The sequence below is a fragment of the Gossypium hirsutum genome, chromosome A04 (assembly GCF_007990345.1).
Source record: "Gossypium hirsutum isolate 1008001.06 chromosome A04, Gossypium_hirsutum_v2.1, whole genome shotgun sequence".
In the NCBI taxonomy this organism is placed as follows: domain Eukaryota; kingdom Viridiplantae; phylum Streptophyta; class Magnoliopsida; order Malvales; family Malvaceae; genus Gossypium; species Gossypium hirsutum.
The window spans coordinates 53,760,378-53,832,466 of NC_053427.1; the positions used below are offsets into that span (position 1 = coordinate 53,760,378).

The following is a 72,089-nucleotide window of genomic DNA, read 5'->3' on the forward strand; positions in this document are numbered from 1 at the left end:
TAATTGTCTCTGGTTAATTTATGGTGAATTTCCAAAATCAGAACAGGGGATCCAGAAAATGCTCTGGCCCTGTTTCACGAAAACTTAAACATCTCATAAAATACGGCTTATATGGTCATTTCGTTTCTTTCATATTAAAATAGACTCATCAAGATTCGATTACATAATTTATTCACTATTTAATTCCATTCCTACTATTTTTAATGATTTTTTAAATTCACATCACTGTTGCTGTCAGCATCTATTCTAAGGTAAATTTTACCTATTTCATAATTTTCCATGAATCAATTAGTAAATTGACATACATTATTTTCAAGTATAATCACGATTAGCCATGACGTACGTAGCACCAATAGGACCATGATTGGCCATTCCAATGGCTAATCATTACCAACATTTCCACACCACTTAATAACCATATCATAAGACCATATATACAAAATGACCATAATGTTATACTCAAAATATACAAGCCATTTTCGCATGGCTATACGAATATACATTACCAAAAGATACTTAATTAACAACAAGGGTCAACCCTATACATGCCATTATCAAAGTTCAACTAAAGATATACCAAAAGGGCTTAGATAGTGTGGACGACTTCGACTTTGACACTCCCGAGTCCGATAGCTGACGAACAAAATCTATAAAACAGAGAATTAAAGCAACAGAATAAGCATTTTGATGCTTAGTAAGTTTTAAGTAATGAAATTATTTACAACTAAGGTATAGCGTTCGTATGACTAAATGAAAAATTGCATATACGCATATTCCCAAAATTATGTTTACTTCACGCTTCAACCATTATATTCATACACTCAGGATCAAACTTGACTAAAGGCCGGAAGCTTGTTAATCAATTGAGCGAATACTATTTAAAAGGAATCAACCTTTCCAATGCATATACGAAACATACCTTATCGTTTGGATTTATGAGCGTATTAATTGAAGTTATTACAGCAAGATCGCTCATTTCCAAACCCAAGTACCTTCAGGATTTAGCCGGATATAGCAACTCGCACAAATGCCTTCGAGACTTAGCCCGGATATAATCACTAGCACAAATGCCTTCGGGACTTAGCCCGGATATAGTAACTAGCACAAATGCCTTCGGGACTTAGCCCGGATATAGTCACTAGCACAAATGCCTTCGGATCTTAGTCCGGTTATCATCCGAATAATCATGCACATATATCAATAAATCATAACACATTTATATTTCATTTTCATTACTAGAACTCAAACACAAGACACTTATCAACCTTTACCATTTTCGGCTCAATAGCCACATACAAAGAGCATGATTTTGGTTGGCTTTGTAACATGATCTCTATACAAATTCGGCTACCAGTCATAAGTATAACTAATTACCTCGATAAATAATTCAAGTAGAATCATTATATCACCGTTTATTTATTATGCTTATATGTCATGACTTAATCAAATCATAAACTAAGTTCCATTACTCAAAGACTTACCTCGGATGTTGTCGAACGACTTCAACAGCTATTCGATTACTTTTTCCTTTCCCCTATCCAACTTTGATCCTCTAAGCTCTTGAGCTAAATCAAACAATTTACCTCTCAATCGAACACAATCGTATGGCATTCATATACATTTTAGAACCAATTCATTTGAATCAATTTACCACTTAAGTCTATCACCATTTCGCTTTCAAATTTGTGTACTTGGTAAGTCACATTAAACTACTACAAATATAACTTTAATACATATTTATTTTCGAAGGTCTCAATGACACAAGGTGTATACATAAGGCACTAACATAGATATAAGTATATATATATACTTATGTGGTGTTCATATTTTAGTCGATTACTTAAGTTATGCACAACCACGTATTTATATACACTCTCATATTCATTATTATGAATATTGCCGAATACTTAACACAACTAAGCTAAAAATTTACCCAATATCATCTTAATTAACTTCTATTTATACATCAAAATTTCCAATACAAAGTATTTAGCACCTATGCACTTAAACCGGATTAGCAAACACCCATAGACCATGACCGAATGCCATTTAAACACAAGTCAACAAGATCTCATGATTTCAAATGAAACTCTTAACAAGAATGCACAATGTCGAACCCTTAGATGATTAAACATCTAATTTAGACAATTTTAGAACATCTAAACGGCACTTGTTCAAAACATTAAACAACTACATGTTCGACTATTACCATAGGTGCATTAGAAATTTATACTATCAATAAGCTCAACTTCTTGCAACAACAATTTCTTCCTCAAAGTTTAAAGGCTAAAATCAAATTATCTCCTCATTAACCATAACCGAATGTGCCATACATCCATCAAGATTCAAGATTTTTGGCATGGGCTAAGTAAGAAACAAGATGATTAACCTAAAACAAGCTTGAATTTCAAAACAAATCTAACACCTTTCACTAACCTTTCTTCTCCTTCCATGACCGAAAGTCTCCCCCCCTTCTCTTCTTTTCAATTCGGCAAGGAAGAACAAAGATGAACTTTGTTTTCTTCACCCCCCAATTTTTATTTCTTTATTACTAACCCTTTTATTTTATTATTTTTAACACAAAATATTAACACAAAATATTTATAATATGTTTTAACCCATAGCATGGCCGGCCACTATCTAAAATTTGGGTAATTTGACATGCAAGTACAAGCATTTTCTAACATGCATTAATAGGCCACTTTGACATTTGCCTAGCACAATCCTAAATTTTCTCACACAAGTCCTATTTGATAAATTTCACATACTCTATACAAAATTTAAGCATGAAATTTTCACATGTGCATGTTCATATATAATAAGCATTAAATATGACTGTTAATTATTTTCTTATGGCTCGGTTTCGTGGTCCCGAAACCACTTCCCGACTAGGGTCAATTTAGGGTTGTCACAGCCCACATATTTCATTTATTTCACATTTTAACCCTTCAATTTCTCATTTTCACAAATTAGCCCAAAATACTCAAATTCACCAAAAATCCAAAGACAAAACATATTAATACAACACATATCTTTCATTTTTCATCTACTATCATCACAAAGTTCTCAAAAAAATCAATGGCATAAGTCAAAATCATCATCAAATTTTGAAATTTAAGCATGGGCTTGATAAAACACAGAGCAACAATCACAAAAACGTAAAAAATCATTAAAAACAGAAGAAAAACGAACCTTGAATCAAGGTTAGACCATGGCTGAATATTCAAAGCTCAAGAACCCTATTTATTTTCTAATTTTCGATGAGAAGATCATGAATAATGGCTTTCATTTCTTTTGTTTTAATTAATAATAACATATTAATCAATTTCCAATTTTACCCTTAATGCTAGTTCATGGAAACTCATTAATACATGCCCATAATGGTCCACTCATTCTGAAAATGGTCTATTCACAGCATAAGGACCTCACAATTAAAAACCCATAGCAAATAGGCACTTTAAACAAATAACAAGTCACTTTTGCACTTTACGCGATTAGGTCCTTTTTCTAAATTAAGCACACAAATGATCAAATTTTTATATGAAACTTTCACACATATTAATTCACATATTATAAGCACAGAAAATAATATTAAAATATTTTTGCCTCGAACTTGTGGTCCTAAAACCACTATTCTGACTAGGGTCTAAGTCGGGCTGTTACAACTCTCCCTCTTAGGAATTTTCCTCTCTAAAAATCTTACCATTGAACAGAGTAGGATATTGCCGTCTCATAACATATTTGGGCTCCCACGTAGCCTCTTGAACATCGTGTCGATGCCACATTACTTTTACTAATAGAATTTTCTTATTTCTCAATTCTTTAATCTTGCGAGCTAAGATACGGATCGGTTCTTCTTTATATGGCAGATGTGTAACAGCCCGATTTAGACCCTAATCGGAACGGTGATTTCGGGACCACGAATACTAATCAGAAAAATATTTAAAAATTATTTTCTATTTTTATTTTGTCTGAATTTATATCTGTTAAATTTTCGTGATTTAATTTTGTCGTTTAGGTGTCCGATTAAATAAAAGGACTTAATCGCGTAAATTGAAAAGTGGGTAGTTTATTTTGTAAAGGGCTTATTTTTTAATAGCTTTCTAAGTGGGGGTATTTATGGTGAAATTATCCCATTATATATATGATGTTGGACGGTAGTGGATGATTTTATAATATATTAACAAAAGTTAAAAAGAAAGAAAGAAAAAAAAAAGGTAACATAATAATAAGTTAATGTATGTTATGATATTATAAAATAAAAAGCCATATCCATGTTATTTCTTCATCCTTGCACCGAAACTAAAAAAAAGAAAAAAGAAAGAAAACAAAGTAGGGTTCGGCCTTGTTCAAGCTAGATTAAGGTAAGTGTTCAGCTCAGTTTTTGATAATTTTTACGTTTTTGAGATCGTTGCTTCAGTACTACAAAACCCATGCTTAAATTTTTTATTTTGATGAATATTTTGAGTTGTGCCATTGTTGATAGCTTGTGATTTTTGTGGTTTGATGATGAAAAATGAAAGATATGTTTTACCTTAACATATTTTGTATTGGAATTTTTTATAATTTTGAGTAATTAGGACTTAATTGCAAAAATAATAATTTGAGGGACTAAAATGTGAAATTAATGAAATATATGGACTCGTATAGTATTGGGTAAGATTTGGCTAAACATAGGTAATTGGAAATTTTGTGTATTTTGTGTTTTGTGCAATAAGGACTAAATTGTAAAAATTATGAATGTTAGGGGTAAAATGGTAATTTGCCTATTTATGTGTTTTTGCACTAAATTGAATGAAAATATGTGATATAACTGCATAAACATGAGATGTGAAATGTTTTCAAATTTTAAGAGTTGTGTTAGTTTATGAAATAAATTTGACCAATCTTCAGAATTTATTCATGTATATATATAACTGTTCGGAATTGTGTTATCATTCTGTAATGTTTTATGACCCTATTCCGGTGACGGATACAGGTTAGGAGTGATACAAGATGAGACTAAATTTCTATTTCAGATGGAGAAATCACATGCGAGGGATCGGATCTGTATTGTCAAAGCATTGATATGTGAAATATATTATGAATCTTTTCTAACTCAGGTGGTAATAGCAATCTATAAGCAACCGGTCCGACACACTCTATGATTTCATACGGTTCGATGAACCTTTGACTCAATTTACCTTTTCTGTCAAATCGAAGTATTTTCTTCCAAGGAGATACTTTTAAAAACACTTTGTCACCAATCTCAAATTAAATATCTTTTCGTTTCAAATCTGCATGTGATTTTTGACTATCAGAAGTTGCTTTCAGACTATCTCGGATTGCTTTTACTTTCTATTCAGTCTCTTTAATCAAATCAACCCCGTGAATCTTATTTTCACTGAGCTCAGTCCAATACAAAGGTGTACGACATTTTCTATCATATAAGGCTTCGTACGATGCCACTTTAATGCTCGATTGAAAACTATTATTATACGCAAATTCAATCAACAGCAAATACTATTTCCACATACCTTCAAACTCAAGAATACAACATCTTAACATATCCTCAAGAATCTAAATAATCTGCTCGGATTGACCATCCGTCTGCGGGTGAAAAGCAGTACTGAAGTGCAATTTCGTACATAAAGCTTCTTGCAGTTCCTTCCAAAAGCACGAAGTGAATCTCGGATCTCTATCTGACACTATAGATAATGGCACCCCATGCAATCTCACAATATCGAAAATGTATAACTCAGCTAATTTATCAAGCGAGTAGTCAGATCGTACCGGAATAAAATGAGCTGATTTCGTCAATCGGTCAACCATAACCAAAATTGCATCTTTCTTTTTCAGAGATAGGGGCAAACCCGAAACAAAATCCATTGTTACTCTATCCCAATTCCACTCGGGAATTATAATCGGTTGTAGCAAACCGGATGGCACTTGATGTTCAGCTTTAACTTGCTCACAGATCAAACATTTCAAAACAAAGTCAAAGATATCTCTTTTCATCCAGACCACCAGTAATGATGTTTCAGATCATTATACATTTTCGTACTACCCGGATGTACAGATAAACGACTATTGTGAGCTTCGTTCAAAATCATCTGAATTAACTCTGAATTTCTCGAAGCACAAATCTAACCTCGGAATCTCAAACAATCATCATTATCAATTCGATATTCAGAATCAAAATTCAAATCACACTGAGCTCGTTTCGCTATTATCTCATTATTAACTTTCTAAGCATCAATAATCTATTGTAAAAACAACAGTCTTACTTTCAATTTGGCTAAAATTGAACCATCATTCAATAGAACTAAATGAGTATTCATCGTACGCAATGCAAACAATGATTTCTGACTAAAATCATTAGCAACAACATTTTCTTTTCCTGGATGATAATCAATAACAAGCTCGTAATCTTTTAGCAGTTCTAGCCATCTTCTTTGTCTCAGGTTCAAATCTTTCTGAGTCATCAGATCTTTCCAACTTTTATGATCAGAATAAACTTGACATTTTTCACCAAACAGATACTGGCGCCAAATCTTCAAAGAAAACACAATAGCCACCAATTCCAGATCATCTGTGAGATAATTCTTTTCGTGCGGTTTTAACTGTCTTGAAGCATAAGCTATGACTTTTCCTTCCTACATCAAAACGCAGCCCAGACCATTCAATGATGCATCACTATATATTTCAAATTCTTTACCCAATTCTAGTTGTACTAACACCGAAGCTTCTGTCAATAGGGCTTTCAACTGATCAAAACTTTTCTGACACTTTTTAGACCATTCAAATTTCACAACATTCTGAAACAATTTTTTCAATGGAGTAGAAATCATAGAAAAGCCTTTTACAAATTCTCTATAATAACCGGCAAGTCCCAAAAAATTGTGGACTTCAAAAACATTTCTCGGTGGCTTCCAATCTAAGATAGCTGAAATTTTGCTCAGATCAACTCGAATACTTGATGTTGACACAATATGTCCTAGAAAACTAGCTTCGCATAACCAGAATTCACATTTACTGAACTTCGCAAATAACTGCTTATTACGCAAAGTCTGTAATACTATTCTCAAATGCTCAGCATGTTTAGTTTCATCACATGAATATATCAATATGTCATCAATGAATACAACAACAAATCGATCTAAATACGGTCTGAAATTTCTGTTCATCAAATCCTTAAAAACAGCAGGTGCATTCGTTAATCTGAAAGGCATAACTAAAAACTCATAGTGTCCGTACCTCATTCTAAATGCAATTTTTTGGAATGTCTGAATCTTTTACTCTCAACTAATAATAACCCGATCTGAGATCTATCTTTGAAAACACAGTGGCTCCTTTCAACTAATCAAACAAATCGTCAATTCTGGGGAGAGGATATTTATTCTTGATAGTCACTTTGTTCAACTAACGATAATCAATCCATATTCTCATCATACCATCTTTCTGTTTCACAAACAGAACAGTAGCACCCCAAGCTAAAAAAACTCGGTCTTGCGAATCCTCTATCAGTCAACTCTTGCAACTGAGACTTTAATTCTTTTAATTCTGTTGAAGCCATTCTATACGGAGCTATCGAAATTGAAGTAGTTCCTGACACTAATTCAATATCAAACTCAACTTCTCGTATTGGAGGTAATCCAGGTAATTCTGCAAGAAACACGTTAGGAAACTCACAAACAACAGACACTAATTAAATTTTCTTTTCTGTCACTTTCGAATCAATCACATAAGCAAAGTAGGCTTCACAACCCTTTCTCACATATTTCTAAGCTAACATCGAAGAAATCACTGCCGGTAAACCATTCAGATCATTAGACTCAATCCAAATAATCTCATCATTCTGACAAAGGATATACATAGAATTTATCTGCTTTGTTTGGTGTTATTGTGTGCTTATTTTTCTGCTTTAATAATTTTTTTTTCAAAAAATGCAAAATTTTTTGTTTGATTGTATGGTGCTCGAGCTTGTAATTTTGGATGTGATTAGTTATTGGTATGAAAAAATTTTTGAATTCTTTTGAGCATATAAATTTTGTATGATATTAGAAGAATTTTATACTTTTAGAGTTAGACTAGTTATTTTATTTTATTACAATAACAATAGGTGAGGGACAATCATTGTAGGTTGAAATTCATGACATGTGATAACTAATTGTATTGACGAATGTGATATACATGTTTGGAACTTTAGGTTATTCATGGAATCATTAGAAAAGCATGTGTTGAATTCATAAGTGTTGAAATGTGTAGGGATGACCTAAGGCTTTATTTGAATAGCCAGTGCTTAAATGAACTTACCTTTATGCTACGTTACCCCTAACACCTTGTTTTGAGACTCATTATACCTATTTTGTTGAACCTTCATCTTAGAGACCTTGAGTCGAAAATGTGAGTCGTTACTTAAACTTATTTCTCTATCCCATCTTTTATATGAACTAAATTGGATGTCGAGCCCTGAATATTGGGGTTAGGGAGAAACATATTGGTGGTCTTAAAAGAATTATTTTAGGGAGAATTAGTAGAGAGTCAATTCAATACCATAAGTAGAAATCCTTGTCTTTAATGTGCATAATGGAAAATGTTGAGGAAATAAAAGTAGAGAAGAGGATAAAAGCATAGTGTAAACTTGATATTATATAGGATTTTTCTAGCAATTTTTACCACCTTCTAACTTAATAATTATATTAATATTGAGTAATTGTTAATAAATTAAGTGGATTTTGTTTAAATGTTAATTTTGACATGAAATTATAAAATATGTGAAATTCTGCATTATTACATGATTTTTGGGCATAAATTATATTATTTTCATGTTAATTATTAATATGTTAATTTTTATTATGTAGTGGGTCCATGGAAGATGAGATTACCATAAGGATTCATGGACACGAACACATCCACCTTACTTGGACAGTAATACCATGCAAAATTGGGTCATAAGGATGCTAATTTGACCCAATTAAAGTTTGTTACAAAGTGGACATGTCTGATTAAATTTTGGATCATGAAACCATCCAACAAGGGGGAGTTAAGCCCAATTTCAACACAAGCATATGACTGCCCAAGAATCAGCCTCGGGATATTTCATTAGAAGTCCCTGTAGTTGCAATTTTATCAGTAATTAGCACACAAACTACGCTTTTGAAAATTTCCACTCTATGCTAATTATAACATGATTTTATGTTTGAAATAATCAACCAAACCACCTCATTTTCCATAATTTGTGGCCGACCATGAAATGGAGAAGATGGGGGGATTTTAAACTCTATTTTTAGTAAACTTCACCCTCACCTTCACTTATAAATACCACACTACTCATCCCTCATCCAATGTCCCTTCATTCATAATACATCTCTCATTCTACATTCTTTTCTCTCATTCCATTCCTCTTTCCTTTTTCCCCATGCCTAGCCACTCCATTTTCCCTTCCATTCTTGTAACGACCCAAAAATACATGTTTATGTTTTTATTATTATTTGAAAAATCTGTATCTAGTTCAATGGTTAAGTGTTTTGGGTGTATGTGTGAGGCCCCAAGTTCAAGCATTGACTTGGGAAAAATTTGAAATTTTTAAATGATTGAAGCCTTATCCTTGCTTAAAGGGTTTAAGTAGATTTGTTTGTAAAATAATGTCAGAATGGGCCTACTGGTCTAATGGCTAAGTGGAGTATTGGTGTGAGGGAGGCCTTGTGTTCGAGTCTGTACTTGGGCATTATTTTTGCTGCTAATGCCGTGTGGGTGTTTAACAGGGACTGGAATACAGAAGTAGTTGAAATGGATGTGCTTTAGTAGGAGCAAGATAGGGGATTTGGTAGTTACCTAGTTAATTTTTCTTCTCTCCTCCAAAAATTCTCTACCATTTCCCTCTCTATTTTTTTCATTTGCTGCTGAATTCTACTCTCCCTTTTGCTGAATCCACCTTTTTCCTTCCTTTCCCTTTCCAACTTTGTTTTCAATTAGTCATATTGCGCAACATAAGGTCACACTCGCTCGGCAAGTGATGATGTGCTTTAAAATTTTGGTTTTTAAGTTATGAATGAGGGAACCTTTGTTTAACTGTGTTGACAGCCGAAATTCAGGTGTGAGGGGCATGTTGGTGCCGAGTTATAGAGGGAAGTGTCCGTAGTCGTAAGGTAAGGGCTTTTTCGCTTGGAAGAGGATTTTTCTGTTTTAGGGTTAAGTTTAATTAGAGTGTTTAAGTGACTAATTGAGCAAAATGTTTGTCAATAATAGGTTCTGGAGTGCTCGTGGTGGCTTTAGCTTCGAATCGAAACCAGATGTGTACTCGATTGCACAAAAAATGAGGTTTCGATGAAAGTCAAAAACCTTACTGTTGATGCCACACGGGCGTGTGGTCGCCCGTGTGGTAGGTAGTGTGCCCTAACAAGGCGTGTGATCAACAAGGCCAAGCCGTGCACACTAGACACAGCCGTGTGATGGCTAGGTAGGTCGTGTGCGACACATGGGCTCGACCAATTTGGACCGTATGGGCCATATGGGTGTGTGGGCCCACACGGGCATATGTGATTCTGGGCCAAGCCACGTGATCCACACGACCAAGGACAAATTGGGTCTTGTGGGCCACACGGGCACGTGAGCCCATTTTCATTGCTTTGTTGGTAAGGTTGCACGGGTCGCCTAAGACAACTGTGAACCTACTGTAGGGTCGGTAAGCTTACCTAGACTCCCAATTGAATAAAATGACTGTATGACTGATTTATATGTATACATGTTATCGAGCATGATGATGTTTCATTAAACTAATATTGTATGTACTGTTACCATGTTATAGCATGTCATAACTATATATTGCATTGCATTAGGTTAGGGGTTGATTTTGTTCAAAGGATGTGTACTGAAAGGCGTTGAGCCTAATTTACTGGCAGCTCAACTGTAAATTACTATCTAGTGCCGTACTTGATACTTCTTGGAGTGTAGGGATGGTTGGGTTCATTATATCCCTACATGGAGTGTAGGGTTGGACGGAGATGGCGTGTAGAGGCTGGCTGGGTAGGATTTTGTGATTGCATACCTATTACTGCTACTGATACATTGATGGGCTAAGGCCCAACTGTATGAATGATTCTATGTTAAGATGGGCAAAGGCCAAACTGAAAGAGATACGGTTATTGATAAGGCTTAGGCCCAGATTGTGATCATGTGCATACTCTCTGTTTGTTTATAAGAGGATTACACACTGAGTTACGTAAACTCAACCCTTCGGTTTAATTTGTACAGGTAATCCCCAGACCTGATGGATTGGTGCAGCAGAGGACTCGATAGTGGCCACACGACCCCTTTGGCACTGTTCCATACTTATTTATGATTTTAAAATTTTATTTGGGTATTTCATTGTAAATATGGCCTCTATGGAGTTTTATTTTAGTTTGGGATTTTTATTGGTTATGTTTTTTAACTGTTAGTATTAGGATAACCTGGGTTTTCAAAAGAAGCAAAAATTTTAACAAAATACTCACAAATGTGCAAATCATTTTAAAATCTTTCGGATTGAATAAACGCTTTAAAAACTTTCGACTAAATAAATAATACGATTTTAGAATTAATAAGTAATAATAAAAAGTTTCTAAACGAAAATTGTTTTAAGTAAATTTATGGTTCTCAAACACAGTACCATGTGACATCTCCCCATCCGACTATAGTGTCCAGGTTAGGTTTGGCGTGTTACGTTTAGTGGTATCAGAGTCAGGTTGCAAAACTCAGCTATGGATGTGGGTTTTTAAGATGTGATTTTTCAGGAATTGATTTCTAAATGTTTTTACTGAAAGTGTGGTACACCGAGTCTCTAGCGTCGATCCAGTAAGTTTTCTAAAACTGCAAATTGATATGAAATTGTTTTGATAATATATCCTAAAACTGTTATAGGTAGTATGTACTGAGACTGCTATATATAGGATATACTGAAAACACCCAAAATAGGGTATACTATGATTGTAGTAAAACTGATAGACATTGATTGACACTGCAATGTAAGAAACAAACTTTACACCTCTAACACTATTTTCATAAAATATCTGTTAATAAACACTGGAACTGTAAACTGATGCATAAAATTGTTAAAACAGATAGAACGCAATTAGACTGTAACACTTTTAACCCATATCCGTTGCCGGACTAGGATAAAGTGGTATTACTGAACATATCTAAACATTTCGCATTCATTTTACAATCATCATAACAACAAAGTCACACATCATTATAGAGTCCCTTACGAAGACCAACGAGACCTTAATCATGCTTTAGAAAGAGGTTGGGACTAAACCAAACTCATACAAAATGTTTTGAAACTTAAACATTTTTCAAAGTTATATAGGTCACACGCCCGTGTGAACAGGCCATGTGCCTCACACGGCATTAGACACACCCGTGTGTCTAAGCTGTCGTAAAACAGGGCATACATACTCACTTCACCACACGGGCATAAGACACACTCATGTGACTTGGCCGTGGTCGAAACTGACTTAGGTCACATGGCCAACCAGACGCACGTGTGTCTAGCCCTTGTACCATTCAAAATGGCCACACATGCCCATGTGCCAAGGCTGTGTGCCTCACACGGCCACCAGACACACCCTTGTGTCTAGGCAGTGCTAAAGACTGACTTGAATAATTAAATTACAATAGACACACGATCGAAACACACTCTTGTGTGCTTAACTGTGTGGGGTGAAATTAGGCTTTGTTTAAGCCTCATTTCCCACCTATCTCAAGCACACCACATCTGCAACATTTTTCCATCATTTCCATACATTTATAGGCAACTAAATCAACCAAATCATACATATTCCATGCCATTCAAATATCATCCAATTCATTACCGAATTTCACAACCAAAACATACCTAATCAATGTACCAAAATATCACAACTACATAAGTTTCAAATACATAAACTCATCATTTTATCACATACTTTATACCACAAAACTTTCCAATTCAACATTCCATATTCTAACAATCACATGAACATTATATACATCAAATGATTTACCTATCAAGCACATTATTTAAGCTAACTTAAAAGGCCATACATACCAACATTTATAAGCCAAATCTCGTGGCTAATAATCACAACACAAAACATACCAAAATGACACTAGCCTATACATGGCATATACCAGGTATACAACTCTCAAAATAGTACCAAAATAGATGTCCGATAGTGTGATTGATGTCGTTGACTATCCCCAGATCCGAGCTAGCTTTATAACACTGTAAAACAGAGAGCATTTCACACAATAAGCTTTAAAGGTTAGTAAGTTTGTACCATAAATAATCTGCAGTTTATATTATACGAAACATTAACTAATAAACACTTAGTACTTCACAATTCATCCATAAATTCTATTCTATCTCATTTAATAAGTTCATACAAATTCATCAAGCTTCATACACACAGTATCATCTACCAAATAGTATTGAACATACCTGAACTTTCCCGTATTTATTCATTTCATTCTCACCTCTCATTCAAATACATAAATCCATTCGTAAGTCTTTCCATGCTTTAAGATTTTGCACACTTAGTGCATCAGTGATTTGCCGAAGTCGTAACAATCTCACACACTTAGTGCCAATTCAATAAACTGCAGCTATCTTGGTATTGCACACTTAGTGCCTCATATAGCCAAAGCTATTCCAACTCGCACACTTAGTGCCATTTATAGCCAAAGCTATTTCGAACCGCTCACTTAGTGCCAAACATAGTCAATTATCATCATGCTCAAACCGTAGTCAATGTTTATACAATTTATGCATTATCAGAGCATTTAAACATAACTATAACATCATTTATCACGTACGAACTTACCTCGTACATAGAATTGACGATTCGGACCGTTTACTCAATAACCTTTGACTTCCCTCGGTCTAAATCTAAATTCCTCTTTTATTGATCTATATATATTCAAAATTAACCTTTTTATTCAACAAACCATTCAATTTAATTCATAAACACATATTTAGGGCATTTTACAAATTATCCCTCACATTTTCACATTTTAACATTTTAGTCCCTATTTCAAAAAAACACAAAATACACATAATTTCAATGAACCCATGCATAGTCGAATATCATAAGGACCTCTAGGAGCCCAAGACTTTCATTTATTTTACAATTCAACCCCTCAATATACACTTTTCATAATTTAGTCCAAAATACTCAAATTCTACAAAAATCGCAATACAAAACATAGTAATCTAACACATATCTTCCAATACTATCATCAAACTTCATAAAACTCACATTATCAAGAATGACTCAACTTAAAATCATCAACAATTTCCAAAATTCGTACATGGGCATGATAGTATACAGAGCAACAATCACAAAAACGTAGAAATTATCAAAAATTAAACAAAACTCATACCTTAATTGATGCTTTAACTAATCAAACCCTAACTATATCTTTTTATTTTCTTTTTCTTTGATTTTCAGCAAATGATGAACACAAATGGCCTTATTTTCATGTTTATTTTGTTATAACACATTTAACTACGAAATACCAATTTTGCGATTTGTTTAAAATATTATAATTCATCCATTTTAAGGTCATTTATGACCAATCCAACTAATTATGGTCAAATTACAACATAAGGACCTCACAATAATAAAGACATAACAATTATGGTCAAATTAGGCACTTTAACAAATAGAAGGCCACTTTTACATTTTATACGATTAGGTCTTTTTATCAAATTAAGCATACAAAAAATTAGTTTTTTATATGAAACTTTCACACATGCTTAACCACACACTGTAAACAAGGAAAATAACATTAAAAAACAATTTCTAACTTGAATTTGTGGTCCCGAAACCACTATTCTGAGTAGGGTGTAAACCAAGCTATTACATATATATTAAGCGCCAGAGATACTCACAGACGGGGTACAAGAGGCAGTGGTAGAGGCCGTAAGGGTGCTCGAGTTGGGTCTTCATCATCTGGCAATCTGCCTAATGTAGATACTAGTGAGAAACCAACTTCACTTGTGACTGAGACTAGGTTTCATGATTAAGCGGATGGGGACGACGTACTGTCCCAGGTCATATTGAGGATTTTAGAGAGGGTCACTAGTCCCAATACTGGAGTTGGAGGTCGAGTGTTTGTTACGGAACGACTCTGGTCTAACAAAGCTGAGCTTTTCAGGGGTATTGTTGGAGTTGCCCCTAATGTGGTTGAGTATTGGATAGATGCCATCGAGAGGATTATGGACGATATAGACTGCACCCCCGAACAGAAATTAAAGGGTGCTGTGTCGCTACTACATGATGAGGCATATCAGTAGTGGCTCACTGTTAAGGAGGGCACTCAGCCTGAACGACTGACCTGAGAGTTCTTTAAAACCGCTTTCTAAGGGAAGTGTAACGCCCTCACGCCCGAGACCGTCGCCAGAGTCGAGCTTGAGGTGTTACTAAACTTAATTTATCACTTAAAGAATTTTAAATCATTTATTCCAACTTTCGCAATAAACTATCAATCTGCGGCACAGTAGCTTAAAAATTCATATCTCGAGTTCCGAAACTTGAAATTAAGATCCTTAATTTTTCCCTGAAACTAGACTCATATATCTAACTACTAATTTTTTCTATAATTTTTGGTTGGGCCAATTAGTACAGTTTATTAGTTAAAGTTTACCCTGTTTCAGCATTTCACTACTTTAACCCCTGTTCACTACGAACCACTTTTCTCTTGGTACAGAGCTCAAAAGAATATGACGTTTGTTTTTATTAAAACTAGACTCAGTAAAGAATTTGTACATATACAGAATAACTTATAATTATTTTTGTACAATATTTGGTGAATTTACAAAGTCAAATCAGGGGATTCAGAAATCGCTCTGGCCCTGTTTTGCAAAAAGTTAAATATCTTATAAAATATAACTCATTTACCTATTTCATTTCATCCATATGAAAATAGACTCATCAAGCTTCAATTCCATAACTATTCATCATTTAATTCTGTTTCTAATATTTTTAGTGATTTTTCAAATTCACATCATTGTTGCGGCAATATTCTATTTTATAGCAAATTTTACTTTACTATAGATTTTCATGGACTAAATAGCATTTTAAACATACATGACATCAAATATGATTTAGATTGGCCATTTCAATGGATAGTCGTTTACAAACCCTTTTCTTACCAATCCATAACCATATCATAAGATCATTTACACAAAGTGAGTATAGTGCTATACATGCCACACTCAAAATATACAAGCCATTTTACCAATTTAGGTCCTCGGATAGTGTGAACGAGCCTTCGACCTATCTCGATTCTCAAGCTGGCTTTCAAAACTACATTGAATGAAAAGTAAGCATTAATGCTTAGTAAGTTCACGTGCAAATAATAAGTAACATGATCATGTAATCCAACATAAACATCATTACGACACTCATATCATAAGAATACTTACTATCTTACCAAAATATTTGTCTTACCAAATTCTCAACCAAGGATTATATTCATACCTGTCCATTTTCACTTCTTCAACACATTCATCGTCGAATCACTTTCGGTTTAAGTACTCTCCCTATTCTCTTATGATTCTTCCGTTGAACACATCGAAATATAATTTCGGATACGCGGATAGTGTGCACGTAAGTGCTATACTCATAGCTAAACAAGCTCAATAGCTTTTGAAATCTATGTAGTCAAGCTACCATGTAACCCGCCCATAAATGAACTCAGACTCAACTCAACGAGCTCGGGCGTTCGCATCCATAATGAACTCGGACTCAACTCAACAAGCTCGGATGACTAGTTACATCTCACAAACTCGGACTTAACTCAATGAACTCGAAACTCAACCATCCTAGTGACATGTCACTTGTACCCTAATCTATTCCCAAGTTTCAAACAGGATTCTTCTCAATTACACATTTTGATCACCTTCTTCGAAATATAGAAACCGATACTTGCTAGCATCTCATACTTATCAAGTTGTTCACATAATTTGCATATTACCAAACAATAATTCACAAAGCATAATATTTCATAATAATAAGTATCATATCATATATATAACATTAAATCACTTAAAATAAAAATTATGTTACTTTATTTACACATGAACTTACCTCGATACAAAATTTTAGCAATCGAGCCTATTCCTCGTAAACTTTATTTTTCCCTCGATCACGACTTGAATCTTGTTTCTCTTGATCTATAATACCAAATTAATTTATTTAATACATACATTCATCGAAACAGCCCCTAGTACGTGTGACAGCCCTAAATTGACCCTAGTCGGAGAGTAGTTTCGGGACCACGAAACCGAGTCTTATAAATAATTAAAGATTATATTCTGTGTTTATGATGTGCGTAAATGCTTGTGTGATAGTTCCATACTTTAATTTGGTCAGTGTATGTGAAATTTATTAGTAGGGACTTATGTGAGACAATTTAGAAATATGCTAGGCAAGTGTTCAAGTGGCCTATTAATATATGTGGGAAAGTGATTGTCCTTGCATGTCAAATTAGCCAAATTAAAGCATAGTGGCCGGCCATGCTATGGGTGGAAACATGTCACAAACATGTTAAGTTAGTGATGTATGTTAGGAAAAGTAAAATAATGAGCATGGTAATTAAATAATGAAAGGGAGGAGTGATGAAAAAAAAGTGGTCTCATCCATGCCCCCCCCTTTGCCGTGAATGGAAGAAAGAAAACAAAGAAAAAAAAATGTGTGTTCATCCTTGAACATCTTTGACCGAAATTCAAAAGGAAAGAAAGGAGGAAATGCTGAAGAGGTTCGGCCATGCATGTAACTAGGCTAAGGTATGTTCGAGGTTGCTCCATGAGATTCATGTATATTTTAGTAGTTAGCTTGAGTTCTAACTAGCCCATGGTTCAAATCTTTACTATGTCATGGTGATGATATTCGGCTAAGGTGGATTTGTGTTGATATCATTTGCATGCTAAAAGTGAAGCTTTGTAATGGTGCATGTGATGGTGGATTGATGATTCTTGAATCTTCTTTTTAGCATTTTTGAGTGAGACATTAAGTTCTTTGTTTAACCATAACCAAAAATTGAAATGGTATGGTGTTGTGATGCATTCGGCCATGGTAGGAAGTAGAAGGGAAAATATGGTTGTTGTTAGATGAAGTAGAGTCTAACAAATGAGCACATATGTGCATTAGTTGCTAGATGGAGAAGAATCGGCTAGCAAGTTGTGGGCTAAGGCCGAATATAATTTTTGTATATTAATGAGTAATGCATGTGTTGAATTGATGGAAATGGAGAGGATGCTTTACTAGTGTATATATGTGTATGGGCCAAGTTTTGAACTTGAAACAAAATGGTGTTTAGTCAATACAAGTGACCATACTTGTAGAATGTATTGAGTGTTGCAATCGGCCTCAACATAGACATGTATGTTCGGCCACATGAATGAGTACATAAGTTGATGTGTATGTTCGGCCATAGGTAAGCATATTGATGGCATTATCTTGACTTAGAAAATTCGGCTAAGGGGAATATTAGCTAATATGTTGAATTCGATTCGTGATTTCGTACATATGTGACTCTAATGTCTAATGTATATATGGACTAAGTACCTTGAGGTTCTCTTTTGATGTTCAAATGAATTGTGTTAAATTGCTTAATGTGATTAAAAATGCGCATGACCATTGTGTATTTGAGCTAAAGGGTGGCCATATGACCTATTAAACTCCTTGTCATATTCGGCCATAAGCTAGCATAATGAGACTTTAATAAGTTAAATTTGTTTGAATTAGCTCAAGAGCTTAGAGGACCACAGTTGGATAAGGGGAAGGAAAAAGTTATCGAATAGCCGCCAAAATCGTTCGACCACATCCGAGGTAAGTTTTCGAGTAATGGAACTTAGATTATGATTTGATTAGATCATGTTTTAAGCAAATCAAAATCATGCTCTTTGTATGTGGCTATTGAGCCGAAATTGCAAGTGTGATAAGTGTCTTGTGTTTGAGCTTTGGTAATGAAAATGAAATACGGATGTGTCATGATTTATTGATAAATGTGCATGGTTATTCGAATGATGTCCAGGCTAAGTCCAGAAGGCTTTGTGCTAAGTGACTATATCCGGACTAAGATCCGAAGGCATTTGTGCGAGTTACTAATTCCGGGCTAAGCCCGAAGGCATTGGTGCGAGTCACTAAATCCGGGTTAAGTCCCGAAGGCATTTGTGCGAGTTACTATAACCGGGCTATGTCCCGAAGGCATTTGAACGAGTAGCTATATCCGGTTAAATTCCGAAGGTACGTGATTCGGGAACGAGCGATCTTGCTATAAAAATTTCAGTTAATACGCTTGTAAAATCCCAACAATGAGATATGTTTCGTATGTGCATTAGAATAGTTGATTCCCTTCGAATAATATTCGCTCAGTCGAGTAATGAGCTTCCGGTATTTGGCTAAGATGATCCCTTATGTATGAATATAGGGGTTGGAATGTGAAGTAGGAATGATTTGAGAAAATGTATATATGGAATTATCCGTTTAGTATATGAATGCTATACTTCTGATGTGCTTAAATTCTTTGCTCAAAACTTACTAAGCATTTAATGCTTACTCCGTTTATTTAATTCTCTGTTTTATAGATTTTGGTTCTTCAGCTATCGGACTCGGGATTTTTGAAGTCGAAGTCGCCCACATTATCAAAGCTCCTTTTGGTATACTTTTGGTTGAACTTTGAAATGGCATGTATAGGACTACCCTTTTGTTGTTGGTCATGAACCCTTCGGTTTTGTGTAAATTTGGATAGCCATGCGAAAATGACTTAAATATACTTTGATCATAGCATTATAATCGTTTTGTATGTTGTCCGTCGAGAGGTATGGAAATGTTGGTAACGGTTAGCCATGGGAATGGTTATTCATGATCACTTTTGGAATATGTATGACAAACTCTAGTTGATCCATGGAGGATCATGAAATAGGTAAAGTTTACCTTAAAAATAGATGCTGGCAGCAGCAGTGATGTGGATGTGAAAATCACTAAAAATAGTAGGAATGGAATTAAATAGTGAATAAATTATGTAATCGAACCTTGATGAATCTATTTTCATAAGAAAGTAACAAAACGTTCATTTGAACAGTATATTATGAGATGTTAAAGTTTTCGTGATATAGGGCCAGAACGGTTTCTGGATCCCCTGATCTGAGTTTGGAAATTCATTATAAATTAAACAGAGATAATTAGAAGTAATGCCTTATATGTATAGGTTTCGTTTTGAGTCTAGTTTCATTAGAAACAAACGGCATCAGTGTTGAAGCCCTGTACAGGGAGATATCCAAGTCGTAATGCATGAAGGTCAGTGTAGTCGCACCCTGTAACAGGAGAGAATTTAACTAATAAACTGTACTAATTGGCTCGACCAAAAATTCTAGAAAAAAATCTGTAGATGGACATATGAGTCTAGTTTTAGGGAAAAATTACGAAACTGATTTTTGAGTTTTGGAACTCAAGATATGATTTTTAAGGTGACAGTGACGCAGTTAGACAACTGCCTGGAAATTTTTAAAATGGACTGTGAAAGTAAATGAATTAAGTCAGTTAGCACCTCGTGTTCGACTCCGGCAACGGTCTCGGGTACGGGGTGTTACAGTACGACTTTGGAAAAATTACCATTTTGCCCCTAATCTTTCACATATTTACACTTTTTCCCCAAGGCTCGTAAATTAAACCTCATCCTATTTTCCTATGTTTTATGACATTCTGATCATTTTTCCCTTCTATAGCAACATCAAATTCACACTCTAACATGTACTTATGAATATTAGGTATTTTTACCGATTAAGCCCTTTTACTCGTTTTCACTTAAAACTGAGTAACACAAGTTGTCTAGCATAATTTAAAACCTTATATTCTATCATAAAACACCAAAATACACAAATTTCACCTATGGTATTTTTCCAAATATGAACCCTAGGTTGAATTATTGCTAGCATAAGCTAAACTGAGCTACCGGGATTCCAAAAACATAAAAATCATTAAAAACGGGGCTTGAAATCACTTACGATGAACCTTGGAAGTTGAAGAAACCCTAGCTATGGAGAGAGGTAAGGTTCGGCCAAGGTAAGAAGAAGATGAACACATTTTGGCCTTAATTTCCCTTTTAATTAATTTTAATTACCAAATGACCAAAATACCCTTAATGCCTTTCTTCGAAAATTTTCATGTACAAGCCCATTTTTGTCCAAAATTTTAGAAATTAGTCAAATTGCTATTTAAGACCTCCTCATTAATATTCCAAAGCAATTTCATTCTAAAAAATTTTCGAATGTAAGTTTTGCAAATTATTCGATTTAGTCCCTAATTTCAACTTAAGCACTTTATGCATAGAATTTCGTCACCAAATTTTCACACAATCATGAAATCATATCATAAACCTCAAAATAATTATAAAATAATTATTTCTATCTCAAATTTATGGTCACGAAACCACTATTCTGATTTAGGCCCTAATTCGGGATATTACAGGAAGTATGTGGGGGCCAGTTATGTGGATGCTCGTAGGAGAGAGTTCCTAAATCTCACTCAAGGAGATAGATCGGTGGTCGAGTATGAGGCTAAATTTTTTAAACTGAGCCGCTATGCGCGAAGTATGGTGGAGACTGAGTATGAGTGATGTGTTCGCTTCGAGGATGGCCTCAGGGATAGTCTGAGGGTTCTGATAGCTCCACAGAGGGAGCGAGACTATGTTGCACTGGTTGATAAGGTAAAGATCCTTGAGGAAGTTAAACACATTGAGCGTCAGAACTGTGAGAGAGGTAGGAGCAAAAGGGACTTGGTGCCCTCTAGTTCCGTTCAAATGTCTAAGAAAAAGGCCAGAGTTGATGGGTCGATCAGAGTTGGGGCTCCAATTAATGCTACTGGACAACCGCTGTGTACTAACTATGGTAGACGCCACCAAGGCGAGTGTTGGAAAAGAACTGGGGATTATTTAAGGTGCGGTTCATTAGAGCACCATATTAGAGAGTGTCTACGGAGGTCCGATCAGATGCAAGCTTTGGGTACTGGTACTGCACCACCATCGAGAGCAACTCAGTAGCAACCGAGGAGCCATGGTCAGGTCAAAGGTGGTAATGGGTTGGGTCATGGTCAAAGGGCACAAGGGAAAGGTGTTAGTCATACTGAGGCTAGGCAATCGGCTCTGGTTTATGTGGCACATCGCTGAGAGGATGGAGATGCTCCGGATGTTATCACGGGTACGTTCTTTATTTATAATGTGCCTTGTACTACACTGATAGATATAGGATCAACTCACTTTTATATAGCTATACTGTGTCTGAGAACTTGGATATCTTGGTTGAGGGCACTGCAAGTGAGGCGACTCTACTCAGTCTACTAGGACAATCAGTAAGGGTGAATAAGTTGTTTAGAGACATTCCTCTAGAGGTTCAAGGGGCTATTTTTCTAGCTGATCTGATGAAACAACCTTTTGGAGAGTTTGATCTGATACTGGGTATGGACTGGTTAGTTAAACACCGAGTGAGCTTAGATTGTGCAACAAAAAGGGTCGTACTAAGAACTGTGGAGGATAGCAAGGTGGTTGTAATTAGGGAACATCAGAATTACTTATCAAATGTGATTGCTGCACTGAGTGCGGAAAAGTTGGTTCGTAAGGGATGTGAGGCATATTTGACCTACATCAATGTTTCAGATTCTGGGAATTCTTTGGTTAAGGATATCATCATGGTTACGAACTTTTCGGATGTATTTCCTAAAGAGGTACTAGGGTTACCTCTGAATTGTGAAGTAGAGTTTGGGACTGTATCTCGGATCCACAGTTTTCTAGGACTGACAGGGTATTATCGGCAATTTGTAGAGGGTTTCTCATTGGTTGCAGCACCCTTGACTAAGCTGCTATGTAAGGGTATACCGTTTAATTGGACTGATGCGCAGGAACAGAGCTTTGAGAAGCTCAAAACTGTACTGACTGAGGCCCCTGTTTTGATACAGCTAGAGTTGGGACAAGAGTTTACTATCTACAGCGATGCATCACATGTCAGTTTGGGATGTGTATTGATGTAAGAGGGTAAGGTGGTAGCGTATGTATCGTGTCAGCATAAGACTCATGATTCAAATTATCCAACGCATGACCTAAAGTTGGCCGCTGTTGTATTCGCACTGAAATCTGAAGGCATTATCTATATGGTGAGAAGTGTATCATCTACACGGATCACAAGAGCCCCAAGTATCTCCTCACTCAGAAGAACCTAAATCTTAGGCAGCGTAGATTTATTGAGCTGCTTAAGGACTACAACTATACGATTGAATCCCACCCTGGTAAGGCCAGTGTGGTGGCCGAAGCACTGAGCCGTAAGGTTATGACTAATTTGAGGGCGATGTTTACTTGCCTCAGTTTATTTGATGATGGAAGTCTGCTAGCTAAGCTTCAGGTTAAGCCTACGTGCATTGATCAGATTAAGGGTAGGCAGTTGAAAGATGAATTGTTGGGTCTTCATTTTCGACAGGTTGAGAGTGGGCTTACTAAGGACTTTGGATTGAATAGAGAAGGGGTACTCTATTCTGTGGGAGAATCTGTGTACCGAAAGACACTAAATTGAGGTAGTTGATACTGAGAGAGGCACATAGTAGCCCCTATGCTATGCATGCTGGCAGAAATAAGATGTACCAAGACCTGCGTGAGTTATACTGGTGGCCTGGACTTAAACGAGAGGTTTCCAATTTTGTGGGTAAATGTCTGACTTGCCAGCAGGTTAAGGCTGAGCATCAGTTACCTTCGGGGTTGTTGCAGCCAGTTAAGATTCCACTTTAGAAGTGGGAGAGAGTGACTATGGATTTCGTTAGTGGGTTACCCCTCACACCTACTAAGAAGGATTTTGTACGGGTTATCGTGGATCAATTGACCAAGTTCTCCCATTTCATATCGGTTCGTACTGATTATTAGCTATAGAAGTTGGCTAAACTCTATGTATCTAAGATAGTGAGACTGCATGGGGTACCAGTTTTGATCATCTCTGATAGGGATTCTCGCTTCACGTCTCAGTTCTGGAAAACGTTGCATGAGGCTCTAGGTTCAAGGTTAGACTTCAATATTGCTTTCTATCCCCAGACAGATGGTCAATCTGATTGGGTGATTCAGATACTAGAGGATATATTGAGGAGCCGTGGGATTGATTTTTGAGGTAGTTGGGAGGACTATCTGCCGCTAGCTGAGTTCGCCTATAATAATAGCTTCCAGTCGAGTATTCAGATGGCACCTTACGAGGCACTTTATGGTCGTAAGTGTCACACTCCTTTATGCTAGACTGAGTTGGGCGAGAGAGTTTTGGGTCCTAAACTAATTTCTGATACTAAGGATAAAGTTAGGTTGATTCGAGACCGATTGAAAGTGGCATTCGATAGACAAAAGTCTTATGCGGACTTGAAGCGACGCGAGATCAAGTATTTTGTGGGAGACTCTATATTTCTTAAGGTCTCGCAATGGGAGATGGTACTGAGATTTGGTCGTAAGGGCAAGTTGAGCCCTAGGTTTATTGGACCCTATCGCATATCGAAACAAGTGGGACCGATTGCCTATCAATTAGAGCTACCTCTAGAGTTGGATTAGATCCATGACGTATTTCACGTCTCTATGTTGAGATGCTACTGCTCTAATCCTACACACGTTATTCTGGTTGAGGAGATTGAGGCTAGGCCAGACTTAACCTTAGAGGAAGAGCCTAGTCAGATGTTGGATCGCAACGTAAAGATTATAAGGAGGAAATCCATCCCTCTGGTTAAGGTTTTATGGCATAATCATAGCATTGAGGAGGATACGTGGGAGCCTGAGGATGCGATGCGTCAGCAGTATCCTCATTTGTTCTGATCAGGTAAATTTCGATGCCAAAATTTTTTTTAAGGGCTAGAGTTGTAACGACCAAAAAATACCTGTTTATGTTATTATTATTATTTGACAAATTTGTATCTAGTTCAGTGTTTAAGTGTTCTGGGTGTATGTGTAAGGCCCCAAGTTCAAGCCTCGGCTTTAGAAAATTTTGTTTGTAAAATAATGTCAGAATGGGCCTATTGGTCTGGTGGTTAAGTGGAGTGTTGGTGTGAGGGATGTCTTGTGTTCCAGTCTGTACTTGGGTATTATTTTTGCTGCTAATGGCGTGTGGGTGTTTGAGAGCGACTAGAATACTAAAGTAGTTAAAACAAATGTGGTTTAGTAGGAGAAAAATAAGGGATTTGGGAGTTACCTAGTTAATTTTTCTTCTCTCCTGTAGAAAGTCTCTACCATTTCCCTTTCCATTTTTTCATTTACTTCCGAATTCTACCTCTCTCTTGCTGAATCCACTTTTTTCCTTCCTTTCCCTTTTCAACTTTGTTTTTAATTCATCATATTGCACAACATAGGGTCACACCTATGTTTAACTATGTTGACAGCCAAAAGTCAGCTGTGAGGGGCTATGTTGGTGGTGAGTTATGAAGGGAACCATCCGTAGTTTGTAAGGTAAGGGTCTTTTCCGCTTGGAAGAGGACTTTTTGGTTTTGGGGTTAAGATTAATTTGAGCGTTTAAGTGACTAATTGAGCGAAATGTTGGTCAATAATAGGTTCTAGAGTGCTTGTGGTGGCTTTAGCTTCGAATCAAAACCAGGTGTGTTCTCGATTGCACAGAAAACAAAGTTTTGACCAAAGCCAAAAACCTCACTGTCGATGCTACATGGGCATGCGATCACTCGTGTGGTAGGTCGTGTGCCCTAACACGGGTATGTAATCGACGAGGCAAAGCCGTGCGCACCAGACACAACCGTGTAATGGCTAGGTAGGCTATGTGCGACACACGAGCTCGATTGATTTAGACCGTGTGGGCCACACGGGCATGTGAGCCCACATGAGTGAGTCATACAGGCATGTGGGGTTCTGGGCCAAGCCGTGTGGAGGCCAAATTGGGCTGTGTGGGCCACACGGGAGAGTGGGCCCCCACAGGCAGACAACATGGGCGTGTGAGCCCATTTTCACTGCTTTGTTGCCAAGGTTTCACGGGTCGCCTAACACGACTATGAACCTACTATAGGGTCGGTAAGCTTACCTAGACACCTAGTTGAATGAAATGGCTATATGACTGATTTATATGTATACATGTTATCGAGCATGATGATGTTTCACTGAACTGATATTGTATGTAGTTTTACCATGTTATAGTTTGTCATAACTATATATTACATTGCATTGGGTTGGGGGTTGATTTTGTTCGGAGGAAGTGTGATGAAAGGCCTCAAGCCTAATTTACTGGCAGCTCAACTGCAAACTACTGTCTAGTGCCACACTCGATACTTCTTGGAGTGTAGGGATGGGTGGGTTGATTATATCCGCACATAGAGTGTAGGGTTGGAAAGAGATGGTCTGTAGAGGCTGGCTGGGTAGGATTTTGTGATTGCATACTTATTACTGCTACTGATACGTTGATGGGCTAAGGCCCCACTGCATGACTGATTCTGTACTGAGATGGGCTATGGCCAAACTGAAATCGATACGATTACTGAAAGGGCTTAGGCCCATACTGTGATCATGTGCATACTCTCTTTGTTTATATAGGGATTACACACTGAGTTACGTAAACTCATCCCTTTAGTTTAATCTGTATAGATAATCCCTAGACCTAACGGATCAATGTAGCGGAGGACCCTATGGTGGCCACACGACACCTTTGACACTGTTTCTTACTTATTTATTATTTTAAAATTTTATTTGGGTATTTCATTGTAAATATGGCCTCTATCGAGTTTTATTTTAGTTTGGGATTTTTATTGGTTATGGTTTATAACTGCTAGTATTAGGATAACCCAGGTTTTCGAAAGAAGCAAACATTTTAACAAAATACTCACAAATATGCAAATCGTTTTAAAAGCTTTCGTATTGAATAAACGCTTTGAAAAATTTCAACTAAATAAATAACACGATTTTAGAATTAATAGGTAATAATAAAAAAGTTTCTAAACAGAAATTGTTTTAAGTAAAATTACAATTTTGAAATACATTACCATGTGGCATCGCCCGATCCAACCATAGCATCCAGGCCCGGTTTGGGGTGTTACAATTCTTCAGCCAACAAAAGCCTTAACAAGACCATCTCTTGGCCAGCCACCTTGAGAAACCCTTAGCGAAGAAGCAACAGGCGGATCAGAGAAACACCTCAGTTAGAAAGATTTGAAAGTCTACAAAATTGAATTAAAGTCTACTGAATTGAATTAGAGTTTATGTAACACCCCAAACTCGGCCCAAAAGTTATTTCCAGATTTGACGTGTCACATGAACTTACGACTTAGTATGCATTCGTTGGTTTAAGTGATTGGAGTAGTCTTTGTAAAAACAGCGGTTGAATGAAAAGCCGATTTATCAATCTTTAGGCTATCCATTTGTTGTACTTGTTGAGTCTTGGAAAATGTTCATTAATTTTGAAAACCCGCGCAGCTTGACACTACCAGTTTCGACATAGTATAAATATATTCAGAAAATAAAACCATAACAGAAAACGAAATTTAAATAGCAGCCTTATTACAACTTAAAACCCAAAATTAAATCAGAATATAAAATAATAAAAATAAACTAACTTAGAAAAACCAACTTTGCAGATGATGTGGCCACTCCGAATCCCTCACAGCTCCAAGCCCACTATGGTTGGGGATTTCCTGCAAAGGGTGAGTTCGGTAAACTCAGTGTGTAACATAACCCAACCATAGCCCAAAACAGATCAAACCTCAGAGTCAAACTTATCTGGGCCTTGGCCCAGTACAGAAATTAGAGTGAAACCCATATGCCCATAGCAGATACAGAACAAATATATCATGAATGCAGAAATCCCAACCCAGATCCATCCATAACACCCCCGTACTAGCCTTACACCATGTGGGGAGACTACTCGACCCACCCACCGCTACACAACACAGAAATTGCAGTGAAGTGGCCAGATATTGTGATGAAGTCACTAGATACAGATATTATGGCTAGGCCACTAGAACATATATATATATGTGGCGAAGCCACCAGATTGTAGCGAGGCTGCCAGATATTGTGACGAAGTCACCAGAACAGACATATGTAGCGAGGCCACCAGATTGCAGCGAGGCTGCCAAAACACTTCCTCCAGCAATATAAACCCATGTCCCACGTAACATAAATAATATGTCATGGCATACGTATACAAAAAAAGAACATCATGCTTTTCAGAAAAAAATAACCTTATGGGTAAAATCGTAATTTTGCATGCATAAGGGTATTTCAGTAATTATTACCTATTGCTAAGGTTTCATGCTCATTCTAACGTTTACCAAGTAATCAGAAGTACTTACCTCGTCTTATTACCAAAGTGGGCCTGTTGGCCCATTGGCCCGTTTTCGGCCCATTAAGCCCAAAAATACCGTTGTGCATGAAAATGCACACTCTACACTCTAATCATCCAAATGCACCATATTCGTTAACAACTGTCTCACGAGCGCTCGCACACTCGTGAGTTCACAAAATACCAACGTTTCGGTATTTCGGCTTTTACCGATTCAGTCTAAGGGAGGGTGTCGTTTACACACCTGGTTGATGACGATTGATGACGATATCTCCCACGCGATAATCCTACAATCGATCACTAACACATTAGACTTACGAATTAACGATAACTAACATAAATCCACGTCAACTAACCTAATCATCACACAAGTTAATAATTTACGCACGAGGGGCAAAATAGTCATTTAAAACCCTAGGGGAAAAATGGTAATTTTACCCCACAAGGGTATCTCGGTAATCCTACCCTACAGGGGTATTTCAGTATTTCTACCCTACAAGGGTATTTCGGTAATTCTATCCTACAAGGGTATTTCGATAATTCTACAACTTATCCACTTGGGCCTACGGATCCATTGGGACCACATGGCCCATTTCAGCCCATCGCGGCCCGAAATAGCCGTCTTATTGCTAGAGTAATGAGAAATATACACCTGTTAGGAGACTGCAGTTAATCCACGCTCCAAACACTCTTAGCTGACGCCCAACCCAAACGAACACGTCACAAAGCGAAAGGGATCAGCTAAGAAGGGTATGCCTACTCTCCTCATGGTTTGCTCTATTTAAAGCCAGCTCTCGATCTATCTACTCTTATGTTAGCTTCCCGATGTGGGCTCCCTCCATCACCAGAGTTTAAAGCCAACACCAACTCTTGTTGTCCCAACATAGCAAAATAATCAACCTTTGCGTGCCAAGGGATTCGAACCAAAGTCCTCTCACATGCCAACTCACGCCACCACCACTAGGCCATCAACTCATTTGTGTCATAAATCCAACACATTAAACTTTAAAGTGCACCTACTTGCTTCCAGATTTATTGAAAAGAAAAACCAAAATATATTGCAAGAGCCAAGACTTGAACCTTGGACCTCTTGCTTACTCTATGGCATCACTTCCTTGTCCCCTAAGTGGCGTCACCTTGCCACTACATCACACTCCTTTTTGTGTCATCTTTTACCCCTTTACTCTTAAAATCCCAAACCCCAATTGCATCACCTGCTCATAAAATTAAAATTCTGAAGACTACCGCGGATTTAACTTAAGTTTGGGCCTTCCAAAGGCCCACTAACCTACTAAAATATATATATTAACTAACCAGAACACACACAAATTTTAAAAATCACAGAAACACAGAAAACCCAAAAATTGGGGCATTACAGTTTATTCTTTCCTCCTTGTTGTTTAATTTAAACATGTTTTTTAAGTGTTCATTGATCTTGCAATCAACAATGATAGCATAATTCTGTTTAGCTAGGATAATTATGTTAATTCAATAATATTTGTTTGATTCATTTTTAACATGTTTCTGCCTCAGTCGATCATATTTTCAATTAAAATCAAGATGTACTTCACACATACATGATTGGATACATTCAGATTAGCTGAGTGATCCTAACCAGATTATGACTAGTAGACACATAAGTGAAAAGTGCAATGCTCAATTTAAATCATTAAACCAAACTAAATTAAAGGTTCATATCATCTTTAGTTATCTTTATTATCTTGTATAGTTTTTAGGTTTATGTGATAAAACTGTTTGAAACTTAATTGTCCCTGTTACCTCGCATAAATACTAAGAAACCCTTAGTTTAATATGATCAATAAAATGCATGTTTCACAAAGTAAAAGATCTGAAATGACTTAATTTGGTTTCTAAACTCATGAAAGATCGAGTTACCATGGAATGTTTTCTGAACACTATTAAATTATCCTATCGTATACATGTTATTGATTGTTGAAGTTTTGTTTCTGTTGCTAAAATCCATTCATACATTTAGATTTTTTTGCATACTTGTTTAAAATTGCATTAGGGACCAATTTTGGATATACTTAAATTAATCTAGTTAAATCATCATAACTCAAATTATTTTATATTTATACCAAATTGTGAATTTATAATTTTGCAAATAATTGATTAACACATAGTCCTTGTGGAGACGATAAACTCATTTTACTTACTTATTACTTGAACGACTGTATACACTTGCAGAAAAATCCTGTTATAAGTTTTTGGCATCGTTGCCAGAGACTGTTTCCTTAATCATTCTTTGTAAATTTTCTTTATTTTTTGGCTTTTCTATAATATCTAACATTAGTAATTTATTATTTATCTGTGATTTATTTATTAGGTGTTTTTGAAATTGAGTGGACATTTAGACATAAAAGAAGTGAGAGATTTGCTCAAAGACAAGCCGAGATGGACCTTGGTAATCAAAATTATTGACAAGGTAATGGAGGCAACCATGTGCACAACTGAATCCTTATTGTTGATGATAAGGATCGTGCCATCAGACAATACGTTGTGCCACTCTTCAATAAGTTAAATCTAGGAATTAGGAGGCTAGATATCGAGGCACCCCAATTCGAATTGAAACCAGTGATGTTTCAAATGCTCCAAATGGTAGGCCAGTCTAGTGGTATGCCCACAGAAGATCCACATCTTCACCTAGGATTATTCATGGAGGTTAGTGATTCATTTAAGATAGCCAGTGTGACTGAAAATGCATTAAGGTTGAAGTTGTTTCCATACTCATTGTGAGATTGAGCATGGGCACGGCTGAATTCGTTGCCACCAAGTTCAATATCTACATAGAAAGAATTAGGAGAAAGGCTTTTGGTAAAGTATTTTCCACCGAGTAAGAACACGAAGTTGCAAAATGAGATAACTAATTTTCAATAACTGGATGACGAGTCCTTATACAAGGCGTGGGAAAGATTCAAGGAATTGCTGGGTAAGTGTCCTCATTATGAGATTCCTTATTGTATCCAATTAGAGACATTTTATAACGGACTCAACGCACATACAAGATTGATGGTAGATGCTTCTACGAATGGTGCGATTTTGTCTAAGTCTTATAAGGAGGCTTACGAGATCATCAAAAGGATTGCTAGCAATAACTACCAATGGCTGACAAATCGAACAATTTCAGGAAGAAGAGTAGTCAGAGTTTATGAAGTCGATGCTATCACTTCACTCTCTACTAAAGTATCCTTTATATCCTTTATCCTAAAAAATTTACCAATAATAATTCTAATAATTTTGTAGCTCAACCACCAAGTCAGTATGATGCAATTTCCTATATATACTGTGGGGATAGTCATTCTTCTAAGAATTTCCCTTCAAACCTCGAATTTGCGTATTATGTAAGGAATAGGTATCAAAACATAAGTGGACAAGGACTATAGTCCAAATTCTACAATCCTTCGTAGTGTAATCACCCAAACTTTTCCTGGTGCAACCAAGGAAATGGCCCAAACACTTATATGTAGTGTAGACCCAACCAATCTCAAGGGTTTAGTCAACAAGCCCCAAAGCCTCCTCAAGATGAATCATCAAATAGTTTAGAAGACTTATTGAAGGCATACATTGTGAAAAATAACGCTTTGATCCAAAGTCAAGTAGCAACACTAAAAAATATGGAGAACTAGATGGCCCAGTTAGCTACTAAGCTTCGTAGTATACCACAAGGAGCCTTGCTGAGCGATATGAAAAATCCAAGGAATTTTGGTAAGGAACACTGCAAGGTAGTTGCATTACGAAGTGGTAAGATTTTGGAACCCAAGGAGGTTATGATTGAAGGTGAGCCTACTAAAAAGGAGGAAAGTCATCCAATAGTTGAAGTTCCTACACCAGAAAAGTCGGATGCTAAAAATTCTGTCGAGGTAAATCCTAGACTAGTGAATTCTGAAAAGCTAACACCTTCTTTTGCAGATTTGCCTCTTTAAAAAAAGTTATCCATTTCTGTCTAAAGTTCCATATCCTCAAAGAATTCAGTAGCATAAGTAGAACCATGAGGTACAATTCAAGATGTTCTTGTATTTTCTAAAGAAACTGCACATTAACATCCCGTTGGTGGAGGCTTTAGAGAAAATGCCCAACTACGTTAAGTTTATGAAGGATATTTTGTCCAAGAAGAAAGGAATTAGTGAGTATGAGACTGTTGCTTTGACGAATGAGTGCAGTGTGTTCTTACAGAATAAGCTTCCTCCGAAATTGAAAGACCCTGGAAGCTTTACGATACCCTATAACATTGGAGAATCTCACTGCGGTGAAGCTTTGTATGACCTCGAAGAAAGCATAATCTTGATGCCCAAATTTATTTTCAAACTGTTGGGAATAAGTGAAGTAAGACCCATTACTGTGACACTTCAACTTGTGGATCAATCTTTAGCATATCCCGAAGGAAAGATTGAGGATGTTTTGGTAAGAGTTGATAAGTTTATTTTTCCTGCTAACTTTGTTGTGTTAGACTTTGAAGCAGATAAGGAAGTTCTGATCATCCTAGGGAGACCTTTTCTAGCCACGGGAAGAAGGTTGATAGATGTGAAAAAAGGAGAACTCACAATGAGAGCCACCTTTAACATTTAACATTCTGAAGGCCATGAAATTTACCGGTCTGATAGTGGAATTGTAACAGCCCGATTTTTGGCCTAGTTGAAACAATGGTTTTGAGACCATAAATTTGACGTAAGAAAATTTATTTTTATTATATTTTTATGGTCTAAGATTTCACGAAATGATTTTATGATAATTTCATTTGAAAATTTTGACGTTTGGGCACCGAATATAGTCAAAAGGACTAAATCGTAAAAAGTGCAAAAGTTGAGTTCTACATGCTAAAAGTGTCCAATTGTTATGAAATTTTAAATTGGAGGTCCTTATATGGTAATTACACCATTGGTTAATTTTTTGACAAAAATGGACAAGAAATAGGTGAAATAAAACTTTTTTAAGTCAGGGGCATTTTGGTCATTTAGTAATTAAAATGAATTAAAAACAAAATTAAAAGCGAATTTTTTTCCATCTTCAAGCTATGGCCAAAACTTGCATGGAGAAACCATGGCTAGGATTTTTCAAGCTTTCAATTCGTTCTAGCCCCGTTTTTAATGATTTTTACATATTTCCAATCCCCGTAATAAGATCTATCTATTTCTACCCTTTATTTCAGCTAGGGTTGATGTTTAAAAATTTACCCATGTGCTGCATGCGTGTATTTTGATTTTTAAGGGAGGAATATGAATGTTTGTTGTGTGTTAAATGACTTTTGCTAAGTAGTTTTCGGTGAAAACACTAAAAAGGACTAATTTGTAAAAGTTATAAAATTTATCATAAAAGTGTGATTTAGTGGAAACTTTGGTCTGCTATAGTTATGTAAATTATTTGGATAGGCTTAAAGAATAAAGAAATTGAATGAAAATCATTTTACGAGCCTAGGGGCAAAAGTGTAAATACATGAAACTTTAGGGGCAGAAATGTAACTTGGCCATAATGTGATTTTTGGATTAAATTGAATAGCATGACTAATAAATAAGCTAAATGTTATATTATAGATCAAGGAAAATGAGATTTAGACCTAGAACTAGGGGAAAATGAGTATTTGACGGTCAGGTCTCTTTTCGTCATTTTTAGTATCGAGGTAAGTTTGTATGAAAATAATGCAACATGTTATTATTATATGTTTAATGCTTAAATATTGAATGAAATGTATATGTATATGTAGTTGTATTTATGAAATTGATTCATGATGTCTCAATGACAACTCAACAAAAGTTGGTGTCTCAAAAATCCCGGTTGAACCCTAAGAATAGCTAAGATACGAATAGCATGACATGTGAGTGTTGAGATCCCGTATAAGACCATATCTGGGATATAGCATCGACATCGAAATGAGATCCTGTGTAAGACCATATTTTGGATATGACATCGGCATCAGTATGAGATCCCATGTAAGACCATAGCTGGGATATGGCATTGGCATCGATATGAGGTCCCGTATAAGACCATGTCGGGACATGGCATCAGCACCCTTATGAGACTTCGTGTAAGACCATAGCTGGGCTATTGGCATCAATGTGAGATCCCATGAAATACCACGTGTTGGACATGAGATTCGCATCTTTTCATGTGTATGAGATTTCCTAGTATCCTTTAATATTTCAAGTGGTTCAACGGGTAATTCAAAAATTATATCAAAGTTGTGATAATATATGATTACGTTACGAAGTGGTACAGGTATGTACACAAAACTCATGAGAAATGATTTCGGTTTATGATACACCTTTGGTGAGGATGCAAATAAGTAAGTCATGCTTATGAGATTGAAATTGTGATGACCTTGTGATTACGGTTATAGGCTTGTGATGTATAAAAAATGTATTTTTACCATGACGATGGAAATGATTTGTAAAGGTGTTATAAACTTGGTATCATCACTTTACACTAAAACAGCTTTGGACAGTAGCAGCAGTCCGATTTTGAAAATCCCTCAAAAATTATTGAAATTGAGTTGGAGGTTAAATAAAATATGAAATTAAATCTTATAGAGTCTAGTTTCAAATAGAGGAAACGGTGTAAGAAAACAATTTCATATTATGAGATATTAAAATTTTGTGAGATAGGGTTGGAGTGATTTTGGGGTCTCCTGTCTTAACTTTGGAAAATCATTAAAAATTGTACGAAAATAATTATTGATTAGAATTTGTATGACTAAAATTATTAATGAGTCTATTTTCAAGAGAAATAGATGGGAACATCATCCAAATCCCATACTAAAAGATAATTAATTTTTAGTAAAGAAAGGTAAAAGCTATCAAACAGCAGAATAGGGGTAACTTTGAAGAATAAACTGTACTTATTGGATAATCCATAAATTCTAAAAATTTTATAGTAGAAAGATATATGAGTCTAGTTTCAAATTATTTTAACATATCTTAATTTATAATTCTATAGCTCAAGATATTAATGATTTAGTGACTATGATGCGAGTAAACTACTTGACATGTACATAAGTAAAAAAGTGCAATTATGATTGTTTTACCTTGAGATAATGATGAGAGAATTGGTAGAAGCATGTTAATAAATTGTTTATTATTTTCATACGGACTTACTAAGCTATATAGCTTACCCCCTCCTTTTGATTTCTTTAGTGTTGCCAGGTTAGCTCGTGGTTGGAGATCGTCGGAGGGAGGATCACACTATCAAATTATCAATTTTGGGGTGTCGATAAACCTTAAGTGTTTTCAAGTGAGTGGCATGTATAGAGACTTAATCCTTTGTGTTATGTGTTTAATGGTTTGGCCAAATGTATTGGCTTATAATGATTCAAGTGTATATAGCCATGAGGTGTGGCTTATATTAGTTATGGGTTTGTAAACCTATCTATCCATGTGCAATGTACTAGCACCTTGAAATGTGACCATGTGCTTATATGTACCGAGATTCTGTTTGATATGGTTATACTTGTTTGCTATAATGAAGTTGAAGTTATTCAATATGATGATAACCATGGTATAAAAGTATAAGTGGTATTATAATAGACAAGGCCAAATGAGTATGAGAAACACAAGTATGATGATATGCAAATGTTATGTTTGTAACTTAATTGAGGTTGTTTAATCTTTAATTGGATACCATGTTCTATGCATTTGATGTTGTATAAGTGTGTGAGGGATTAAGGTTGACCAAGGCTTGGAAAATAGCCTAAGTGTTGGCCACACGGACAGAGACACGGCCGTGTGTCTCAGTCGTGTAGAAGACACGACCTAGCACACGGGGGTGTGTCTTGGCAGTGTGACCTTAAAATATTACTGACGTCATAAACAGATAGTTACACGGGCTGAGGACATAGGCGTGTTCGAGCCACACGGTGAGTGTGACCATACGGCCTACCTACATGGGCGTATGACTCTCCAAAACTAAAAAATTTTCTAAGTGTTATAAAAAGTTTGTAAATTCTCGGTTTACCGATGTATGTTTTGGGCCTCATAAGCTCGTATAAGGGACATTATGAATATGAATAAATGTTTTTAATTTGAACAAAATTTTTTATGACCCGATTTTACATAGTTGTGTACGTTTAAGTCCGGTAATGTCTCATACCTTGTCCTGGCCTCGGACTCCAGTAAGGGGAGTCACATTTAGTGGTATTAGAGCTATGGTTTAGTCGATTCTCAGACTAACCTAGCATAATGTGAGAGTCTATCTATACATGCGAAATAATCTGTGATAGTGTGATGTCTCCCGACGCGGATGAGATCTATCTCGCTTAGACAAAGATACTTTACAATCGAGCTACATCTGACTATGTTGATATTGATACTAAAGTGAGTAAAGTACACTTATAATGAATTGAGGCTTATAAAGGTATGAATAAAGGTTTATGATGTGTATGCGATGATGTACGAGATAAAAGTTTATGTTATGGTCAGCTCATCCATGTTTGTTTGGCATTCAGATGATGCCATGTGCCTTGCTTGTTTGATTACGTGAATATAATAAGTAAAGTTACTCAAAAATTGACGAAATGTGTATTTATGTACACTTGTTTGAATAACTGCAACCAGTAAGTTTGTGTAACATAAATACGTATGTTAATTTTCCTAAGGTGAAATATATGATTAGGATGATGTTATGTTAATGATGAATGCAAAGTCATATGTGTGTACTTATGAGAGTCAAGTTAGAGGCTTTATGACCTCACCCCCTTACCAGTGTTGCTCTATGACGAATATTCATGAGAATTATATTGAATAAGTTCACAAGTATGAAACTAAAGAGTTAGTGGTGAAATAATTGGTAATGCATATAGAGATTAGAATAGTTTGGAAAATGAATACAATTTTGGAAGAAATATTGGAATGTTTTAAAGATTCTACACATCATGTAAGGTCATGGATAAAGAAGAAAATTTGCCTTGGCTATTCGATTCAATTGGGTATAAAGTCTAAAGATATGTTGCTGAAATTCCTCCTGAATTGGTTTTCGTTAATAAATGCAATACTATGGGGTTCATAATAATAGAATTAGTTAGAGAAATGAAAATTGAGTTGTAAGGATGTTTGTGTGTAATAGTTGTGATTGAGTAAATTATGATGACTTTTCCGGGTGTTCCATATATTCAATTATCCTCAAGAGGTTTCTTTCCAATGAAAATATTATTGTATGAGTATGTTGACTAACTATAATGTCAAATGAAAGCACTGTGAGTCTGTTTGAATTACAATCGACATTTTCTTATCCCTCTGGGATTTTATTCTATTATGTTGGGGAAAAGACGATGGTAAAAATTTATATGAGGTTATTTTTCTGTTTCTACTGGATGACGCTTTGTTTTACGTGTGTATATGGAAAATATATTATCTCTGTTACAAAGGACGTCCAGAGCTGATAAACAATGTTTTTCTTCTTTTTTTTATGGGGTATCATCCTAATCTTTATAATTATTTCCTTATGCATTATGTTCTCGGATTTTTGTTATGATATCATATTTGGGTTTTCTTATAGTTTTTATTGTGTAAATTATCAGACATGGCTCATCTTTGAAGTATGTTATTTAGTTTGTGATGACTATGTTTATTATGATTATATTCCTAGATTTGACAATAGAAATGAGGTGATTTTGGTGTTTGGATTTCTCTGATTTTTGTGGAAGGAATTGCCTTTGGCAAAGGTATAAATAATGAGAGCACAAGCTCAAAATTATATGATGGATCTCTTCCCTCGGGTAAGCCTGACTAAAGTTAATGAGTTAAATCAGATATTCTGTTTCCTTGAGTCAATATGGTTGCAAGATTTTCGATTAACATGTTAAGAGAAATTTGAAAGACTGTGTGTATGAGTTTCTTTATCAGCATGAAGAAAAGAGTATTTTGATTTGTGGATTGAACAAAACAGGCATATAAATTATATTTTATGAGATATTTAAACTTTTGTGAAACAGGGCCAGAGTGATTTCTAGATCCCCTGTTCTGAATTTAAAAATTCATAATAAATTTTAAAAAAATAATTATAAGTTTTTCTTTATATGTACAGATTCCTTATTGAGTCTAGTTTTAAGAAAAATAAACCTCGTAGTCATTGAAATTCTGTATAGAGAGATATCTGATTCGTAATACACAGATGTCAGAGCAGTCAAACCCTGAAATAGGGGAGACTTTAACTTATAAACTGTACTAATTGGCCCAACCACAAATTCTAGAAAAGAATTAGTAAATAGATATATGAGTCTAGATTTAGGGAAAATTTACAGATCTTGATTTCGAGTTTCGTAACTCGAGATATGATTTTTCTTGTAACTATGACGCGGGTAGTTAGAAAGCTGTGAATGTAGAAACAAATGATTTGAAGTTCTTAATTTGATAAATTATGTTCGGTAACCCCTCAAGCTCGACTCTGGCGACGGTTTCGAGTGTGGGGGCGTTACATTTAGTGGTATTAGAGCAGGTTTAGTCAGTTCTTGGACTACGTGTTGTATGTACGGATTTTTCTATACATGCCATATGTATGAATTGTGATAGTGTGACGACTTCTGACCTTTTTAAATGAATTTTTATATAGTAAATGGATCCCGATCCGGCTGTGGCAGATGAAGTAGAGAGTAATGCGCCAGCTCCGGCTGAAGGGGCAGTGCCGACTGAAAACCCACCTCCTACTGTTGGTCAGGGAGGAGGAGAAAGGGATCGAGAAGCCTTTCTCCAAATGATGAGTGCATGGTACACTGAGTTCGTTCGTACGAACCCAAATGTACGACCTCCCCCACCTCCCCCAATTCCTCAACCTATGCCTCCGATGCCTCAGGGAGTGGATATGATAAAATTTCACAAAACCCCCGTTGACAGAATTCGTAAACAAGGGGCTGAAGAATTTAGAGCAAATATTGATGATGATGCAGAGAAAGCAGAGTTCTGGCTTGAAAATTCTATCCGGGTATTTGATGAATTATCTTGTACACCTGAAGAATGTTTGAAATGTGCTACATCTTTGTTGAGAGATTCAGCCTATAATTGGTGGAAGACTTTGATTTTAGTGGTACCGAAAGAGAGGGTAACCTGGGAATTCTTTCAAGAAGAGTTTCGGAAGAAATATATTAGTGAATGATTTATTGATCAGAAATGTAAAGAGTTTCTTGAGCTGAAGCAAGGTAATATGACAGTCTCAGAATATGAAAGAGAGTTTGTTCGAGTAAGTAAGTATGCCAGGGAATATGTTCCTACAGAAGCCAAGATGTGCCGACGATTTGAAGACGGGCTTAACGAAGACATTAAGGTATATGTTGGGATCCTTGAACTAAAAGAAATGGTGGTACTTGTCGATCGAGCTTGCAAGGCTGAAGAATTACTGAAGGAAAAGAAAAAGGTAGAATCTGAAACACGAAATTGGAAGAAAAGACCAATGAGTAATGAACCCTCACAGCAAACCGGAAAGTCAAGAAATATGAATCCTCGTTCCCAAGTTTCAGCTGGGCAATCATATGGAAATTTTAAGAAGCGAAATGTGGGTCCTAAATCCCAGACTACTTCTGCGGCTAGTGTGGGAAATACGAGATTTGTTAAACCCGAGTGCCAGCGGTGTGGTAGAAATCATTTTGGTCCGTGCAGAGCAAATGAATGTTTTCGATGTGGTTCTCCGGATCATTTTATTAGAGACTGCCCAGAGAGAGCTGAGAAAGAAAAATTTCAGAATGTAAAATCTAGTGGTGCAGACTCGAGGGGAAGGTATCCGAGAAAAGCTGGAAGTGAAACAAGTAGTAAGAATGTAGCCAGAGATGCAACAGTTAGATCTGAAGGAAGAGCTCCAGCTAGAACTTATGCTATTAAAGCGCGTGAAGATGCTTCCTCACCCGATGTGATTACCGATACATTTTCTCTTTATGATACTAATGTTATTGCTTTGATTGATCCCGGTTCTACTCATTCATATGTATGCATGAAACTGGTGTCTAGTATGAATATACCTGTTGAGAACACAGAATTTATGATTAGAGTGTCGAACCCGTTAGGCAAATGCATGATAATTGATAAAGTATGCAAGAAATGCCCTTTAATGATTCGGGGTCATTACTTTCCGGCCGACTTGATGTTGTTGCCGTTTGATAAATTTGATGTTATTTTGGGTATGGATTGGTTGACATTGCATGATGCTATAGTAAATTGCAAAGAAAAGGTTATAGAATTAAAATGTGAAAGTGGTGAAATCTTGCGGGTTGAACCAGACAAATCAGAGGAAATATTTAGTATGATTTCTTCGATGTCGGCTCAGAGATATTTGAGAAAGGGTTATGAAGCTTATTTGGCGTATGTAATTAATACAAAAGAAGTTGAAAAGAAAGTTGAATCAGTGCCGGTTGTGTGTGAATTTGCGGACGTATTTCCAGAAGAATTGCCGGGTTTGCCTCCAGTTAGGGAAGTAGAATTTGGTATAGATTTGATATCGGGAACAACTTTGATCTCAATTGCTCCATATAGAATGGCACCAATAGAGTTGAAAGAATTAAAGTCGCAGTTGCAAGAGTTGACTGATAAAGGCTTTGTGAGACCAAGTTTTTCACCTTGGGGTGCTCCCGTGTTATTTGTGAAAAAGAAGGATGGTTCTATGAGATTATGTGTTGATTATCTGCAGTTAAACAAGGTGACAATCAAAAACAAGTATCCATTGCCGAGAATTGATGATTTGTTTGATCAGCTAAAAGGAGCGACAGGGTTTTCAAAGATTGACTTGAGATCTGGGTATTATCAGCTGCGAGTGAAAGAGTCAGATGTGCCTAAAACTGCTTTTAGAACAAGGTATGGTCATGATGAATTTTTAGTTATGCCATTTGGGTTGACAAATGCTCCTGTTGTGTTTATGGACTTAATGAATTGCATATTTTGGCCATACCTGGACAGATTTGTTGTGGTGTTTATAGATGATATTTTAATTTATTCAAAAGATGAGACAGAGCATGCTGAGCATTTGAGGATAGTTTTGCAAACTTTGAGAGATAAGCAGCTGTATGCTAAGTTTAGTAAAAGTGAATTTTGGCTCCGGGAAGTTAGATTTTTGGGTTATATTGTTTCAGGTGATGGTATACGGGTTGATCCTAGTAAAATTTCAGCCATTGTTGATTGGAAACCACCGAAAAATGTAACTGAAGTTAGGAGTTTCTTGGGGCTAGCTGGGTATTATCGGCGGTTCGTAAATGAATTTTCTATAATTGCTGCTCCTATGACTAGACTACTCCGAAAGGATGTTAAATTTGAATGGACGGAAGAATGTCAACAGAGTTTCGAAGAATTGAAAAAGTTATTAACTGAAGCACCAGTGTTGATACAACCCGAATCAGGTAAAGAATTTGTGGTGTATAGTGATGCTTCTCTAAATGGTTTGGGGTGTGTCCTCATGCAAGAAGGAAAAGTGGTGGCTTATGCTTCGAGGCAGTTAAAACCTCATGAGAGGAATTATCCTACTCACGATTTGGAATTGGCTGCGGTGGTGTTTGCTTTGAGGATTTGGCGACATTATTTGTATGGTGAAAAGTGCCGAGTATATACCGATCACAAAAGTCTTAAATACTTGATGTCACAAAAAGACTTGAATTTGAGACAGCGAAGATGGTTAGAGTTATTGAAAGATTATGAGCTTGTTATTGATTATCATCCGGGAACAGCGAATGTGGTTGCCGATGCTTTAAGCAGAAAGTTGTTGTTTGCTTTGAGAGTTATGAACGCTCAGTTGAAAATTTCAGATGACGGTTCGATTCTAGCAGAGTTAAAAGCAAGACCGATGTTTTTACAAGAGATTTCTGAAGCTCAAAAAAATGATCAAGATTTGCTAGCCAAAAGAAAACAGTGTGAAGCTGATACGGGATCAGATTTCAGAATCGGTTCTGATGGTTGTTTGATGTTTAAAAATTGGATTTGTGTACCAAAAAATGATGAGTTGATTCAAAAGATTTTGCATGAAGCACATAATAGTTGTTTGGCGGTTCATCCGGGCAGTATGAAGATGTATAATGACTGAAAGAAAATGTACTGGTGGAGTGGAATGAAAAGAGATATTTCCGAGTTTGTATCAAAGTGCTTAGTTTGTCAACAAGTGAAAGCTGAACACCAGGTACCTTCGGGATTACTTCAGCCTATTATGGTTCCTGAATGGAAATAGGATAGGATTACTATGGATTTTATATCAGGGTTGTCGTTAACTCTAGGGAAGAAAAATGCCATCTGGGCAATAGTTGACAGACTGACTAAATCGGCTCATTTTATTCCGGTACGTACAGATTTTCTCTTAATAAGTTGGCTGAATTGTATATCCGAGAGATTGTTAGACTTCATGGGATACCTTTGTCAATCATTTCGGATAGAGATCCGAGGTTTACCTCACGGTTTTGGAAAAAGTTGCAAGAGGCATTAGGTACAAAGTTAAATTTCAGCACTGCCTTTCATCCACAAACTGATGGACAACAAGAGAGAGTAATTCAGATTCTGGAAGACATGCTTAGATGTTGCGATTGGAATTTCAAGATAGTTGGGAAAGGTACTTACCATTGGTAGAATTTGCTTATAATAATAGTTATCAGACGAGTTTGAAGATGCCACCTTATAAAGGATTATATGGTCGTAAATTTCGGACGCCATTGTATTGGACTGAACTCAAGGAAAATCAGATTTATGGAGTTGATTTAATAAAAGAAACTGAAGAAAAGGTGAAAGTGATTCGAGATTGTTTGAAAGCTGCTTCAGAAATCTTATGTGGATTTGAAACGAAAAGAAATGGAGTTTCAAGTTGGTGATAAGGTATTTTTGAAAGTGTCTCCATGGAAGAAAGTCCTTAGATTTGGACGAAAGGGCAAGTTAAGTCCGCGTTTTATTGGACCGTATGAAATAATTGAAAAAGTTGGACCGGTAGCATATCGGCTAGCGTTACCACCCGAATTAGGGAAGATTCATGATGTGTTTCACGTATCTATGTTACGCCGGTATCGTTCGGATCCTTCACATATAATTTCACAGACAAAAATTGAACTGCGACCGGATATGACTTATGAAGAAGAACCGATTAAGATTTTAGCTCGAGAAGTCAAACAACTAAGAAATAAAAGTGTTGCACCTGTGAAAGTGTTGTGGCAAAAGCATGGGGTAGAAGAGACTACATGGGAACCTGAAGAAACTATGAGAAACCAATATCCACACCTGTTTACCGGTAAGATTTTCGAGGACGAAAATCCTTAAAAGGGGGGAGAGTTGTAATATCCTGAATTAGGGCTTAATCGGAATAGTGGTTTCGTGACCACAAATTCGAGATAGAAATAATTATTTTATAATTATTTTGATGATTATGATACGATTGCATGATTGTGTGAAAATTTCGTAATGAAATTCTATGCCTAAAGTGCTTAAATTGAAAGTAGGGACTAAATCGAATAAGTTGCAAAACTTGCATTCTAGAAGTTTTTAGTATGAAATTGTTTTGGAATATTAATGAGGAGGTCTTAAATAGAAATTTGACCAATTTTAAGTTCATGGACAAAATTAGGACATGGAAGGAATTTTTGGAAAGTTTAGTAGTAAGGGTATTTTGGTCATTTAGTTATTAAAATGAATTAAAAATAAAATTAAAAGCCAATTTTTGTCCATCTTCTTCATTAGGCCGAAATTTCAAGGGTTCTCCATAGCTAGGGTTTGTTTCAAGCTTCCAAGCTCCATAGTAAGTGATTCCAAGCCCCGTTTTTAATGTTCTTTACGTTTTTGGAATCCCAGTAGCTCGATTAAGCTTATGTTAGCAATAATTCAACCTAGGGTTTATATTTGGAAAAATACCCATAGGTGAAATTTGTGTATTTTGATGTTTTATGATAGAATATGAGGTTTTAAATTATGTTAGACAACTTGTGCTACTCGGTTTTGAGTGAAAACGAGTAAAAGGGCTTAATTGGCAAAAATACCTAATAGTCACAAGTATATGTTAGAGAGAGAATTTGATGTTGCCATAGAAGGGAAAAGTGATCAGCATGTTATAAAACATAAGAATAAGGAATAAAGTTTAATTCCCAAGCCTAGGGGCAAAAGTGTAATTATGCAAAAGTTTAGGGGCAAAAGTGTAATTTTTCCAAAGTTTGTATTAAATGCTATTTTGATGAATGTATGTATTAAATAAGATTAATTTGGCATCATAGATCAAGAGAAACGAGATTCAAGTCGCGATCGAGGAAAAGAAAAGATTGTGGACTAAATTGCAAAATCTTTATATTTTGGTACCAAGGTAAGTTCATGTGTAAATAATGTAGCATAATTGTTATTTTTAAGTTATTGATGTTAATTATATGATACGCTGATTTTTAATCGTGAAATATTATGCTTTGTGTTTAATGTTGAGTAATATGCAAATCATGTTTACTACTTGATAAATATGAATTGCTACCAAGTATCGGTTCCAATATTCCATGGAAGACGACAAATGTGAGATCGAGGGAAAAAGCCCGTTTGAACCTTAGGAATAGATTAGGATACAAGTGACATGTCACTAGGATGGTTGAGCATCCGAACTCGTTGAGTTGAGTCCGAGTTCGTGAGATGTAACTAGGCATCCGAACTCATTGAGTTGAGTCCGAGTTCACTTATGGATGCGAACGCCCGAGCTCGTTGAGTTGAGTCCGAGTTCACTTAGAGGCGGGTTACATGATTTCTTGATTACATATGAGGCACTTCTGTGCAAATTATCCGTGTATCCGAGTTGTATTCCGATGTGTTCAACGGGTGAAATTTCTAGTGAAATGGAAGAACACTTAAGATGCAAGTGACGTTTTGGTAAGTGTTGTGAAATGGACACTTTGGACAGGCATGTTTTTAACCCTCGGGTTGAAAATAGATACAACAACGATAAGGTGGTAAGATGATGAATGATGTTTAGAAATATGACATATGTTTTGGTGATACCATGCTAAAGTTGTTTGGTATATTTGTATTGTTCTGTTACTTGTTATTTACATATGAACTTACTAAGCATTTATGCTTACTCCCTCCTCTTTATTTACTGTAGTTTTGAACAAGCCAGCTCGGGAATCGGGACGGGTCGAAGGTTCGATCACACTATCCAAAGGACTTTCATCTGGGTAAATGGCTTGTAAAACTTAAGTATGGCATGTATAACAATATACTTATTTTGTGTAAATAATTTTATGATATGACCATGTTTGGTTGAGAAAATGTTTGATATTGATAAGTCATGGTGATGGCTAATGTAGATCATGTTTGATATTATGGAAGTTTAATAGGTTATCTAGTTCGTAAAAATTCATGGAAAGATGAAACTTGCCTTAAAACAGAATATTGCTGCAGCAATGACATGAATTTGAAAAATCACTAAAAATATTATAAATGGAACTAAATAATGAGTAAGTTATGAAATTTAAGTTTAATGAGTCTATTTTCATGTGGATTGAACAAAACAGGCATATAAATTATATTTTATGAGATATTTAAACTTTTGTGAAATAGGGCCAGAGTGATTTCTGGATCCCCTATTCTGATTTTAAAAATTCATAATAAATTTTAAAAAAATAATTAGAAGTTTTTCTTTATATTTACAGATTCCTTATTGAGTCTAGTTTTAAGAAAAATAAAACTTGTAGTCATTGAAATTCTGTATAGAGAGATATCTAATTCGTAATACACAGATGTCAGAGCAGTCAAATCCTGAAACAGGAGAGACTTTAACTAATAAACTGTACTAATTGGCCCAACCAAAAATTCTAGAAAAAAAATTATTAAATAGATATATGAGTCTAGATTTAGGGAAAATTTACAGATCTTGATTTCGAGTTTCGTAACTCGAGATATGATTTTTCTTGTAACTGTGACGCGGGTAGTTAGAAAGCTGTGAATGTAGAAACAAATGATTTGAAGTTCTTAATTTGATAAATTATGTTCGGTAACCCCTCAAGCTCAACTCTGAAGATGGTTTCGGGCATGGGGGTGTTACAGGCATCAATATGAGGTCCCGTATAAGACCATGTCTGGGACATGGCATCGACACTGTTATGAGACTTCGTGTAAGACCATAGTTGGCCCGTTGGCATCAATGCGAGATCCCATGTAACACCACGTCTGGGACATGGCATTGGCATCTTTTCATGTGTATGAGATTTCAGAGTATCCTTTAGTATTCCAAGTGGTTCAACGGGTAATTGAAAAATTATATCAAAGTTGTGAATAGAATTCATGAACTAGTTCATCACCAGGAAGTCAACGAGCATCACAAAATCATTCTCACTTGAGAGCATTGATTTTCTTTCTAATCGGTATAGGAACAACCATCAAATCATGACTCTTCAAGTTAAAACCTTTTTTCGGCATCATAGGTTGATGCTTGAAGATTGAATCAAATCTCTTTTTCACTTCTTCAACGATCAAAATTGGGTTTTTAGGAGTAGTCTTTGAAGATCTAGTTATTTTATGAGACATGGTATCTTTTCTTGAAAATTGGCAAAGTTTCTACACAAGGGGAAAAAAGAAATTGGCAAAGTGGTAAAGACTTGCTATGGCAAAAATCTTGCGACGACAAGAATAGTGCGGCGGCAACAATGGCATGCGAAAACAACGATAGTGCTCCGGTAATCTTCTTGTGGCGGCAGTAGATGGTTTCGGCAAAAAGGGAATAGAACTATCATTTCTTTCAAGATTTGAGGTTGACGACAAAAAAAAAATATTTAGGGATTCTTTTTATAGGTTAATCAAATTGCTTTGAGGGATATGAAAATTAGTAGATTGGACAGGAGTTTATATAGGGAAGAATTAGGGCAACATGTAGCGAAAATTTAGTTGCATTAGGGTTACTTGGGCGGCAAGCGATGGGAGTGGCAGCACAGTGTCAATTTTGTTTCTCCCTTTTGCTGTCTTGGGCCTCAAACTCATACTGTATCTACAAACTTACTAAAACAAAACTGATTAATATTTGGGCCAAATTTGATCCCCTTAATTAACATAAAAATTTAAAATTTAAACAGAACAAATGAAACTTAAAAAAAATTTAAATCTTAATTAGAAAATTCCTTCTTAACAAATTACATTAAATTAATTCCCAGAAAAGATTAGAGGGGTCACAATGGTCCCACTTAAGTTCCAATCTCCTTAGATAGGATTAATTAAATATAATAAGTTAAGAAAATAAGTTCTAATTATTTATTTATTTACAAAACGAGTACATGAAAAATCAAGGGTCTGTTAATTTGAACAACGATTCAACATGCTCAACTTCACCATCCCAGTAGTGTTTGAGAAGTTGACCATTAACTTTAAACGTATCTCCGTAATTATTGTATAATTTAATAGATCTATAAGGATAAACACGGTAGATTGTATAGGGTCCTTTCCATCAGGATTTAAGCTTCCCAGGAAATAACTTCAACTTTGAATTAAACAACAAAACCTTTTGACCTTATTTAGACTGGGGGTGATAGGAAGTAGCAATCATGTGCTTCACATCATATTTGTCAAGCAACCACTTAAGCCATATGTTCACAAAGTGAGAACCTTTATCACTGATAATAGCTCTTGGTGTCACAAATTGTGTAAACACATGCTTATGTAGGAATCGCATGACTACCTTAGCATCATTTGTAGGGTATGCTTCAGCTTCAACCCACTTGGATACATAGTCCATAGCAATTAGGATGTATTTTTTCCCGTAGAAATAAGGAAATGAGCCTAAGAAGTCAATGCCCCATACGTCAAATAATTCAATCTCCAAAATGTTTGTCAAGGGCATCTCATTCCTCCTTGATACATTTTCGGTCCTTTGGCATTTATCATAGTTTTTTACTAAGCATCTTTAAATAGTGTAGGCCAAAAGAAACCTACTTGACAAATCTTTGCTGTAGTACGTGAACCACCAAAGTGTCCCCCACTTGGAGATGAATGGAAATGATACAAGATATCAGCAATCTCACTTTTAGCTACACACTTTCAGATTATATTATTTGCACACTGTTTAAACAAAAATGGATCCTTCTAAAAATAATACCGACTATCATGAAGGAATTTTTTCCTTCGTTGGTCTATCATTTCTCAAGGAATTATTCAACATGCAAGATAATTTGCAAAATCAACAAACCAATGTGTTTCATTAATTAGACTTATCTCAAATAAATGTTCATCTGGGAAATTCTCGTTGATAGGCACACATGATCGAGTTACCTCATCTTGCTCCAACCTCGACAGATGATCAACTATTTGATATTTGACACCTTTTCTATCTTGGATCTCAAGGTCAAATTCTTGGAGTAACAGCATCCAACGAATTAGCCTCGGTTTTGCATCTTTCTTCGTGAGCAAGTATTTAATGGCCGCATGGTCAGTAAATACTATAACTTTGGTACCTATAAGATATGAGTGGAATTTGTCAAAAGTAAAAACTATAGCAAAGAGTTCCTTTTTAGTTATCGTATAATTGAGTTGGGCTCCAGTCAAAGTTCTACTTGCATAGTAAATAGGGTGAAACACTTTGTTTTTTTTTTTGACCCATCACAGCTCCAACGGCATAATCACTTGCATCGTACATCAACTCAAAAGGTGAGCTCCAATCAGGTGTAACGGTTATTGGGGCTAAGATTAACCATTTTTTAGATCTTCAAAAGCTTCCAAACATGCTTTGTTGAAATTAAACACTATATCTTTCTCTAACAACAAACATAATGGTTTAGAAATTTTCGAGAAGTCTTTGATAAACCTTCGGTAAAAACCGGGCTTGAAACTTCTGACTCCTTTCACATTAATTGGGCCTGATAATCTTTCAATTATGTCCACCTTTGCTTTATCGACTTCAATTCCTTTCTGAGATTTTTTACCTTAAGACAATCCTTTCCTTAACCATAAAATGGCATTTTCCTAATTAAGGACAAGATTCTTGTATTCATTTCTTTTTAGTAGCTTAGCCAAATTACTCAAACAAATATCATAGTGTTACCAAAAACAAAAAAGTCATCCCTGAAAACCTCAACAAAATTTTCAATCATATTAGTGAATATTGCCATCATGCATCGTCCAAATGTTGCAGGTGCATAGCATAAACCAAAAGGCATTCGCCTGAAGGCAAACATACCGTATGGACAAGTAAAGGTTGTTTTATGTTGGACCTCCAGAGCTACAACTATTTGGTGTTATCTCAAATAGCCATCTAAAAAACAATAGAATTCATTACGTGCCTGTCGATCTAACATCTGATCCATAAAAGACAACAAAAAAAGCTCTTTCCGAGTGGCTTTATTCAATTTTCTATAATCAATACAGATTCTCCAACCAGTAATAGTTCTCGTTGGAATCAACTCGTTACGCTGATTTTCAACAATCGTGATTCCACCTTTCTTCGGTACACACTGCACCGGACTTGCCTAAGAATTATCTAAAATAGGATTGATGATTCTTGCATCTAGCCATTTGATCATTTCCTTTCTCACTACTTCTTTCATAATAAGATTGAGCCTCCTTTGCCCATTAATTCTAGCTCTTTCACCTTCTTCTAAAATAATTTTATGCATGCAAAAAGAAGGGCTTATACTTTGAATATCAGCTATGGTCCAACCAATTACTCTCTTAAATTTCTTTAGAACAGTAATTAGTTGCTCCTCTTGATATCAGTTCTACTGTAATAATCACTGGAAAAGTAGAACAGTCATCTAAATAAACGTATTTCAAATGGGAAGGAAGTACATTTAGTTCGAGTTTAGGTGGTTCTTTAATTGTCAACTTGCGTTGTACAAATTCTCTAACTTCTAACTCTAATGATTCAAACTGTGTGGATTGAATAAAATTCCTTCGATTGGCTTCCATCAAAGGCATGTTTTCTTTACCTTCTTCATCTTCCAAAGGGTCAAGATCTAAGGCTTTCTCCTTCTTCAAAATTACTTTCTATAGAAACCAAGGTTTTTTGTCTCTTCCATAACTGAACACTCTTCTACCTAATCGAGAATTTTCATTGCTTTAAGAATGTTAAAGGTTACCTGATCATCTTGAACTCGTATGGTGAGTTCACCTTTCTGCACATCAATTAACGTTCTTCCGTGGCTAAGAAAGGTCTCCCAAGGATGATCGGCACTTTCTTATCTACTTTAAAATCTAAGATAATGAAATCAATAGGAAAAATAAATTTAGTTACTCTTACCAAAACATCCTCGATCTTTCCTTCGGGATATGCTAATGATCGATCTGCTAGCTGAAGTGTCACAGTTGTAGATCTTACTTCACCTATACCTAGCATCCCTATCGCTCCTAAATCACACAAAGCTTTACCACAGTAAGATTTACCAATGTTACAGCATATAGTAAAGTTTCCCAGGTCTTTGAATTTCGATGGCAGTTTATTCTGTAGGAATGCACTGCACTCCTTTTTTAAGGCAACAGTCTCATACTCACTCAGTTGTTTCTTTTTTAATAGTATATTCTTCATAAACTTTACATAATTTGGCATTTGTTCTAAATCCTCGACCAACGAAATATTTATGTGTAACTAATTCAGAACATCTAAAAATTTCTTAAACTGGACCTCCTGTTTCTGTTTGTATTGCTGCAATCTTTGTGGATATGAAGGTGATGGAACTTTCGATTAAATGGGATAACTATTTTGAGTACGTAAATCTACATCCAAAGAAGATGTTAAAGTATCTGAATTCACTAAGTTAGGATTTACCTTGTCAGTCTTTGCAGATTTTGACTCTTTTGGTGTAGAAATTTCAACAGCTAGTTGATTCTTCTCAACGGGCTTATCTTCAACATCAATCAATCGGGGTTTCAAAATTTTACCACTTCGCAATGCCACTGCCTTGATATGTTCTTTACCTAAAATTTTTGGATTCTCAGTATTGCTAGTCAAGGTTCCTTGCGGTCTATCACGAAGCTCTGTAGCTAACTAACCCATTTGGTTTTCCAAATTTTTCAATGTTGCTGGTTGGCTTTAGATCAAAGCATCATACAAAGACTCGTAATCCAATTCTCCAAACTGTTTGATGCCTCAGCTTGAGGTGGTTTTGGAGCTTGCTGATTGAACCCTTGATATTGGTTGGGTCTATGATGTAATAAGTTGTTATTCAGTCCGTTTCCTTGGTTGCTCCAAGAAAAGTTAGAATGATTACGCCATGAAGGATTGTAGAAGTTGGACTGGTGTCCTTGTCCATTCTTATTTTGATGTTAGTTTCCCACATAGTACACTAACTCGAGATTCGACGAACAATTCTCAAAAGAATGACCTTCCCCAAAGTACACACAGGAAACTACTTCAAACGGACTTGGTAGCTGAGCTGCAAAATTATTAGCACTATTAGCGGTAAACTATTTTAACATAGAGGAAATAGACGATACCTGAGCTGATAAAGAAGTGAGGGCGTCAACTTCATGAACTCCAGCTACATGTTTTCCTGAAGCTGTTCGATTTTTTGGCCATTGATAGTTATTACTCACGATCCTCTCAATAATCTCATAAGCCTCAATATAAGACTTAGACAAAAACTGCACCATTTGCACAAGCATCTACCATCAATCTTGTATGTTCATTGAGACCGTTATAGAATGTCTCCAATTGGATACAATGAAGAATCCCATAATGAGGACACTTACAAAGTAACTCCTTGAATCACTCCCAAGCCTCATACAAAGACTCGTCATCCAATTGTTGGAAAGTTGTGATCTCGTTCCTCAACTTAGTGTTTTTGCTAGGCGGGAAATACTTAACCAAAAATCTCTCTGCTGATTCTTGCCATGTAGATATGGAACTTGGTGGCAATGAATTGAGCCATGCTCGTGCTCAATCTCACAACGAGTACGGAAACAACTTTAACCTTAGTATGTCTTCAGTTACACCGACTATCTTGTATGAATCACTCACCTCCATAAACTATCGAAGGTGGAGATGTAGAGCTTCTGTTGGCATACCATTGAATAGGCCTACTGTTTGGAGTTTTTGAAGCATCACTGGTTTCAATTCAAATTGAGTTGCCTCAATATCTGGCCTTCTAATTCTTGGATTTAACTCACTGAAAAGTGGCACAACATATTGTCTGATGCATTGATCCCTATCATCAGCAATGAGGATGGGATTTCGTACAAGATCGACTTTATTACTGTAACGCCTCAAAAATCTCGAAATCTTAAACTTTCATTTTTTCGGTGTCGATAAAAATTGTGCTTACCATTCTTAGTCATGTGTTAATTATGTGATAGCAGGTCTTGGTTATGGTTTGAGTTTCAACTTAAGGGTGAAGGAAATTATGGTTTAATTATTTAAAAAAACCTTATTGGCAAGTATCTTGGCTTTTAAATAAATAGAGGAAGAATTGTACACAAGAAAGCCTTGTGGTAGAGTGGCAAATGGCGTCACATGCATGACAAGGAGGTCTGGGGTTTGAATCCCTCCTTGTTCAAAAGAAGGATTTGTTTTTTTGCTTAAGGGATGGACAGTGGTGGCGTTGGATATGAACACTAAAGGGAGAGATAAGAGGAGAAATTTGATGAGGGGATTAGGGAGTTATTAGGGAGAAAAATTAGGAGATAAGGAGTGAAGAAGAGGTGGAGCTAAATTGGGAATTTATGCATAGGAAATTTGGCCATAGAGGCTATATATAGGTGCCGAATGTGAGGTTGCCAGGCTAATGTCGAATTCTCCCTTACCTTGTTGCCAGAAAACACCTTTTTTCTCCAAAGATCTAAAAACCAAAAATCCCTTGTTCTTTATTCTTTTTCTTTGTGCCGGTTTTCCATTCTTCCCTTACACAAGTTCTCTTTTTGATTCACCTCTGGTTTTAAACGATTTCTACTTCTCTTTATACCGAATAACCTCTTCTACCATACAAGTCTCAAGAGCCGAATATCCTATGTGCCGCCACTACCCTTTCCACTCTGTCAATTCTAGTGTAAGTGTTTTGCTCTCTGAATCGGATTTGCTAGTATAGATCACTCTGTCCCTCACTTCTTCTAATCGGTTTTGGTAGGATTAGTATCGAATCCCAATCTTTTGGATCCCTGCCGATTTGATCCTTAGGTGTGAGATATTGTAAGTGTTCTTTACTTCGGTAAAGGTTGGCCGAGTAGGCTTTAGTAGAAAAGGGTGACATATGCTGGATACAAGTCACCCATTATGTTTTTTAACAACAAGGGTTAATGCAGATCTGGGAAGTACTATAACAGTTCGATTTTGACTCTGGTCAGAATAGTGGTTTCGAGACCATAAATCTGAGTCTGAAAAATATTTTAATATTATTTTCTGTGTCTGTTATATGTGAATTTACATCTGTGAAATTTTTGTAATTTAATTTGTCTATTTCTGTGCTTAATTATGATAAATGATTAAGTCGCGTAAAGTGTAATAGTTGAGTGCTAGATGCTAAAGCACCTATTTGGCTTGGCTTTTAAAATTAGGGTCCTTACATGTCAAATATACCATTGATATAGTAAGTGGACAATGTTGGACATGTGTTAGGTGAATGGATCATTTTATAACAAAGGGCAAAATAGGAAAAATGATTATTAAAGTTACAATAATAAAATGACAACTTGAAAGTGGCTATATTATCACCTTGTTCAGCCGAAAATTAAGAGAAAGAAGAAGCCATTGAAGATTCAAAGTATTCGGCCATTGCATGTGTGAATAGGTTAGTCCATTTTGCTTAGTTTTTGATAATTTCTACGTTTCTGTGATCCTTGCTTCGTGTTCTTCAAAACCCATGTCTGAATTTCTATTTCTGTTGAAGATTATGAAATGTGCCATTGATGATTATATGAGCTTTGTGATGTTTTTATATGGATTATGAAAGATATGTGTGAGATTATTAAGCTTTGTCTTTGAATTTTGATGAAATTGAGCTAATTGAGCTCAATTGTGAAAATGAGGTTTAGAAGGACTAAATTGTGAATTTAACATGTTGTATGGGCTTATATATAAGGCATGAAAATTTGGCTAGCCCTTGTTGCAAAGAAATTTTGCATATTGGTGATTTTGTGAAAAATAGACTAAATTGTCAAAGTATGAAAATGTAAGGGCTAAAATGTAAAGTGCCCTAAATATGTGTATATGGATTAAATTGAATGAAATGAATGATTGAATGGTTGAATTTGTATTGAATAGATCAAGAACAAAGAAAATCGGACTTAGATCAGGGGAAGTCCAAAATAGTTGAATAGATGACTCGTTTTTTCCAAAATTTGTTCGAGGTAAATCAAATTACAATTATGTGTTAATTGAAATAAATTCTACATATATAAACTGTAATCTATATTGGATGGCCTTGAGTGCCTGATGTATATCTTTGGAGTAAAGTGTGGTAATATGTTAATATCTGAAAAACTCTGTATGTTCCTAAGCAAAGTTGACATATGTCTGGGACATTGACATCGTATCTGATTTCGTGTAAGACCTTGTCTGGGACAGAGGCATCGATATTTGATTACATGTAAGATCACATAAGGGACGTCGGCATTGTACTTGTTTATGAGCATTTGTATCATTTCTAACCCGTCTGTTGATAGCGTACAAAATCTGAGATAGAGTATATGAAATGTATAACCTATGCAGGTACATTTGTATCGTACTAAATTTCTGAATATGAAAAACTCTGTCTTTGTGGAATATGTATAGAAATAAAGCATGGCATATATGCAAACAAAGGAGCATGGTTAAGTTACGAATTATTCTATGAAATGGTTATGAATTTATATGGTTGAATGGTACTTATATGCTTTAGTAGTTAGACTAATTGTATTTGGCTTACTAAGCTCTTTGTAGCTTACTCTGTGTGTTTACTGTCTATTTTATAGTTATCGTAGCTACTGAAGGCTCGAGGATAGTCGAGGATCGTCACCACACTATCGATCTCATTTTGGTACTTTTGAAAGTGTAAATATTTTTAAGTATGCCATGTATAGGCTAGAAGGTTTATGTATTAAGTTTTGGCTTGTATATATATATGTTATGCCATGAAAGTTGGCTAGCAAATGGTATGATTGTGTTAAGTTTAGACATGGTTATTGATTGATGATGCTTTAGTTGTACTGAAGCATGTTTTGAGCATGAAATTGGTTGATAATTGTGTTATGAATGTTGTTTAACATTGCTAGTAGGAAAGACTTATATAAGGGTGGTAAGTTGGCTTAAACCAAGCCTTCTTTGTGCCACACGGTCAAGGGACACGGGTCTGCCCTGTGGCCATGTAAGAAAAGCAGTATTCTCCTAAGAATCACACGGTCTTTGACACACGGGTGTGTCATATTTCCATGGGCTAAAGTCAGTAGCTAGCTAAGTATCACACGGCCATAGTACATGAGCGTGCCTATTAGCCGTTTGAAAAAGTCAGTATAGGACTTATTTTTGGCACGGCTAGTTCACAAGGGCGTGTCTAGTGCCCGTGTGTGACACACGGCCTAGTCGCACGGGCATGTGACTTTAATAGTTTGAAAGAATTGGTTAAGTTCTGAAAATTTTGAATAGGTTCAGTTTTGTTCCAACCTTTCCTTAAATGAATGTTTTAGGTCTCGTAGACTATATTTAGAGATGATTGCTTATGAAATGATGTTAAATATTATCTGTGATTCTGAATTGGTTTAAAATATTTTGTTTGTTTGGTAATGCCTTGTAACCCTAATCTGATTTTGATTACGGGTTAGGGGTGTTACAAGTACTCGTGCTTAGTGATCAAGGAAAAGCTATTAAGACTTGGCGTTTCAGGTAAGGATAAGGTGAAACTTCAGCTTTTGGAAAAGTATTCGATAAGTATGTGTGATTAATCATTGAGTAACATCGATTGTAGGTTCGTGGCTAGGGAGATCGTAGCACGCTTTATTACCAAGTGTGTACATGCACCGAACACACACAAGTAGATCGACAAATCCCGAAATGTCGAAAAGCCAAAATATCGAAATGCCAAAAAGCAGAAAGTTTGGCTATGGTAGTCTTGTGAGTGCGTGAACACTCGTAAGGGGAAACCGATAGGTTATCTGAGGCCCTATGGGTGATTCCATGAACTTGGGCAGTGGTTTGGCCAACCGGGCCAAGATGGGCTAAGTGGGCCCGGTCGGCTGTTGGGCCCATAATAGGCAAAATTGGCAACTTGATGTTAAGTGATGGAAATTATATGAAAGCATGAATATGAATGTGATTTGGGCCTAATGGGCCATACAAATGTGATTTGGGCCTAATCGGCCATATGAATTGGATTGGACCTAGTGGGCCATATACATATATGTAGACTTGTTGGGCTTTGTAAGGGGTTTAGGCCTAGTATCTGATAACTATTTAATTGACATAAAATTTAAGTAATTTATTGAGACTATGGATTAGTCATAGGGTTAAGGTGTGGCAACGGGTATATGCATGTCTAGGATTGGATATAAGGAGAGCTTGGTGCTTAAGCTGTCTTAATGACTCAACTCCTCTTCACTGGAATCCTACCTGGTGCATAGTATTCGTTCATCTTAGCTCACGGGATATGTTAACGGGCCAAGGTAAGTAAAACCCCATAATAAAAGGAAAATTACCAAAATTTGTCTAAGGGCAAAAAAAGACCAAAATACCCCTATATGTTAAATGTAAGATTTATGGATGTTACATGTATACCCACTGCATACATATGATATTCTGTTTAGGTTGCATATAGGTTTGGAATTATGGAACGGAGGAAGTATATGATGATCGCATGGTTGCTTGACAATTGTGGATCCACCAACGGCTATCAAGCCCAATATGTGATTAGCAGCTTGCTGCAATGAAGGTAGTTCCGAAACTGGGCTACCATTGATGTGTATCGGATGGGTGGGTCGATATTTATATTCCCACATGATGTGTACCGGAGGACGGAGTTGATGTGTAACGGTTGGATTATTGGGGTGGGTTGCACTACATTGCATTGCATGTATGATTTTATGGTGATTGATGAATGCTTGTTACTTTTCGAGGGTTGTACACACTGAGTTTTCGAAAACTCACTCTCTCTTTTGTTTTTCTCAGGTGATGCTCAGTAGAAGGTTCGATGTTTAGAGGGACTCGGATGTGGCCAGCTAGCAAGACGACTTGAACTTGTTTTTTTTAAAAGAAAGCATATAGTTTCTAGCTTATTATGTAATTTCATAATGGAATGAAATAAGACCTTCCCTTTTATTATTATTTGGACTTTTATTTTTATGCGTTGTAATTATGAGAAGGTGAACATGGGTTTCCTAAACCATAGATTGTTTTTCTACGTTTCCGCAACTAAATTTTAAGGTGACAGGCTTCCATAAATCATATGTTTTAAACAAGCTTTCACGATTGAAAAAGAGTTTTTATAAGTTAATTAAGTTTTCTCATTTTAAGGAAGGGTTTTCAATGAAAACAAGGTTTTCGCTAAAACACTTCAATTTGACACGCCAGATTCGAGCCTAACTGCTATGCCAGGTTTGGAGAGTTACATTTAGTGGTATCAGAGCCCAAGTTACAAAACTCAGGCTGTGAAGTGGGCCTTATTATTTTGGTTCTGTTTTTTTTAAAAAAATTTGGATCACAATGTTTTTGAAGAAAAAATTCTTGCTGTGCGGCACATAGAGTCTCCGACGTTGAACCAAGTAAGTTCTTTTATTCTTAAGCTTGTGTAATTTGATATACTGTAAGTAGTTAGTGGGCTATCTTTTATGATTATGCTAAGTTTTTTTTAGATTGAAATTGAAGGCCGTAGGACCTTGGAACTGTAGAAGATTTATGAAAACAACCTTCTTTTAATACTTCCATAAAAGATCGGTTTAATTATTAAAACTAACTAGAACTTCATAAAATTTCTAATCTAGATAATACGTGAGACAACAATGAGTGCTAGAAGAGGTGCAAGAAGCCGTGGCCAAGGACGCGAAAGTGTTAGGGCTGAATCTTCGGCATCATGCCATATGCTCGATGTTGGAGCAGAAGAGGCTCTGGCCTCACCCGTGGCTGGGAATGGACCGTATGTTCGGTCCGTGGGAGAAGATACATTGCCGCAGGAAATATTGAGGCCACTGAAAGGATAATGGAGAATTCGAACTATTCTCCCGAACAAAAGCTGAAAGGGGTAGTGTCACTGCTCAGGGAAGAAGCTTACCAGTGTTGGCTGACAGTGAAAGAAGGCACCCAACCTGAGCAGGTCACTTGGGAGTTCTTCAGAACTGTATTTCAAGGGAGGTATGTGGGTGTGAGTTATGTGGATGCTAGAAGGAAGGAGTTCCTAAGCTTGACCTAGGGAAACAAATCTGTGGTGGAGTATGAGGCGAAATTTCTACGCCTTAGTAGGTATGCAAGAGTTATGGTAGCAACAGACTATGAGCGTTGTGTTAGGTTTGAGGATGGACTTAGAGTTAACCTCAGAGTATTGATAGCTCCAAAAAATGAGCGAGTTTTCTCGGAGTTGGTAGAGAAAGCAAAGATAGCGGAGGAGGTAAAGTGCACTGAGCACCTCAGTCGGGAAAAAGAAAAGAGTAGGAATAAAAGGGAGGCTGAGACTCCTGGTGTTGGATAGAGGCCTAGGACTAGGGCTAGAAATAATGGGCCGGTTAGAGCAGGGCCCCCTGCTGTAAATCCAAGGTGCCTCATTGTGCTGATTATGAGAAAGGCCGTGTAGGCGAGTGTTGGAAGAGGACGAGAGCTTATCTAGCTTGTGGATTTATGGAGCATAGGATCCGGAATTGCCCTAGAATGCCAGTTCAGGTGCCAAGCATGGGTAAAGGTGATGTACAGCCACCGAAGGGTGGTCAGCAGCCGCCCAGAGGCCATGGTCAGGCTTAGGGTGGAAACGGCTTGGACCATGGCGCACCAGGAAGAGGTGCTGGCCATGCTGAGGCGAGACAACCAGCATTGGTCTATGCAGAACGTCGTTGAGAAGATGGAGACGCTCCAGAGGAGAATATTGGTACATACTTTAACCATAATGTGCTATTTACTTAGTTTGGAATTAGAGTGCACAGCGGAAGTGTGGTGTGGTAGTCTATGTTATACAGCTGTACTAATAGTTGGGAATTTCGAGGACAAAATTTCTTTTACGGGGGTAGAGTTGTAACTCCCCAAAAATTTTGAAATACCAAACTTTTATTTTTTTCAGTTTTGATAAAAATTGTGCTTACCATTCCTAGTCAAGTGTTAATTATGTGATAGTAGATCTTGGTTAAGGTTTGAGTTCGAACTTAGGGGTGAAGGAAATTATGGTTTAATTATTAAAAAAACCTTGTTGGCAAGTAGGTTGGCTTTTAAATAAATGAAGGAAGAATTGGACACAAGAAAGCCTTGTGGTGGAGTGGCAAGTGGCATCACATGCATGACAAGGAGGTCCGGGGTTCGAATCCTTCCTTACTCAAAAGAAGGATTTATTCTTTTGCTTAAGCGATGGGCAGTGGTGGTGTTGGATATGAACACTGTAGGGAGTGATAAGAGGAGAAATTTGAGGAGGGGATTAGAAAGTTATCAGGGAGAAAAATTAGGAGTTGAGGAGTGAAGAAGAGGTGGAGCCGAATTGGGAATTTGGGCATAGGAAATTCTGCCATAAACCTATATATAGGTGCCAAATGTGAGGTTGTCAGGCTAATGCCGAATTCTCCCTCATCTTGTTGCCAGAAAACACCTTTTTTCTACAAAGATCTAAAAGCCGAAAATCCCTTGTTCTTCCTTCTTTTTCTTTGTGCCGATTTTCCATTCTTCCCTTACTTCAGTTCTATTTTGATTCACCTCTGGTTTTAAATGATTTCTACTTCTCTTTGTGTCGAATAACCTCTTTTACCATACAAGTCTCAAGAGTTGAATATCCTCTGTGCAGCCACTACCCTTTCCACTCATTCAATTTTAGTGTAAGTGTTTTGCTCTTTGAATCGGTTTTGCTAGTATATATCACTCTGTCCCTCACTTATTCTAATTGGTTTTGGTAGGATTAGTATCGAATCCCAGTCTTTTGGATCCCTGCCAATTTGCTCCTTAGGTGTGAGATATTGGTAAGTGTTCTTCACTTCGGTAAAGGTTGGCCGAGTAGGCTTTAGTAGAAAAGAGTGACATATGCTGGATACAAGTCACCCATTATGTTTTTTAACGATAAGGGTTAATGCAGATCTGGGAAGTACTCGTGATTAGTGATCAAGGAAAAGACTTGGCGTTTCAGGTAAGGTTAAGGTGAGACTTCGGCTTTTGGAAAAATATTCGATAAGTATGTGTGATTAATTGTTGAGTAACATCGATTGTAGGTTCGTGGCTAGGGATATCGTAGCACGCTTTATTACCAGTTGTGTACATACACTACACACACAAGTAGATCAGCAAATCCCAAAATGTCGAAAAGTCTAAATTTTGGAGTCTTGCGAGTGCGCAAACACTCATAAGGGGGAAACCGATAGGTTATCTAAGGCCTATGCGCGATTCCATGAACTTGGGCCCATAATAGGCAAAATTGGCAACTTGATGTTAAGTGATGGAAATTATATGAAAGCATGAATATGAAAGTGATTTGGGCCTAATGGGAAATAGGAATGTGATTTGGGCCTAATCGGCCATATGAATGTGATTTGGGCCTAATGGGCCATACAAATGTGATTTGGGCCTAATGGGCCATATGAATGAGATTGGGCCTAGTGGGCCATATGCATGTATGTAGACTTGTTGGGCTTTGTAAGGGGTTTGGGCCTAGTATCTGATAATTGTTTAATTGATATAAAACTTAATTAATTTATTGAGACTGCGGACAAGTCATAGGGTTAAGGTGTGGCAATAGGTATATGCATGTCTAGGATTGGATCTAGGGAGAGCTTGGTACTTAAGCGGTCTTAATGACTCACCTCCTCTTCAGTAGAATCCTACCTGGCGCATAGTATTTGTTCATCTTAGCTCACGAGATATGTTAACGGGCCAAGGTAAGTAAAAACCCGTAATAAAAGGAAAATTACTGAAATGCCCCTAAGGGCAGAAAATGACCAAAATACCCCTATGTGTTGAATGTAAGATTTATGGATGTTACATGTATATCCACTGCATACATATGATATTCTGTTTAGGTTGCATATGGGTTGGGAATTATGGAATGGAGGAAGTATATGAGAATCGCATGGTTGCTTGACAACCATGGATCCACCAACGGCTATCAAGCCCAATATGTGATTAGCAGCTTGCTGCAATGAAGGGAGTTCCGCAACCGGGCTACCATTGATGTGTATCGTATGGGTGGGTCGATATTTATATCCCCACATAATGTGTAACGGTTGGATTATTGGGGTGGGTTGTACTGCATTGCATTGCATGTATGATTTTATGGTGATTGATGAATGCTTGTTACTCGTCGAGCGTTGTAAAAAATAGAGTTTTCAAAAGCTCACTCTCTCTTTTATTTTTCTCAGGTGATGCTCAATAGAAGGTTTGATGTTTGGAGGGACTCGGAGGTGGCTAGCTAGCAAGACGACTTGGGCTTGTTTTTTTTAAAAGAAAGCCTATAGTTTCTAGCTTATTAAGTAATTTCAGAATGGAATGAAATAAGGCCTTCCATTTTTTTATTATTTGGATTGTTATTTTTATGCGTTGTAATTATAAGAAGGTGAACATGGGTTTCCTAAACCATAGATTGTTTTTCTATGTTTCTGCAACTAAATTTTAAAATGATAGGCTTTCATAAATCATATGTTTTAAACAAGCTTTCACGATTGAAAGATAGTTTTTATAAGTTAATTAAGGTTTCTCATTTAAAGGAAGGGTTTTCAATGAAAATAAGGTTTTCGCTAAAACACTTCAATGTGACACGGCTGATTCGGGCCTAACTTTTAGGCCGGGTTTGGGGTGTTACAATTACCTTGGTCTTGATTCTAATTTCCAAGGTCCATCTTGACTTGTCTTTTTGTTCTTCATTCATGTCTTCTTTGTTTGAAAGTTCACTCATTTTCAGGGTCTACAGGGAGTAAATCGGTAATTTGATCTATGCACATAAACACCTGAAAAGAAAATCACAAAATTAATAAGAATAAATTAGTAATGTTAAAAATAAACCAAATTGGAAGTAAATAATTTCACAAAAAAAATGACTATGGTAATAGTTAACAATCCCCGGCAACGGCGCCAAAAACTTGTAACACATATGTTTGTGCAAGTGTACACAGTCGTTATCAAGTAAAAATAAAGTATCGAGTTATCGTCTCCACAAGGATTGTATTTGTGTTAAATCACTTAATTGTAAAATTATACTAACAACTTGGTCAATAAAAACACAATATAGTTGAGAAGTGATGATTAAAATTAAATATATTAAACTAAATGCAATGATCCCTAATGCAATTATCCTAAGTATGCAAACTATATGAATGAAATAGATTTTAGAAAAATTAAACACAATTTGCAACAATCATAACATAAATAAACTAGGACAATTACTTTAATTAAACTCAATTTATTATCAACATGCTTAATAACATTTGGAAAAACATTCCATTGTAACTCGATCTTTCATGAGTTTGGAAACCACATTAGGTCCTTTTGGAATCGTTTACTTATTTAAATACGCATTTCACTGATCCTTATTTACTAAGGGTTTCTTAGCATTCATGTGAGGTAACAGGGACTTGTTAAGTTTGAAATAGTTTAATCATACAAATCTAAAAACTATGCAAATAACAAAGCTTGGTTAGAGTTGTTATGCAACCTGTAATTTAATCGGGTTAGGATCTAAATTGAACATGCACATTTCAATTATGTGTCCACTAGACGTCGTCTGGTTATGATCAATCAGCTAATTCAGGTGCATTTCAATCACATATGAACGAAATACATACTTGATTTTAATTGAAAACATGATTGATTGAGGCACAAACATTATAAGCATGAATCAAATAAATATTATTTAATCAAAGTAATCATCCTAGCTTAAATAAAATTAAGCTAACGTTGTTGTTAAAAAGAACAAAGAACACATATAAAACATTTTCAAATTAATTTAAAGAAATGAAAGATTAAACCCATATCAGAGTGGCCGTCACCCAAGACTCTGACTGACGGAGCTCCTTCGCTTCTTCAATTTTCTCCTTTGCTGATAGCTCTAAAAGGTGACCGACCAAGGGCTCTTTAAGAGGATTTAATTGCTAAAATCTCTATGAATAAATGATACTAGCAGTGGGAAATTAAAATGCTAAGTGAGTTTAGAGAGAATAGAGAATGATTAAAGATGATGGATGAGGGATCAAATGAGGTCTTATTTATAAGTGAAAAGAGGAGCGTAGTTTGCTAAAAATAGCTGGGTTTAGTCTCTTCAATCTTCTTCCATGAGTGGACGGCCACAATTAGTGGAATTTGAGCTGAATTTTGCTTTATTTTTAAGCAATTTAAATGCCATAATAACTCAGGACTGAGACTCGGTCAAATATAAATCTTCGAGCAAATCTCTAATTTCTTCAACAATGCAAGGACCTTGTGTAATTAAACCAAAAAGTGGTTTCAGTGGACAGCCATGTGTAGCCGAATTTAGGTTGACTTGGTCCTTAATTTGGATGGTTTTTCTAATCCAACAAAGCTATCAGACCTATCCAAAATAAATCAATAAGTTAAAGGACCAAAGAATAAAATTTATCCAATTTAAATAATTAATTACAATCCAAATTATTAATGAAATATTTAAAATGATTTATTAAATATAATTTTATATTTTATTATTTCATTTAATCAAACATGGCCCATTTTATGTCTTAAAAATATAATATGTTCAAATAAATATAAAATAAGTCATTTTATGCATGAAAACTATATAATAAAGCATAAAGTCACATTTTAATAATTTTTATGTCCTAATTTCATATTTTCACATATTTCATTAATTTATTAAATAATTACTTAGTTTTAACAACGAATTTTAGTAAAAAAGTGATAAATTACATAGGAAAGACCTATATATAATTCAATTTATAGAAATCCTGGTTGAATCTTAGGAATAGATTAGGATACGAATGATATGTCATTAGGGGTTATTATCGTTTTGGGTGTTGGTCCGTACGTTCTATCGGTGGCTGACTTATCCAACATGTGTTGCGAATTCTCGTCAGCTTGTGTGAGCAGACTTGTTGATAGTTCAAGAGTGGGCATTATTGAGATATGATATTAAGATAGCTTCAGCTATGTATTGGCACTTCGGTGCAAGATTTATTGAGATAGCTTCGGCTATATATATATATTGGCACTTAGGGTGAGAGATTCCCAAGTATCCTGTATTATTCCAAATGGTTCTACGGGTATATCAAAGATATGATTGGTGAGAATAGATACGTATCAGTACAGGTATGTACGAAAACTGTATATACATTGAACATATGAAAGAATTGAGCTTATAATTATATAGATGTTTGAATACATTTTAACATTTTGGTTACTTATTTTGTGGTATGTTGTATACTTATTTTTTAATGGTAAATTAAATGGTTAGATTTGCTTATTATCTTCATACGAGCTTACTAAGCTATATAGCTTACTTTGTTTATTTTCTGTGTTTTATAGTGAAATCAAAGCTAGCTCGGATTTGGGATTGTCAGAGACTTCATCACACTACCCTACTATCACTTTGGAACTTTTGAACTTAAGTATTTTGAGTATATGGCATGTATAGGAGTTTGGTCATTTTGGTACATATGTGTTAACTATGAATTTAGCTACTTGAGTTGACTTGTAAATGTTTAATATTTGGTTTTGTATATAGCCATAAGAGTTGTCTTATTCTAGTTGATTTGGTTGTGTAAATGGTTCTTATTATGTGCTTGATTATGGATATGTTATGCTTGTTGATATTTGGTAAGTAAGGGTATTAAATAGTTGAGAATTGAATTTGGTATGTTTGCGAGATTAGGCTAAATGATGCAAAATTTCCAGTGTTCATATTGATGATTTGAGATTTTAAGTTTTGGTATGAAATTGAATGACATAATGTGGTTTTGTTGTGTTTTGTATTGGTTGGCTTTGAAATGGTATAATTTATGCTTGGTTGAGAGTAGATGAATGCCAAAATATGCCATGTTTTGATGCCAAATCATTTGTTTTAGGTATGTGCAAAGTTGGGTGACAAATTGGCTTGATAAATAGCCTATTTTTATCCATACGGGTGAGGGGTGTTACATTTATTGGTATCAGAGCTACGATTTAGTCGATTCTCAGATTAACGTAGTGTGTGTGAGAGTCTAGCTATACATGCCATATATAATCTGTGATACTGTGATATCTCCAGACAGTTTAAATTGTGTTTTCGTATAGTAAATGGATCCCAATCGAGCTGTAGCTGATGATGTTGAAAGTAATGCCCCTGCCTCCATTCACGGGGTAGCGCAATCAAAGTCAAGACCCGTATCGAGTAGCCAGGGAGGAGAGGCTAAGGAAGCCATCTTCCAGTTAATGAATGAGCAGTTTATGGAGTTTGTTCTAACAAATCCGACTGCTCAACAACCTCCACCTCCACCCCCACCTAATTCCCAATCGGTTCCTGTAGCTCCTCAAGGTATGGAACTTCTACGACTGAGTAAGTTTCCAGTTGATAAGATTCAAAGACATGGAGCTGAAGTGTTTAGAGCTAATGTTGACGATGATTTTGAGAGAGCCGATTTTTTGCTTGAAAATACAATTCGAGTGTTTGATGAACTTTCTTGCACACTGGCAGAGTGTTTAAAATGTGTCGTATCACTTCTGAGAGACACAGCTTATCAATGGTAGAATACCTTAGTATTAGTGGTGCCGAGAGAAAAAGTTACCTTGGAATTCCTTCAAGCTGAGTTTAAAAAGAAATACATCAGTCAACGATTCATTGATAAAAAATTGCAAAGAGTTTCTAGAATTGAAACAGGACCGTATGTTTGTGACAGAATATGAGTGAGAATTCGTGAGACTTAGTAAATATGCTCGGGAATGTGTTTCAACAGAAGAAATTATGTGTGAAAGGTTTGAAGATGGATTGAACGAAGACATCAAACTGTTAGAATTTGTTGTTTTAGTTTACCAGCTTGCAAAGCTGAAGAATTGGGCAAAGAAAAAAGAAAGGCTAATTTCGAGGCTATAGATTCGAGAAAGAGATCAATGAGCAAACTATATCAATCCTTATCAAAGAAATCACGGGATTCATATACTTGTTCGAATGCTTCAAGCGGGTATCCAAATAGAGATCGTGGAAAGCAATATTGAAGTCCTAAAGCTCAAGCTACATCAGTATCAAGTGTTGGCAGTGTGAGAAATAATAAGCACAAGTGTTAACAATGTGGTCGATGACATTTTGGAGATTGTTGGATGAATAATAATAATAAAGCCTGTATCAGATGTGGTTCGCAAGAACATTTTATTTGTGATTGTCCTCAGTTATCCGCGAAAGATAATCTTCAGATTTCATGACTGAGTAATATAGTTGCCAGGGGTAGACCACCTTGAAGCGCCAAAAATGTGCTTAGTAGTAAAGGTGTGACAAAAGATTTGACTGTTAGATCTGAGGCTAGAGCACCAGCCAGAGCCTACACTATTTGCGTTTGTGAAGAGGCATTGTTACCAGATGTTATCACCGGTATATTTTCTCTCAATGACACTAATGTATTGCGTTGATTGATCCTGGATAGACTCATCCATATATCTATATGAATTTAGTGTCTAGTAAGAGTTTTCCTGTTGAGTCTACCAAGTTTTTGGTTAAAGTGTTGAACCCCTTAGGCAAATATGATCTAGTTGATAAAGTTTGCAAGAACTATCTTTTAGTGACTAGGGGTTACTGTTTTCCGGCTGATCTGATGCTTTTTCCATTTGATTAATTCGATGTGATACTGGTTATGGATTGGTTATTTCTGCATGATGCTATTGTGAATTATAGACGAAAGGTTATTGAACTGAAATGTCAGAATAGTGAAATCATTCGAATTAAATCAGATGAGTCAGGTGAATTGCCTAATATGATTTCGGCTATGTCAGCTCAGAGATGTGTGAAAAAAGGTTAAGAAGCTTATCTTGCTTATGTACTGGATACGAAAGTAGCTGAGTCGAAAATTGAATCAGTACCAGTAGTATTTGAATATTCAGATGTGTTTCCAGAAGAGTTATGGGGGTTACAACCAGTCAGAGAGGTCGAGTTTGCATTTTGAATTAGTGACGGGAACATAACCGATATCTATAGATCCGTACAGAATGGCTCTGACAGAATTGAAAGAGTTTAAATTTTAGTTGCAAGAGTTAACAGATAGAGGTTTCGCATGACATAGTTTTTTTGCCCTGGGGTGTGTAACACCCCAAACTCTCCTGGACGTTATGGCCGAATCTAGCAATATCACATTGAAGTGTTTTTCGTAAAGTGTGATGTCGTTGAAAAACCCCTTTTCTATTTAATCACTTGTGTGATCTTAAATATATTCGTTTAATTCAAAATGTAACATCTTGAAATAGGGCCTAAACAGAATAGTGGTTGCGAAACCACGAATTCAAGGTCAAAAAAAAATTGTTCCGATTAAGTTTTAAGGTTTATGCATTGATTGAATAATTGTATGAAAATTTAGTGAAGAAATTTTATGTATAAGTGCCTAATTTGATAATCAGGACTAAATTGTGAAATTGGCAAAATGTGTGTTCTAGATAATAAAGAGGATTTAATTGAAATAGGTTCTTGAAGTGGAGGTCTTTATTTAGCAATTAGACCATTATATTTAAATTTGGACAAAAATGGGTAAGAATAGGACAAATTTGAAAGAAAAGCCTTTAAAAGCATTTTGGTCATTTAGTAATTTAAAGAATTAAAAAGGGAAAATAAAGCCAAAATTGGTCCATCTTCTTCATGGAGGCCGAATATAGCATGGGGGAAGCCATGGTTAGGGTTTCCAAACTTTTCAAGCTCAATAATAAGTCCGTTCTAGCCTCGTTTTTAATGTTCTTTACGTTTTTTGAGTCCAGTAACTTGATTTAGCTTATTCTAGCAATAATTCATGTTAGGGTTCATATTTGGAAAAATACCCATAGATTAAATGTGTTTATTTTGATGTTTTATGGTAGCATATGAAGCTTGAAATTATGTTAAACAACTTTTGCTAAGAGATTTTAAGTGAAAACGAGTAAAACGACATAATCGGTAAAAATACCTAATGTTCATAAGTACATGATAGAGTGGGAGTTTGATGTTGCCATAGAATAGAAAAATGTTCAACGTGTCATAAAACAAAATAAAAATGGATAAATTTTAATTTCCAAGCGTAGGGGCAAAATCATAATTCTGCAAAGGTTTAGGGGCAAAATTGTAATTTTTTCAAAGTTTGAGTTAGGGAATGTTTTGAATAGTACATTAATTATATAAGTGAAAATGATGTTTTAGATCCCGAAAAGTGAGATTTGGACCTAGAACGGGAGAAAAATCGAAAATCGGGAAAGTTCGTAAAATGGTCGTTTTGGTATCGAGGTAAGTTCATATGTTTAATAAACATTTAATTTTGCATATTTGAATGATAAATTGATATTTTGGCCATAAATACTTGAGTTTCAGATATAATGATTAATGTTCGATAATAATTCGATATTGGAAAGAGAACTTGTATAATTTATATGTAAGACCATATTTTGTATTATGGCTTTGTATGATAACAAGAAAGTATTGACTAGCATAGTTTGATGAGAATAAGTTAAGTTGATGATATGATGAGATTGAGAATGTAAGTATGGAAGTTGAGGAGCATTTTATTAATTATGCAATTATTGTTATTAGTATTGTTATAATTGAGTTATGCGACTAACCTTGAGAATTTGAGCAAGTATGTTTCAGCTATGACTTGACAAGGCATTGATATCTCAAAGTCCATGGTTGTACCATGGCAATTAAGGACGAATTGACGAAAAATTCCATCTTCATAACATGGCAATTAAGGAAGAATTGACGAAAAAGTCAATGTTCATAACATGGCATTTAAGGAGGAATTAACGGTTTAGGATACCTTGTAAGACTATGTCAAGACATGGCATTGGTAAGGCAAAGATCCAGCGTATGACCATGTCAAGACATGCCATCGGTATTGATTAAGGACTCCGTGTAAGACCACATCAAGATGTGGCATTGGCAGTAAGACAAGGATACCATGTAAGACCATGTTTGGAACATGGCATTTGGAAAGACAAGGATACTATGTAAGACCATGTTTGGAACATGGCATTTAGTAAGATAAGCATATCATGTAAGACCATGCCAAGGCATGGCATTGATAAGTTCTGTAAGGTAAGGAAATCATGTAAGACCATGTCAAGACATGGCATTGATGAGTTCCATAAGGCAAAGGTCCCATGTAAGACCATGCCAAGGCATGGCATTGGTGAGTTCATAAGGCAAGGATATCACGTAAGACCATGTCAAGACATGGCAATGGTAAGCTCAAAAAGGAAAAAGGTTCCCAAGTAATCCAAAGAGTAAGTCAAAGAAACGAAAATGTGAAAACATGAAGAAAGAGTATAGGTATACATTTAAGGCTTATTTAATATTGAGATTGTAAGTAATTGAGATTATCAAGTATTAAGTAAGTGATGAGTTTTCAGTTATGCTTGTGACATGATTGGCAATATGCCTATATTATGAAAGAGTACTCATGTGTCAAGTGAGATGTTGCAGGTATGTAAGCAAGCTATTAAGTAAGGTGCCTTTTGTATTCTAAGCCTTTGGTAAGGTTACCGATGAGTAAGATGGGAAAGTAAGAACTAAACATTATTTAAGCAAATTATTACAGCATATAGTAAGCTAATTGATTTCTAATGCTTATTATTTTACATGTGAACTTACTAAGCTTTATAAGCTTACTTCTTTCACTTTCCCATGTTTCAGAGTACTTAAAAGCAAGCTCGGGTTGGAGGTCATCGGAGATCACTTCACACTATCGACTATCAAGTTACCAAATGGGTATCTTCGTTTACAAACATTTTAGTTTATGGCATGTATAGGGACTTAGCCATTTTGTGTGTATGTCCTTATGATATGGCTAAAGAATGGTATGTAAATATTTGATAATGATTAGCTATTGAAATGGCTAATGAAGAACATGTTTCGGTGTTATGTATGCCTAAATGGTAGTTAATACAAAGAAATCATGAAAAAGTGAAATTAGCATTAAAACAGTATTGAACAGCAGTAGTGATGTGATCTTGAAAAATCACCAAGAATAGTAGAAATAGAATTAGGTGATAAATGAGATATATAATTAAAGCTTATTGAGTCTATTTTCCTATGAAAGAAATAGAGTAAGCAAAAGAAGTGTATATTAAGAGATATTTTAATTTTAGTGAGATAGGGTCAGAGTGATTTCTTAATCCCCTATTTTGACTTCATAAATTCACTAAAACTTTTACAAAAAGAATTAAGATTTATAGTTTATATTTCTAGATTTCTTAGTGGATCTACTTTCAATAGAAACAAACGGTATGGTTATTTGAATTCTGTACAGGGAGAAAATTGATTCAAAGTGAGGAGAGGTCCGAGTAGTCAAACAGTGCAATAGGGGAAAATTTAACTAATAAACCGTACTAATTGGCTAGACCAAAAATTCTGGAAAAAAATTAGTAAGAAGATATATGAGTCTAGTTTTTCGACTCGAGTTATGATTTATTTAGGGACTATGACGCAGGTGGGCAGTTTTATAAGGAATGATGAAATAAATTTTTTGATTTGTCTAAGTATTCGGAAAATTTTTGATGTTCCTCGTTTGGTCCCGAACCATTTCAATTGCATGTTTTAGGGTCTCGAGGGCCCTTTTTAGGTACATATTGAATGAATGTAAATAAATTAATTTTAAAAACAAATTTTATCCCCCGAATTAATAATTAAGTCAGGTAATGCCTCATGCTCGACTCCGGCGACGGTCTCGGGTAAGGGGTGTTACACAAAATGTAAGTTGTTTGTCAAAAATTTAATCATATTAAAACGTCATTAGTATATTTGTATTATTTCTTGCTGAAGCTCTTAAAACATGTTGCATATTCGCGGTGTTTTTGAAAAACAGTATCTTTTCGAAAACCCGTTTCTTTGCTTACTACTAGCAGTTATAAATCACAACCAATAAAAATCCCAAATTAAAGTAATAATCCAAAAAGGTCATTATCACAGTAAAATACCCTAAAAATTTAAAAGAAATCATAAAATACTATTTAAAATTTGATAGATCGTGTGGCCTCCGCTGAGTCCTCCGTTGCACCGATTAGCCTATGTCTAGGGATTACCTGTAAATTTGAACAGAAGGGTGAGTTTACAAAAACTCAGTGTGTAATCCCATATAAGCAAACAATCAAAAAACAAGCATAGTCTGGATCTAAGCCCTTTTTAGTAGCAGTGACAATATCAGTTTGGGCCTTAGCCCAGCTCAATACAGAAACGGTCATGTGTTTGGGCCTTGGCCTGTTACAATAGCAATAATCAATATAGTAACAATTTAAGCAGTATATAAGTGCTACCCATCCAGCCTTTACACTCTAACTCTATCCAACCCTACACTCCATGTGGGGATATAATCAACCTACCTAACCCTACACTCCAAGTAGTACTGGTTGCAGCACTAAACAGTATTTGCAGCAAAGCTGCTAGTACAGTACACTTCCTCCAATCATAATAAACCCATCCCCATGCAATGCATCATACAATCATGTCATGTCATATCATAGAATCATACATGTATTCATTACAGTTTAAATAGCATGCTAAAATACGGTCATACATGTACACATATATACACATCACATAGGGGCAAAATAGTCATCTTACCATATAAGGGCAAAATAGTCATTTTATCATAGGTCCACAGTTGTCCCATATTGCGGGCCCATGTGTACCCACACAGTCCATAATGGCCTTGGCCGTGTGTATTACATAACCTTAATAGGTAAACTT

General features: G+C 36.0%; 2 non-coding genes across 2 annotated transcripts; one reads left to right on the forward strand and one right to left on the reverse strand.

Moving 5' to 3' along the window:
- Positions 1–31,154: 31,154 nt before the first annotated feature.
- Positions 31,155–31,260, reverse strand: LOC121228418 (small nucleolar RNA R71). The gene has a single exon (XR_005925994.1). It is a non-coding gene; the product is annotated as a small nucleolar RNA R71 (small nucleolar RNA).
- Positions 31,261–51,845: 20,585 nt separating this feature from the next.
- LOC121228407 (small nucleolar RNA R71) lies at positions 51,846–51,952 on the forward strand. The gene has a single exon (XR_005925983.1). It is a non-coding gene; the product is annotated as a small nucleolar RNA R71 (small nucleolar RNA).
- Positions 51,953–72,089: the final 20,137 nt, after the last annotated feature.